The 72,089-nt window shown below is 49.3% G+C and overlaps 1 protein-coding gene across 1 annotated transcript; it reads left to right on the top strand.

Moving 5' to 3' along the window:
* Nucleotides 1-33,760: 33,760 nt before the first annotated feature.
* On the top strand, nt 33,761-67,265 carry LOC134947407 (uncharacterized). The gene is made up of 2 exons (XM_063935512.1): nt 33,761-33,780; nt 63,981-67,265. Exon 2 carries the CDS (start codon nt 63,992-63,994, stop codon nt 64,796-64,798), a length of 807 nt encoding a protein of 268 aa, XP_063791582.1. The 5' UTR covers nt 33,761-33,780; nt 63,981-63,991; the 3' UTR covers nt 64,799-67,265.
* Nucleotides 67,266-72,089: the final 4,824 nt, after the last annotated feature.

Here is a 72,089-nt window from a genome sequence, read left to right as displayed (position 1 = left end):
GACAGTATAGGACAAGTACAGGGTAAATAAACATAGTTACATCAGCAGATGACACTGGAATAAGTATCAGGTGGCAGAAGACTGCTGGAGTTGATGCAGTTGAAGATTATTAAAGTAAGAAAGGATAAGCACATGAGGGAAGAGGGCCCTGCTCGTGAGAGCTTACATTCTAAAGGGGAGGGGTAGACAGACAGGGGTAACACAGATGGGGTACATGGAGAGTGTAGAACAGAGGGTTAGGATGAGATTTGGCTGGGTTTGGTGAAGAAGTGGGTCTTGAGAGCCCGTTTGAAGTTTTGTAGAGAGGTGGAGAGTCTGAGGGGGAGAGGTAGGGAATTCCAGAGAAGTGGTGCAGCACGTGAAAAATCTTGGAGGTAGGAGTGGGAGGAGGTGATCCGTAGGCAGGAAAGTCGTCGTGCATTAGCAGAGCGAAGAGGACGTGTGGGAATGTAAAGGGAGATAAGATCAGAGATGTAGATGGGAGAGGAGTGGGTGAGGGCTTTGTAAGCGAGTGTGAAAAGCTTGAAATGGATTCTGAAAGGAAAGGAGAGCCAGTGAAGGTCTAGTAAGAGAGGAGAGGTAGACGTAGTGCGTTTGGTGAGGAAGATGAGCCGGGCAGCAGCATTGAGGATAGATTGGAGTGGAGAGAGGTGTTTGTCAGGAATGCCAGTCAGGAGGAGATTACAGTAATCCAGTCTGGAGATGACCAGTGAGTGGATAAGAGTCTTAGTAGCATCCTGGGTCAGAAAGGGTCTGATCTAGAGATGAGCGCCTGAAATTTTTCGGGTTTTGTGTTTTGGTTTTGGGTTCGGTTCCGCGGCCGTGTTTTGGGTTCGAACGCGTTTTGGCAAAACCTCACCGAATTATTTTTGTCGGATTCGGGTGTGTTTTGGATTCGGGTGTTTTTTTCCAAAAACACTAAAAAACAGCTTAAATCATAGAATTTGGGGGTCATTTTGATCCCAAAGTATTATTAACCTCAAAAACCATAATTTACACTCATTTTCAGTCTATTCTGAATACCTCACACCTCACAATATTATTTTTAGTCCTAAAATTTGCACCGAGGTCGCTGTGTGAGTAAGATAAGCGACCCTAGTGGCCGACACAAACACCGGGCCCATCTAGGAGTGGCACTGCAGTGTCACGCAGGATGTCCCTTCCAAAAAACCCTCCCCAAACAGCACATGACGCAAAGAAAAAAAGAGGCGCAATGAGGTAGCTGTGTGAGTAAGATTAGCGACCCTAGTGGCCGACACAAACACCGGGCCCATCTAGGAGTGGCACTGCAGTGTCACGCAGGATGGCCCTTCCAAAAAACCCTCCCCAAACAGCACATGACGCAAAGAAAAAAAGAGGCGCAATGAGGTAGCTGACTGTGTGAGTAAGATTAGCGACCCTAGTGGCCGACACAAACACCGGGCCCATCTAGGAGTGGCACTGCAGTGTCACGCAGGATGGCCCTTCCAAAAAACCCTCCCCAAACAGCACATGACGCAAAGAAAAAAAGAGGCGCAATGAGGTAGCTGACTGTGTGAGTAAGATTAGCGACCCTAGTGGCCGACACAAACACCGGGCCCATCTAGGAGTGGCACTGCAGTGTCACGCAGGATGTCCCTTCCAAAAAACCCTCCCCAAACAGCACATGACGCAAAGAAAAAAAGAGGCGCAATGAGGTAGCTGTGTGAGTAAGATTAGCGACCCTAGTGGCCGACACAAACACCGGGCCCATCTAGGAGTGGCACTGCAGTGTCACGCAGGATGTCCCTTCCAAAAAACCCTCCCCAAACAGCACATGACGCAAAGAAAAAAAGAGGCGCAATGAGGTAGCTGACTGTGTGAGTAAGATTAGCGACCCTAGTGGCCGACACAAACACCGGGCCCATTTAGGAGTGGCACTGCAGTGTCACGCAGGATGTCCCTTCCAAAAAACCCTCCCCAATCAGCACATGATGCAAAGAAAAAGAAAAGAAAAAAGAGGTGCAAGATGGAATTATCCTTGGGCCCTCCCACCCACCCTTATGTTGTATAAACAAAACAGGACATGCACACTTTAACCAACCCATCATTTCAGTGACAGGGTCTGCCACACGACTGTGACTGATATGACGGGTTGGTTTGGACCCCCCCCAAAAAAGAAGCAATTAATCTCTCCTTGCACAAACTGGCTCTACAGAGGCAAGATGTCCACCTCATCTTCACCCTCCGATATATCACCGTGTACATCCCCCTCCTCACAGATTATCAATTCGTCCCCACTGGAATCCACCATCTCAGCTCCCTGTGTACTTTGTGGAGGCAATTGCTGCTGGTCAATGTCTCCGCGGAGGAATTGATTATAATTCATTTTAATGAACATCATCTTCTCCACATTTTCTGGATGTAACCTCGTACGCCGATTGCTGACAAGGTGAGCGGCGGCACTAAACACTCTTTCGGAGTACACACTTGTGGGAGGGCAACTTAGGTAGAATAAAGCCAGTTTGTGGAAGGGCCTCCAAATTGCCTCTTTTTCCTGCCAGTATAAGTACGGACTGTGTGACGTGCCTACTTGGATGCGGTCACTCATATAATCCTCCACCATTCTATCAATGTTGAGAGAATCATATGCAGTGACAGTAGACGACATGTCCGTAATCGTTGTCAGGTCCTTCAGTCCGGACCAGATGTCAGCATCAGCAGTCGCTCCAGACTGCCCTGCATCACCGCCAGCGGGTGGGCTCGGAATTCTGAGCCTTTTCCTCGCACCCCCAGTTGCGGGAGAATGTGAAGGAGGAGATGTTGACAGGTCGCGTTCCGCTTGACTTGACAATTTTGTCACCAGCAGGTCTTTCAACCCCAGCAGACCTGTGTCTGCCGGAAAGAGAGATCCAAGGTAGGCTTTAAATCTAGGATCGAGCACGGTGGCCAAAATGTAGTGCTCTGATTTCAACAGATTGACCACCCGTGAATCCTTGTTAAGCGAATTAAGGGCTGCATCCACAAGTTCCACATGCCTAGCGGAATCGCTCCCTTTTAGCTCCTTCTTCAATGCCTCCAGCTTCTTCTGCAAAAGCCTGATGAGGGGAATGACCTGACTCAGGCTGGCAGTGTCTGAACTGACTTCACGTGTGGCAAGTTCAAAGGGCATCAGAACCTTGCACAACGTTGAAATCATTCTCCACTGCACTTGAGACAGGTGCATTCCATCTCCTATATCGTGCTCAATTGTATAGGCTTGAATGGCCTTTTGCTGCTCCTCCAACCTCTGAAGCATATAGAGGGTTGAATTCCACCTCGTTACCACTTCTTGCTTCAGATGATGGCAGGGCAGGTTCAGTAGTTTTTGGTGGTGCTCCAGTCTTCTGTACGTGGTGCCTGTACGCCGAAAGTGTCCCGCAATTTTTCTGGCCACCGACAGCATCTCTTGCACGCCCCTGTCGTTTTTAAAAAAATTCTGCACCACCAAATTCAAGGTATGTGCAAAACATGGGACGTGCTGGAATTTGCCCATATTTAATGCACACACAATATTGCTGGCGTTGTCCGATGCCACAAATCCACAGGAGAGTCCAATTGGGGTAAGCCATTCCGCGATGATCTTCCTCAGTTGCCGTAAGAGGTTTTCAGCTGTGTGCGTATTCTGGAAAGCGGTGATACAAAGCGTAGCCTGCCTAGGAAAGAGTTGGCGTTTGCGAGATGCTGCTACTGGTGCCGCCGCTGCTGTTCTTGCGGCGGGAGTCCATACATCTACCCAGTGGGCTGTCACAGTCATATAGTCCTGACCCTGCCCTGCTCCACTTGTCCACATGTCCGTGGTTAAGTGGACATTGGGTACAACTGCATTTTTTAGGACACTGGTGAGTCTTTTTCTGACGTCCGTGTACATTCTCGGTATCGCCTGCCTAGAGAAGTGGAACCTAGATGGTATTTGGTAACGGGGGCACACTGCCTCAATAAATTGTCTAGTTCCCTGTGAACTAACGGCGGATACCGGACGCACGTCTAACACCAACATAGTTGTCAAGGACTCAGTTATCCGCTTTGCAGTAGGATGACTGCTGTGATATTTCATCTTCCTCGCAAAGGACTGTTGAACAGTCAATTGCTTACTGGAAGTAGTACAAGTGGGCTTACGACTTCCCCTCTGGGATGACCATCGACTCCCAGCGGCAACAACAGCAGCGCCAGCAGCAGTAGGCGTTACACGCAAGGATGCATCGGAGGAATCCCAGGCAGGAGAGGACTCGTCAGACTTGCCAGTGACATGGCCTGCAGGACTATTGGCATTCCTGGGGAAGGAGGAAATTGACACTGAGGGAGTTGGTGGGGTGGTTTGCGTGAGCTTGGTTACAAGAGGAAGGGATTTACTGGTCAGTGGACTGCTTCCGCTGTCACCCAAAGTTTTTGAACTTGTCACTGACTTATTATGAATGCGCTGCAGGTGACGTATAAGGGAGGATGTTCCGAGGTGGTTAACGTCCTTACCCCTACTTATTACAGCTTGACAAAGGGAACACACGGCTTGACACCTGTTGTCCGCATTTCTGGTGAAATACCTCCACACCGAAGAGCTGATTTTTTTGGTATTTTCACCTGGCATGTCAACGGCCATATTCCTCCCACGGACAACAGGTGTCTCCCCGGGTGCCTGACTTAAACAAACCACCTCACCATCAGAATCCTCCTGGTCAATTTCCTCCCCAGCGCCAGCAACACCCATATCCTCCTCATCCTGGTGTACTTCAACACTGACATCTTCAATCTGACTATCAGGAACTGGACTGCGGGTGCTCCTTCCAGCACTTGCAGGGGGCGTGCAAATGGTGGAAGGCGCATGCTCTTCACGTCCAGTGTTGGGAAGGTCAGGCATCGCAACCGACACAATTGGACTCTCCTTGTGGATTTGGGATTTCAAAGAACGCACAGTTCTTTGCGGTGCTTTTGCCAGCTTGAGTCTTTTCAGTTTTCTAGCGAGAGGCTGAGTGCTTCCATCCTCATGTGAAGCTGAACCACTAGCCATGAACATAGGCCAGGGCCTCAGCCGTTCCTTGCCACTCCGTGTGGTAAATGGCATATTGGCAAGTTTACGCTTCTCCTCCGACAATTTTATTTTAGGTTTTGGAGTCCTTTTTTTACTGATATTTGGTGTTTTGGTTTTGACATGCTCTGTACTATGCCATTGGGCATCGGCCTTGGCAGACGACGTTGCTGGCATTTCATCGTCTCGGCCATGACTAGTGGCAGCAGCTTCAGCACGAGGTGGAAGTGGATCTTGATCTTTCCCTAATTTTGGAACCTCAACATTTTTGTTCTCCATATTTTAATAGGCACAACTAAAAGGCACCTCAGGTAAACAATGCAGATGGATGGATTGGATACTAGTATACAATTATGGACGGGCTGCCGAGTGCCGACACAGAGGTAGCCACAGCCGTGAACTACCGCACTGTACTGTGTCTGCTGCTAATATATAGACTGGTTGATAAAGAGATAGTATACTCGTAACTAGTATGTATGTATAAAGAAAGAAAAAAAAACCACGGTTAGGTGGTATATACAATTATGGACGGGCTGCCGAGTGCCGACACAGAGGTAGCCACAGCCGTGAACTACCGCACTGTACTGTGTCTGCTGCTAATATATAGACTGGTTGATAAAGAGATAGTATACTCGTAACTAGTATGTATGTATAAAGAAAGAAAAAAAAACCACGGTTAGGTCACTGGTATATACAATTATGGACGGGCTGCCGAGTGCCGACACAGAGGTAGCCACAGCCGTGAACTACCGCACTGTACTGTGTCTGCTGCTAATATATAGACTGGTTGATAAAGAGATAGTATACTCGTAACTAGTATGTATGTATAAAGAAAGAAAAAAAAACCACGGTTAGGTCACTGGTATATACAATTATGGACGGGCTGCCGAGTGCCGACACAGAGGTAGCCACAGCCGTGAACTACCGCACTGTACTGTGTCTGCTGCTAATATATAGACTGGTTGATAAAGAGATAGTATACTCGTAACTAGTATGTATGTATAAAGAAAGAAAAAAAAACCACGGTTAGGTCACTGGTATATACAATTATGGACGGGCTGCCGAGTGCCGACACAGAGGTAGCCACAGCCGTGAACTACCGCACTGTACTGTGTCTGCTGCTAATATATAGACTGGTTGATAAAGAGATAGTATACTCGTAACTAGTATGTATGTATAAAGAAAGAAAAAAAAACCACGGTTAGGTCACTGGTATATACAATTATGGACGGGCTGCGGAGTGCCGACACAGAGGTAGCCACAGCCGTGAACTACCGCACTGTACTGTGTCTGCTGCTAATATATAGACTGGTTGATAAAGAGATAGTATACTCGTAACTAGTATGTATGTATAAAGAAAGAAAAAAAAACCACGGTTAGGTGGTATATACAATTATGGACGGGCTGCCGAGTGCCGACACAGAGGTAGCCACAGCCGTGAACTACCGCACTGTACTGTGTCTGCTGCTAATATATAGACTGGTTGATAAAGAGATAGTATACTCGTAACTAGTATGTATGTATAAAGAAAGAAAAAAAAACCACGGTTAGGTCACTGGTATATACAATTATGGACGGGCTGCCGAGTGCCGACACAGAGGTAGCCACAGCCGTGAACTACCGCACTGTACACTGGTTGATAAAGAGATAGTAGTATACTCGTAACAACTAGTATGACGACGGTATAAAGAATGAAAAAAAAACCACGGTTAGGTGGTATATAATACAATTATGGTTGGACGGACTGCCTGCCGAGTGCCGACACAGAGGTAGCCACAGCCGTGAACTACCGCACTGTACACTGGTTGATAAAGAGATAGTAGTATACTCGTAACAACTAGTATGACGACGGTATAAAGAATGAAAAAAAAACCACGGTTAGGTGGTATATAATACAATTATGGTTGGACGGACTGCCTGCCGAGTGCCGACACAGAGGTAGCCACAGCCGTGAACTACCGCACTGTACACTGGTTGATAAAGAGATAGTAGTATACTCGTAACAACTAGTATGACGACGGTATAAAGAACGAAAAAAAAACCACGGTTAGGTGGTATATATTATAATACAATTATGGATGGACGGACTGCCTGCCGAGTTCCGACACAGAGGTAGCCACAGCCGTGAACTACCGCACTGTACACTGGTTGATAAAGAGATAGTAGTATACTCGTAACAACTAGTATGACGACGGTATAAAGAACGAAAAAAAAAACCACGGTTAGGTGGTATATATTATAATACAATTATGGATGGACGGACTGCCTGCCGAGTTCCGACACAGAGGTAGCCACAGCCGTGAACTACCGCACTGTACACTGGTTGATAAAGAGATAGTAGTATACTCGTAACAACTAGTATGACTATGACGACGGTATAAAGAAAGAAAAAAAAAACCACGGTTAGGTGGTATATAATACAATTATGGATGGACGGACTGCCTGCCGAGTGCCGACACAGAGGTAGCCACAGCCGTGAACTACCGCACTGTACTGTGTCTGCTGCTAATATAGACTGGTTGATAAAGAGATAGTATACAATACTACTAATATACTGGTGGTCAGGCACTGGTCACCACTAGTCACACTGGCAGTGGCACTCCTGCAGCAAAAGTGTGCACTGTTTAATTTTAATATAATATTATTTATCATGTACTCCTGGCTCCTGCTATAACAACCTGCAGTGCTCCCCAGTCTCCCCCACAATTATAAGCTTTATATACAATACATTGATGTGCAGCACACTGGGCTGAGCAGTGCACACAGACTGAGTCACTGTGTGACTGTGTATCGTTTTTTTCAGGCAGAGAACGGATATATTAAATAAAACAAACAACTGCACTGTCACTGTCTCGTCAGTCACTAAACTCTGTCTGCACTCTGCACTCTCTTCTAATCTACAGTATCACAGCAATCTCTCTCTCTCTCTCTCTCTTCTAAATCTAATCTAAATGGAGAGGACGCCAGCCACGTCCTCTCCCTATCAATCTCAATGCACGTGTGAAAATGGCGGCGACGCGCGGCTCCTTATATAGAATCCGAGTCTCGCGAGAATCCGACAGCGTCATGATGACGTTCGGGCGCGCTCGGGTTAACCGAGCAAGGCGGGAAGATCCGAGTCGCTCGGACCCGTGAAAAAAAAAGTGAAGTTCGTGCGGGTTCGGATTCAAAGAAACCGAACCCGCTCATCTCTAGTCTGATCCTGGAAATATTTTTTAGATGAAAACGGCAGGTTTGTGAGAGGTGCTGAATGTGTGGTTTGAAGGAGAGGGAGGAGTCAAGGATTACTCCAAGACAGCGCACTTGGGGGCTAGAGGAAATAGTAGTGCCATCAATAGATAATAAGATTGTAGGAGGGAGGTTATGCGGGAGGGAGGAAAGATGATCAGTTCGGTCTTAGACATGTTAAGTTTAAGAAAGCGCTGGGACATCCAGGAAGAGGTAGCAGAGAGACAGTTGGAGATACGAGTGAGGAGAGCAGGGGAGAGGTCTGGAGAGGAAAGATAGATTTGGGTGTCATCAGCATAGAGATGATATTGGAAACCAAAAGAACTAATGAGCTTACCTAGTGAGGACGTATAGAGAGAGAAGAGGAGAGGACCAAGGACAGAACCTTGGGGTACACCTACAGTTAGTGGAAGTGAGGGGGAGGTGGAGTCATGAGAAGAGACAGAGAATGAACGATCAGAGAAGTAGGAGGACAGCCAAGAGAGGGCAGTGTCGCGCAGACCAATGGAGTGAAGGATTTGCAGTAGGAGAGGATAGTCCACAGTGTCAAAAGCAGCAGAGAGATCAAGTAGAATAAGTAGAGAGTAGTGTCCCTTAGATTTAGCAGCATGGAGGTCATTGCATACTTTTGTAAGGGCAGTTTCAGTGGAGTGGAGAGGACGGAAGCCAGACTGGAATGGGTCAAATAGTGAGTGTGAGGAAAGAAAGGCAGTAAGGCGGTTGTAGACAATACGCTCAAGGAGTTTGGAGGCAAAAGGGAGGAGAGAGATGGGTCGGTAGTTGGAGAGAGTGTTTGGATCAAGGGTAGGTTTTTTAAGAATAGGAGAGATGAGTGTATGCTTGAAGGCAGAGGGGACAGTGCCTGATGAGAGGGAGAGATTGAGAAGGTGGGAAAGGTGGGAACAAGCAGAAGGAGAGAGGTAGTGGAGGAGGCGGGAGGGGATAGGGTCAAGTGGGGAGGTGGTGGGGGGACAGGAACGAATGAGGGCCATGACTTCCTCTCCAGTTGCATGGGAGAAAGAGGTCAGAGTAGGTGCGAGGGATGGTAAGGGTTGGTAAGGGATGGGGGAAAGCTGGCTACTGATGGTCTGGTGTGATGTGATGTCCTTACGTATGGAGTCAATTTTGGATGTGAAGTGGCAAAGTCAAGAGCAGAGAGTGAGGAAGGGAGACGAGGTGGAGGTGGGCAGAGGAGTGAGTTGAGAGTGGCAAAGAGGCGCCGGGGGTTGGAAGACTGGGAGGAGATGAGGTTCTTGAAGTATGACTGTTTAGCAAGAGAAAGGGCAGCACTGAAGGATGAGAGCATAAGTTTGAAATGGAGGAAGTCTGCCTTAGAGCGTGATTTCCTCCAGTGTCGCTCAGCAGTACGTGAGCATTTTTGCAGATATCTGGTGCATTTGGTGTGCCAGGTTTGAGGTGTTAATTTGCGAGGGTGAATAGTGGTTGGTAGAGCAACAGAGTCAAGAGCAGAAGTAAGGGATGCATTGTATATGGAAGTGGCTTGTTCAGGGCATGAGAGAGAGAGAATAGGAGAGAGAAGTGAGTCAAACAGGGAGGAAAGGAATGTGGTGTCAATAGCCTCAATGTTACGCTTAGTGATGGTAGCCTTGGGAGGTAGAGATGGGGAAGTCGAGAGAGATAGGTTAAAGGAGAGCAGGTGGTGGTCAGAGAGGGGAAATGGGGAGTTGGAAAAATCAGAAATATCACAGCGGTGAGTGAAGATCCAGGGCCGACTGAACCCAGACCTGACTGAAGTATCGGAGACGGCCCCCCACCAGTAGGGACTCCTGCAGGGGAGCCCCAGCGTCATGCGGTGGACTTGGTAGAGGCGGGGGAGGACTTTTGGTCCTGGGTGCCTGACACTGCAGGCGGCTTCTTTCCCCTTCCTCTACCCTTTGAAGCGAGGAAGGACGAGCCCTTACCGCTTCTGTATTTATTAGGCCGAAAGGACTGTATCTGTTGATGGGGTGCCTTCTTCTGTTGTGTGGGAACATAGGGAAGAAAAGATGACTTACCCGCAGTAGCGGTAGACACCAGGTCAGCCAGGCCGTCACCAAACAAGACACCACCTTTAAAAGGGAGAGCTTCCATATTCTTTTTGGAGTCAGCATCAGCATTCCATTGATGAATCCACAGCACCCTCCTGGCCGAAATTTCCATGGAATTGGCTCTTGATCCCAAGAGGCCAACATCCCTCGCCGCATCCTTTAGGTAATCTGCAGCGTCCTTGATATAACCAAGAGTTAAAAGAATATTATCTTTATCAAGGGTATCTATATCAGAAGCCAAATTTTCAGCCCACTTTCAAACCACAGCAGGTCTGAGCAAAGCACCAGTATTAACGAAAATAGACTTCAGTGTCGTCTCCAGTTTGCGATCCGCCAGATCCTTGAGAGCAGCGGTGTTAGGAGACGGAAGCGCCACCTTCTTGGACAATCGCGAGAGCCTTGTCCACATTGGGAGACGACTCCCATTTTTCCCTGTCGTCAGAGGGGAAAGGATATGCCATCAAAATTCTCTTAGGAATCTGCCACCGTTTTTCAGGCGACTCCCAAGCCTTTTCACAAAGCGCATTCATCTCATGAGAGGGGGGAAATTTTACCTCAGGTCTTTTCCCCTTAAATAAACAAACTCTTGTGTCAGGAACGGCAGGTTCCTCAGATATATGTAAAACGTCTTTAATGGCTATAATCATGTACTGAATACTCTTGACAACCCGTGGAAGCAAAGAAGCCTCATTAAAATCGACATCTGAATCAGAGTCCGTGTCGGTACCTGTATCTGCCATCTGGGTAAAAAAACGCTTTTGAGACCCCGAGGGGGTCTGTACCTGAGACAAAGCCTCCTCCACGGATTTCCTCCATGATTGTCCAGTCTCTTAGATAATAAAGCCACATTTACATTCAGTGTACTCAGCATAGTCATCCAATTAGCAGTCGGCTGTGTCGACAGAGTCATACTTAAATCCCCCTCTGCACCCCCAAGAACTTCCTCCGGGGAGGAACACCCAGGCTCAGACATGTCGACACAGAGTACCGACACACCCACACTAGCCACAAACACGGGGACAGACCCACAGGGAAGCCTGTAGAGAGGAACACAGAGGGATTATGCCAGCTCACACCCCAGCGCCCATACACCAAAATAAATAGTATATGTGATCAGCGCTGTCTAAAAGTTTATGAAATCACCAAATTTCATGTGTCATCCCCCCCCCCCTCCCCCCCCCCCCCCCCCCCCGTTTTTTCCTCCTTGGTACTTGTGGGAGCTTGGACGTCCGGCCCAGCATCTCTTCAGCACTGCAGAGATAGAGAAAAATGGCGCTGGTGAGCAATGTGCAGCTAAGCCCCGCCCCTTCTCTGCGCACTGTATCCCGCTCAAATTCAAATTTTTTTACACCGGCAGGGGTACTCTATACGGTGTCAGCCACCGACCTCATTAACTTGCTGCCCAGGGCCCTCCCCCCCAGCGCCCTGCAAGTGCCGTTGGTGAAGTGTGTGGGAGCATGGAGCGCAGCGCTACCGCTGCGCTGTACCTCGTTACTGAAGTCTTCTGCCGTCCTGAAGTCTTCGGTTCTTCTAATACTCACCCGGCTTCTTTCTTCTGGCTCTGTGAGGGGGGTGACGGCGTGGCTCCGGGAACAAGCAGCTAGGCGAACCAAGTGATCGAACCCTCTGGAGCTAATGGTGTCCAGTAGCCTAAGAAGCAGAGCCTTTAACTAAGAAGAAGTAGGTCTGACTTCTCTCCCCTCAGTCCCACGATGCAGGGAGCCTGTAGCTAGCAGGTCTCCCTGAAAATAAAAAACCTAACAAAAGTCTTTTAGAGAAACTCAGGAGAGCTCCCCTAGTGTGTGTCCAGTCACTCCTGGGCACAAAGTCTAACTGGGGTCTGGGGGAGGGGCATAGAGGGAGGAGCCAGTTCACACCCAGTTTAAGTCTTTATAGTGTGCCCAAGCTCCTGCGGATCCCGTCTATACCCCATGGTCCTTTTGGAGTACCCAGCATCCTCTAGGACGTAAGAGAAAATGTATTTTGGGTGCGCTCCCTTCGTTGACTGGTAGTTGGCTGTACCACCCAAATGGGGGACAGTGTCATCACCCAAACGGGTGGGTAGTCAGGTTAGAAGGTGAGTGGATACCCTTGGTGATGCTATCGTTGAGTTGTGCACCTTGGGCGGTATACGCCGACAATGCATGTTGTTGGTTGTCAGGGCTCCAAGTGCGAGATTTTAAATGTGCCCCGTGTGTACAGCTCGCTCCAGCCACGTGTACAGCCAGCCCCAGCCACGTGTACAGCAAGCCCCAGCCACGTGTACAGCCAGCCCCAGCCACGTGTACATCCAGCCCCACGTGTACAGCCAGCCCCACGTGTGTACAGCCAGCCCCAGCCACGTGTACAGCCAGCCCCAGTGCCAGCCACGTGTATAGCCAGCACCAGCCACGTGTACAGCCAGCCCCAGCCACGTGTACAGCTCACCCCAGCACCAGCCACATGTACAGCCAGCCCCAGCCACGTGTACAGCCCGCCCCAGCACCAGCCACTAGAGATGAGCGGGTTCGGTTTCTCTGAATCCGAACCCGCACGAACTTCATGTTTTTTTCACGGGTCCGAGCAGACTCGGATCCTCCCGCCTTGCTCGGTTAACCCGAGCGCGCCCGAACGTCATCATGACGCTGTCGGATTCTCGCGAGACTCGGATTCTATATAAGGAGCCGCGCGTCGCCGCCATTTTCACACGTGCATTGAGATTGATAGGGAGAGGACGTGGCTGGCGTCCTCTCCATTTAGATTAGGGTTGAGAGAGAGAGAGAGAGATTGACCTGAGGCTGTGATACTGTAGAAGAGAGTGCAGAGTTTAGTGACTGACGACCACAGTGACCACCAGACAGTGCAGTTGTTTGTTTTATTTAATATATCCGTTCTCTGCCTGAAAAAAACGATACACACAGTGACTCAGTCACATACCATATCTGTGTGCACTGCTCAGCCCAGTGTGCTGCATCAATGTATATATATATCTGACTGTGCTCAGCTCACACAGCTTATAATTGTGGGGGAGACTGGGGAGCACTACTGCAGTGCCAGTTATAGGTTATAGCAGGAGCCAGGAGTACATAATATTATATTAAAATTAAACAGTGCACACTTTTGCTGCAGGAGTGCCACTGCCAGTGTGACTAGTGACCAGTGACCTGACCACCAGTATATATAATATTAGTAGTATACTATCTCTTTATCAACCAGTCTATATTAGCAGCAGACACAGTACAGTGCGGTAGTTCACGGCTGTGGCTACCTCTGTGTCGGCACTCGGCAGCCCGTCCATAATTGTATATACCACCTAACCGTGGTTTTTTTTTCTTTCTTTATAGTCATACTAGTTACGAGTATACTATCTCTTTATCAACCAGTCTATATTAGCAGCAGACACAGTACAGTGCGGTAGTTCACGGCTGTGGCTACCTCTGTGTCGGCACTCGGCAGCCCGTCCATAATTGTATATACCACCTAACCGTGGTTTTTTTTTCTTTCTTTATACATACATACTAGTTACGAGTATACTATCTCTTTATCAACCAGTCTATATTAGCAGCAGACACAGTACAGTGCGGTAGTTCACGGCTGTGGCTACCTCTGTGTCGGCACTCGGCAGCCCGTCCATAATTGTATATACCACCTAACCGTGGTTTTTTTTTCTTTCTTTATACATACATACTAGTTACGAGTATACTATCTCTTTATCAACCAGTCTATATATTAGCAGCAGACACAGTACAGTGCGGTAGTTCACGGCTGTGGCTACCTCTGTGTCGGCACTCGGCAGCCCGTCCATAATTGTATATACCACCTAACCGTGGTTTTTTTTTCTTTCTTTATACATACATACTAGTTACGAGTATACTATCTCTTTATCAACCAGTCTATATATTAGCAGCAGACACAGTACAGTGCGGTAGTTCACGGCTGTGGCTACCTCTGTGTCGGCACTCGGCAGCCCGTCCATAATTGTATATACCACCTAACCGTGGTTTTTTTTTCTTTCTTTATACATACATACTAGTTACGAGTATACTATCTCTTTATCAACCAGTCTATATATTAGCAGCAGACACAGTACAGTGCGGTAGTTCACGGCTGTGGCTACCTCTGTGTCGGCACTCGGCAGCCCGTCCATAATTGTATATACCACCTAACCGTGGTTTTTTTTTCTTTCTTTATACATACATACTAGTTACGAGTATACTATCTCTTTATCAACCAGTCTATATATTAGCAGCAGACACAGTACAGTGCGGTAGTTCACGGCTGTGGCTACCTCTGTGTCGGCACTCGGCAGCCTGTCCATAATTGTATATACCACCTAACCGTGGTTTTTTTTTCTTTCTTTATAGTCATACTAGTTACGAGTATACTATCTCTTTATCAACCAGTCTATATTAGCAGCAGACACAGTACAGTGCGGTAGTTCACGGCTGTGGCTACCTCTGTGTCGGCACTCGGCAGCCCGTCCATAATTGTATATACCACCTAACCGTGTTTTTTTTTTCTTTCTTTATACATACATACTAGTTACGAGTATACTATCTCTTTATCAACCAGTCTATATATTAGCAGCAGACACAGTACAGTGCGGTAGTTCACGGCTGTGGCTACCTCTGTGTCGGCACTCGGCAGCCCGTCCATAATTGTATATACCACCTAACCGTGGTTTTTTTTTCTTTCTTTATAGTCATACTAGTTACGAGTATACTATCTCTTTATCAACCAGTCTATATTAGCAGCAGACACAGCACAGTGCGGTAGTTCACGGCTGTGGCTACCTCTGTGTCGGCACTCGGCAGCCCGTCCATAATTGTATATACCACCTAACCGTGTTTTTTTTTTCTTTCTTTATACATACATACTAGTTACGAGTATACTATCTCTTTATCAACCAGTCTATATTAGCAGCAGACACAGTACAGTGCGGTAGTTCACGGCTGTGGCTACCTCTGTGTCGGCACTCGGCAGCCCGTCCATAATTGTATATACCACCTAACCGTGGTTTTTTTTTCTTTCTTTATACATACATACTAGTTACGACTATACTATCTCTTTATCAACCAGTCTATATATTAGCAGCAGACACAGTACAGTGCGGTAGTTCACGGCTGTGGCTACCTCTGTGTCGGCACTCGGCAGCCCGTCCATAATTGTATATACCACCTAACCGTGTTTTTTTTTTCTTTCTTTATACATACATACTAGTTACGAGTATACTATCTCTTTATCAACCAGTCTATATATTAGCAGCAGACACAGTACAGTGCGGTAGTTCACGGCTGTGGCTACCTCTGTGTCGGCACTCGGCAGCCCGTCCATAATTGTATACTAGTATCCAATCCATCCATCTCCATTGTTTACCTGAGGTGCCTTTTAGTTGTGCCTATTAAAATATGGAGAACAAAAATGTTGAGGTTCCAAAATTAGGGAAAGATCAAGATCCACTTCCACCTCGTGCTGAAGCTGCTGCCACTAGTCAAGGCCGAGACGATGAAATGCCAGCAACGTCGTCTGCCAAGGCCGATGCCCAATGTCATAGTACAGAGCATGTCAAATCCAAAACACCAAATATCAGTAAAAAAAGGACTCCAAAACCTAAAATAAAATTGTCGGAGGAGAAGCGTAAACTTGCCAATATGCCATTTACCACACGGAGTGGCAAGGAACGGCTGAGGCCCTGGCCTATGTTCATGGCTAGTGGTTCAGCTTCACATGAGGATGGAAGCACTCAGCCTCTCGCTAGAAAAATGAAAAGACTAAAGCTGGCAAAAGCAGTAGCACCGCAAAGAACTGTGCGTTCTTCGAAATCCCAAATCCACAAGGAGAGTCCGACTCCAATTGTGTCGGTTGCGATGCCTGACCTTCCCAATACTGGACGTGAAGAGCATGCGTCTTCCACCATTTGCACGCCCCCTGCAAGTGATGGAAGGAGCACCCGCAGTCCAGTTCCTGATAGTCAGATTGAAGATGTCAGTGTTGAAGTACACCAGGATGAGGAGGATATGGGTGTTGCTGGCGCTGGGGAGGAAATTGACCAGGAGGATTCTGATGGTGAGGTGGTTTGTTTAAGTCAGGCACCCGGGGAGACACCTGTTGTCCGTGGGAGGAATATGGCCGTTGACATGCCTGGTGAAAATACCAAAAAAATCAGCTCTTCGGTGTGGAAGTATTTCACCAGAAATGCGGACAACAGGTGTCAAGCCGTGTGTTCCCTTTGTCAAGCTGTAATAAGTAGGGGTAAGGACGTTAACCACCTCGGAACATCCTCCCTTATACGTCACCTGCAGCGCATTCATAATAAGTCAGTGACAAGTTCAAAAACTTTGGGTGACAGCGGAAGCAGTCCACTGACCAGTAAATCCCTTCCTCTTGTAACCAAGCTCACGCAAACCACCCCACCAACTCCCTCAGTGTCAATTTCCTCCTTCCCCAGGAATGCCAATAGTCCTAGATGGGCCCGGTGTTTGTGTCGGCCACTAGGGTCGCTTATCTTACTCACACAGCTACCTCATTGCGCCTCTTTTTTTCTTTGCGTCATGTGCTGTTTGGGGAGGGTTTTTTGGAAGGGACATCCTGCGTGACACTGCAGTGACACTCCTAGATGGGCCCGGTGTTTGTGTCGGCCACTAGGGTCCCTAATCTTACTCACACAGCTACCTCATTGCGCCTCTTTTTTTCTTTGCGTCATGTGCTGTTTGGGGAGGGTTTTTTGGAAGGGCCATCCTGCGTGACACTGCAGTGCCACTCCTAGATGGGCCCGGTGTTTGTGTCGGCCACTAGGGTCGCTTATCTTACTCACACAGCGACCTCGGTGCAAATTTTAGGACTAAAAATAATATTGTGAGGTGTGAGGTATTCAGAATAGACTGAAAATGAGTGGAAATTATGGTTTTTGAGGTTAATAATACTTTGGGATCAAAATGACCGCCAAATTCTATGATTTAAGCTGTTTTTTAGGTTTTTTGGAAAAAAACACCCGAATCCAAAACACACCCGAATCCGACAAAAAAATTTCGGTGAGGTTTTGCCAAAACGCGGTCGAACCCAAAACACGGCCGCGGAACCGAACCCAAAACCAAAACACAAAACCCGAAAAATTTCCGGCGCTCATCTCTACCAGCCACATGTACAGCCAGCCCAAGCCACGTGTTTACAGCCAGCCCCAGCCACGTCTGTACAGCCAGCCCCAGCCACGTGTTTACAGCCACGTGTGTACAGCCAGCCCCAGCCACGTGTGTACAGCCAGCCCCAGCCACGTGTTTACAGCCAGCCCCAGCCACGTGTGTACAGCCAGCCCCAGCCACGTGTGTACAGCCAGCCCCAGCCACGTGTTTACAGCCAGCCCCAGCCACGTGTGTACAGCCAGCCCCAGCCACGTGTGTACAGCCAGCCCCAGCCACGTGTTTACAGCCAGCCCCAGCCACGTGTGTACAGCCAGCCCCAGCCACGTGTACAGCCAGCCCCAGCCACGTGTGTACAGCCAGCCGGCTCCCATGCCCCATCTCCTCCCTGTCATAGAAGATACTGTCATAGTACTCTGCTCTGGGGTGGAGTTTCGCAAAATGACGCGTTGCCTCGTGATGTTATGACGCAAACTCGTCATTTTGCAAAACTTCGCCCCCAGAGCAGAGTGCTATTGACAGGGAGGAGGGGGAGCAATGACAGCAGTCGGGCAAGGGAAAAAGTGCCGCGGTGGGCACCCCGTTCAGTTGTACGTCTCACCCGCCAGTAAAAACGGCACTGTTGGTAGTTATTGTGGATTTGGCCTCTTTTCCACCATACTTTCTCTTACATATAAATGTAAATAAATAACTTACAATGTTCTGCCAAATGTATGTGTCCGTGTCTTTATTTATAGATTGCTGTGATTATTAGTATTATTATATTTATTGGTTATGGATTTACCATACATGACCCACCTCATGCGCTTTAGGTAAGTTGTTTTTTATTATTTCTGTGTGTTTATGAACTTGGGGCCTAATTCAGAGCTGGTGGTAGATGTGCGAGAAAATGCACCTTTGCGATCAAAATCTGTGACATGCGGGGGGAAGCCCAGCACAGGGCTAGTCCGCTCCGCAAGCCAGCCCCCCCCCCCCCCCTCCCCCTCGCTTTCTGCAGAGAGCACAGGTTAGGACCTTGCACATTAGCGTACTGGCATATACGCCTGCGCAGATCAGCAATAATCGCTGCCTAGCAATTGTTAATCAGCGACGGGGTCTGAATTATACCCTTGCTGTCATGCCTATGTACATTGTACTAGTAATGTCTCATGTTTTTGACGTCTGTAAAGTGACTTAGAGTCCTGCGGAAGAAAAGCGCTATATAAATATTATTACATCAGGAGAGCATTAGGGGCATTGGGAGGGGAAAGTGTTATGTCCCACCTCTGTCCCCACCATCACCATGCCAGTACTTCAGTCACTGAGCTCCTCGGGTAATGTTCTGGGTGTTGAGAGGGGGTGATAATGGTAATTATAAGGCAGAACACAAGGACCCTACGGACGTACAGATGCTTTGCACGTGTCGCAGAGACTCCATCCAGCATGAGATGCCCCCTGCATGTGACACTGCGCTTTCTTCCCCATGCAGTAGTAGGAATGGGGAAGCGCGCGGGTTCAGTATTAGGGCTCGGAGAAGGAAGCGGTGTCAGGCTTACTAGGAAATTATGTGACGTATGTAACCCTTTCCTGTCTGTACACAGTGGGGCTCAGTTATATACAATGTATCCAGGGGCGTAGGGAGGGCGGTTTCCGGTGGAGCTCGAGCTCCAGGCGCCCAAGACAGTGCAGGGCGCCGCAGCTCGACTCCACCGGAACCTCCGCCTGACCGCAAGCAGCTGCAGCTGTCAGTCACTGACAGCTGGAAGCCCAAGCTGCATCAAATCTCTCCCTCCCCTCCCTCCTCCCCTCCGGCCCGTGACTTGCTTGTGACATCATGCGTCACGCGCATGAACATCTGACGTCAGACGGGCGGAGACGCGGCCAGCAGCAGTCAGGAAGCAAGAGCGGGGCAGGTGAGTATTTTTTTTCTTTTGTGTTTGCGCCGCTACCAGGGGGCACAGCTACAGGGGGCACATCTACTGGGGGCAAATCTACAGGGGGCACAACTACTCCGGGCACATCTACTGGGGGCAAATCTACAGGGGGCACAACTACTCCGGGCACATCTACTGGGGGCAAATCTACAGGGGGCACAACTACTCCGGGCACATCTACTGGGGGCAAATCTACAGGGGGCACAACTACTGGGGGCAAATCTACAGGGGGCACCACTACTGGGGGTAAATCTACAAGGGGCACAGCTACAGGGGTCACAAACCAGGGTGCACAATTACTCTGGGCACAGCTACAGGGGGCACTTCTACTGGGGGCAAATCTACAGGGAGCACAACTACTGGGGGAAAATCTACAGGGGACACAACTACTGGGGGCAAATCTACAGGGAGCACAACTACTGGGGGTAAATCTACAAGGGGCACAGCTACAGGGGTCACAAACCAGGGTGCACAATTACTCTGGGCACAGCTACAGGGGGCACAACTACTCTGGGCACAGCTACAGGGGGCACTTCTACTGGTGGCAAATCTACAGGGGGCACAACTACTGGGGGAAAATCTACAGGGGGCACAACTACTGGGGGAAAATCTACAGGGGGCACAACTACTGGGGGAAAATCTACAGGGGGCACAACTACTGGGTCCATAACTACAGGGGGCATAACTGTGGCCATGCCCCTTCCCTATGAAGCCACGCTATTTTTTGCCACGCGACTTCGGCGCGCACTATGTTTAACCTATGGGAGAGTATGGGGGGGGGGACTTTCACCCTGGATGCCACAAGGTCTAAACCGGCCCTGGTGGCCACACCCTCAATTCAGTACAGGGGAGGGGGCGCTGAAACATACCTTGCTCCAGGCACCGTGACACCTTGCTACACCTCTCAATGTATCACCTTGGCAAAACCTTGTTGCACTGCTGGGGAGGGGGAAGGACGGACTTGAGATTAATGTATGGTTTAATGGCTGTGTCATTGTTACTGTTCTTGAACACGGCCAGGTAAGGCACCACTGTGATCTCTACCATGCCATTTCCTCTACTGAGAAGGTCACAGTCCAAAGAAGGTCACAATCCAGATTCCATGGGCCCATATGAGTGGTTAATGGGGCATCTCTCAGGTGACAGGAGTCTTCTAGTCAGGACAATACCAGCTTGGGGTTGCAGTTCCTGACGGACTGGTTGTGAATTGTTGCTGGAACTTTAAGCCTCTGCGGACTTTGCGCCTCTTAAAAGTAGACAGATATCGGTCTTAGGGTCTAATTCAGACCTGATCTCTCGCTAGCATTTTTTGCTGCGATCAGATCAGAACTGCGCATGCGTATGCACCACAATGTACAGGCACAGAGCCGGCCCTAACCAATATGATGCCCTAGGCAAGTTTTTTGGCTGGTGCCTCCTAGCACCGCCGCTGGTTCCACCTCTGAGCCTGCCCCCCTTTCCCAGCACCATCACCCCCCAGCCATAGCAGTCCTCATTTTGGTGTTCCTGCCCCCTATATTTTAAATAAGAACAGTGTGCACATTTGTCGCACAGCCCAAAAAGGGGCATCTTCTTGCTGGGAAGGGGCATGGCCACACAATAGTGCCCCCAATTAAAATTACGCCACACAGTAGTGCAACTTTATTCACATTTTATCATACGATAGTGTCCCTTATTCACATTACATCACACAGTAGTATCACTTTACCTTATAAACGTTACTCCTCACAGTAGAGCCCCTTATTCACATTACATCACACTGACTTGCTCCTTATTCACATTACACCACACCCTATTGCTCTTTATTCACATTACATCACACTGACTTGCTCCTTATTCACATTACACCACACCGTATTGCTCTTTATTCACATTAGACCACATGGTAGTGCCCTTTCTATACGTTACGCCACACAATAGAGCACCTTATACACATAATGACACACATTAGTAATGCATTTATACACATAATACCACACAGTAATGCCCCTTACATGTATGGCACACATTATTAATGTCCTTTATAAACATAATGCACCTTACACATTATGCCAACCTTTATTAACGCCCTTATACACATAATGTCCCTTACACATATGCCGCACATTATTAATGCCCTTATATACATAATGACACACTTAGTGCCCCCTACACATTTGCTGCACATTAGTGCCCCTATACACATAATGACACACATACAGTAGTACCCTGTTACACATATGCCGCACATTATTAATGCATTTATACACATAATGCCCATTACACTTATGCCGAACACTATTGCACAACCAACCCACCCACACACAGCACTCACACGGCTGCTAACACTGTGACCTCTGCCTCTGCTTGGATACATATGTGTCCTCATACATCTTATCTTAATACGCCCTGCAGCAGATGACTTTTTGCCAAAAAGTCTTATTTGCTTTGCTATATGGTTAGGATGCACGAGCAGCTGCTGCTGACTAAAATGATATGCAGCATGCCTAAATTCTGTATGCCTATACAGTCACACACAGAATATAGGCATGCCGCATATCATTTTAATCAGCAGAAACTGCTTGTGCTTGCCCCTAGGCATTCCAAATGCCCTAGGCATTTACCTATGCCTAGGGCTGGCTATGCGCAGGCTTGTCGTACGGGTACAAAGCAGATCGTTGCTGTGCGATGGGTTTTACGAAGAATCCATTTGCACAGACGATCGCAAGGAGAGTGACAGGAAGAAAGCGTTTATGGGTGTCAACTGACTGTTTTCTGGGAGTGTTTGGAAAACGCAGGCGTGTCCAAGCGAGGGTTCCTGACGTCAATTCCGGGACCAGACAGGCTGAAGTGATCGCAGCAGCTGAATAAGTTCTGGGCTACTCAGAAACTGCACAAAGTTTTTTTGTACCGCTCGGCTGCACATGCGTTCGCACACTTGCACAGCACAGCTAAAATACGCTCCCCTATAGGCAGCGACTATCTGATCGCAGGACTGCAAAAAACTGCTAGCGATCAGGTGTGAATTAGTCCCTTAGTCCCTACCTTGTTGGTAAAGGAGTGAATCGCGTCGATTGACCTGAGGAAGTGCTCAGGTGACCGTGAAACGCGTAGCTGACCACTGAGACTTACATTATAATAGTAAGACCCCTCTATTCAGTTCTCTCCCATCGATTGACCACTGATACATTTTTTTGTTTTAACTGTATTGGTGTTTTAATTCTGTTGGTACACTTACATTACCACAGATGCTCCTCGAGTTCAACCTGTTTTATAAAATTATAAATCACTTAGATGCTGTAGCCCTGGATATTTCTATCAGTTAGGAATTTATCTAATCCATTTTTTAATTTATTTAGTAAGTCCACCATTACTACCTCCTCTGGTAGGGAATTCCAGATCTTTACTGCTCTTACTGTGAAGAACCCTTTCCTCCGTTGTGCATGACATTTTTTTTTCTTCTAACCTCAGCTGCAAACTTAATACAGGTAATCGTTTTTATTTATTCTGAATAAAGAAAAGGTCAAAATGAAACTCCAACTTGTTAACTTTGTTTTACTTTGCATAACTCTTACATAATGTACAGTAAGTATTACAGGACATAAATATACAATCAGACAAAATGATAAAAATAATGCACCAATAAAATGAAAACGTACAGCGCGTTTCCAGCTGGTCGGAGCGCTGGTGGTAAGTCACAGGTAGGTCGTTAAGTCAGGAGCATCTGCATTTTTATTATTTTGCTGCTGTGACGTTCTATAGGAGCTTTGTAAACTGATAATGGGATTGTAATAGAATTTATTCAGAATTAAAGAAAAGTATTCCTGAGTGAGATATAGTAGATGGAATACTCTATATTACGCTATTTGAGGGAATAATTGGATGAGCACAATAATAGGGCCCTACACACCGGGCGATATCAGTCAAAGATATGAACGATCTCGTTCATTAATACCGTTCATATCTTTGAGTGTGGAGGCAGCAGCGATAAACGATACGCGGCCCCGCGCTCGTTCATCGCTGGTCCCCTGTCGGATGTACATGCAGGCCAATATGGACGATCTCGTCCATATTTGCCTGCACTTCTATGGAACTGGGTGACTGGGGGAGTGAAGAAACTTCACTCCCCCCGTCACTGCCCCCCGCCGCCGGGTCGCCCGTCAGACGTATCCACCGTCGGGCAGCTTGGCAGCGGATCGACAAATGTGTAGTGCCCTTATGACCTTCAGCCAACGACTTGCGTCCAGCGAACACCACAGACGTCCAGTGCCTAATGAGGATGAATTGCTGTTGTGAGGGTAGAATACGATATTATTCTTCATTATTTAACCCTTTCCTGAGCGCCAGAGATTCGTAGTAGCTCATCCTCTTGGTTCCATCTCTGGCAGTCTACGGTAAATGTGTGATACCTGGCTGCCCCTCTTAATGAATGACTGGCACAGAGGTCCCTGTCACCTTAGAAGGGGGATCGCTGTAACATGAAACAGGCTGCTGGCACAACATGGGTTAACACTGACATCATCAGTGGGAGCAATCTGGAGGGCTTCAGGACCCAGGGGACTGTGGCCGCTACATTCACAGAGCGGGAAGAGAGAAAGCCCGTGATTGGTCAATGGACTGCAGGGAGGAGGTGCTTTCCGTGCGGGAACCCTGGAGGCGGGGTTCGCACCGAGAGCTGGTGTGAGGTGCGCTGAGGACACCGGCGGGGAGTGAGCTGCTCCAGCCGGAGTCCGGGAGGAGCCGAGTGATGACGCTGCGCACGGAGACAGACTGAGGGGACCTCTCTGTGCTGCTGCCGGGGAGGGACCGGACAGACGCTGAGGAGGGGAGGAGCTGGGCGGCACTGTGACGGCACCAGTGGCTGAAGGGAGGCGGCGGGAGCAGTGAGCGGAGCCGTGCATAAAGCCAAGGGAAGCCCTGAGGTGATCGCCGGGGGCCGGAAAGAGCCGCTTATGACAGAGCCCACCACAGTGAGAGAGAGACGGAGCCGCGTAAGGCAGAACTACGCTGAGCTGCCCATACGTGTCTACTTATGATAAAACATATCAGGGAGATGTGACGGTAACACCTATCAGCGCGGACGTGTACGGCTACATGTGACAGGCGTGTCATACAATGACTTACATCCAATGTAAATCCCAAGAGTTAGTGAGATCTACTTGTTGAAGAAAAGACTCTGATATTTTGCAGGATTTGTTTGTGTATTGTTTGTCCATGTACTGTAAGTGGCCACGAGAAACCTTATTTATAATGTATGTAGCCATAGGGATCACTGTGCCTTATACCAATGCAGGGAAATGGCGCTGATGATCCCATGTGAATGAATCTATGTCTGATTTCTTTGTTTCACCCTGAATGTAACAGCTACATAATGGGGGTGAGGTGTAATTGTGATACCCTGAAACTGCAGCCCAAATCAACTGTAGCACTACAGGTGCCAGCATGACTTTAATAAAAGTAAAATGTTTGCTGGACTTGCATAGCACTGTGCCAGCAGCCTACGGCTTGCAGCACAGAAGGAGTTAACAGCACAGCTCATAGCTATACAGATTTGTCTGCAAAATGCAAAGGGCACGACTCACTCATTTGCAGACTCAGAGGGGGAAACTGAGAGCGGGAAACACAGAGCGGGAAATCCCAGATAGAATGTGTACCTGGGAATGCAGGGTTATAAAAAGGTTGTCCTGCAGCAGCCTAGGAAGAGGACAGTCAGTGAGGAGAGTGAGCAGACAGTGAGGTGAATTTAGCCAGAAAGATGTAGCCCTGCAATCTCCTTGTTTGATGTTTGAATAAACTTTATGCTGTTTATCTGAGATGGGCTGGCGCCCAATTCTTTATGCGCTGCACCGACACCTGTAGTCCACACCCACAATGTACTTGTAGTTAAAGACCTGATTCTTCAGGGGACCCTCTGGTAACTGTGCCTGAACCCATGACCAGCCGGGGCAAGGTAAGGGTGATGTACTATACATAGTGACTGCAGATCTTGCATACCTAATACTAGTGGGTTATCACAGTTGGCGTCACGAACAGGATACGAGCAACCATGGTTACCAACGTGGGGCTCTAAGGGCAATATTTGTGGAGGTGGAACTCATGTAACAGGACATCGGGACTATGCAGTGCACCCGGTCGGAGCAACACCCTTGGGGGCACTGTGTTTGGCCATTTCTGAGTGTCCGAAAGAGCCAAGGATCGCAAGGGGAATGTAGTCCCCTATATCTATTTTCCTAAAGTTGGAGAAACTTGTTTAATGGGAGGGGCCCACGAGAGCCACCTGTCTCTTTTGACCCAGACGTGGGGGGAGACAAGGGCAGGCGAGGGCAGGTTCTCTGTGTTTGGCGCAATTGCCACAAGATGTCTGGAACATTTTACTATCACATGTGACTCTGGACTGTAATTAATTTCAAAACCGCAACAGAATATGTGATTTGTATGTAATGTGATGTTTGACATGCCATGTTTTCCTGAATATGTGATTGTTGTTTTTTTGTCACATGTACTGTCATTATATGTTATGTTGAAAACTGCTGTTGCGTGAGGACACGCAAGATTTCAGCAGGGGTGCATGTGATACCCTGAAACTGCAGCCCAAATCAACTGTAGCACTACAGGTGCCAGTATGACTTTAATAAAAGTAAAATGTTTGCTGGAGTTGCATAGCACTGTGCCAGCAGCCTACGGCTTGCAGCACAGAAGGAGTTAACAGCACAGCTCATAGCTATACAGATTAGTCTGCAAAATGCAAAGGGCACGACTCACTCATTTGCAGACTCAGAGCGGGAAACTGAGAGCGGGAAACACAGAGCGGGAAATCCCAGATAGAAGGTGTACCTGGGAATGCAGGGTTATAAAAAGGTTGTCCTGCAGCAGCCTAGGGAGAGGACAGTCAGTGAGGAGAGTGAGCAGACAGTGAGGTGGATTAGCCAGAAAGATGTAGCCCCAGTGAGGGCTCCCCACATGTTTAGGTGGGGAGTGATGCCAGCCACAGCAAAGCACTTGATGACAGAGGGAGACATCGCAGCGTAAGAGCAGCAGTATGCAGAATCCAGTGAAAGGGTGATGCCAGGAGAAAAGTGTGCTAATGGTGTGAGTCTCAAGAGGTATCTGGGTGAAGTGGTCGGAAGCCACGCGGCGTGAGTAAGCGCCCCCCATGGAAAAGTATCTCGAGAGGTATCTGGGTGAAGTGGTCGGAAAGCCACGCGGCGTGAGTAAGCGCCCCCAAGGAAAAGAATCCTCGCTAAGTAAGAGAGAGAGAGACGGTCACCTGATGTGTAGCACTACTGGTCACAGAATGCCCTGGTACGTAATGCTGTTTGCCATGTATATGCCGCTGCGACTAAGCGATGCGCTGGAGGAGGTGCCCTGATGTGTGATCCACTGTAACTTATGCTTTGTGCTGGAGGAGTGTTCACAAGTTATCCCTGCAATCTCCTTGTTTGATGTTTGAATAAACTTTATGCTGTTTATCTGAGATGGGCTGGCGCCCAATTCTTTATGCGCTGCACCGACACCTGTAGTCCACACCCACAATGTACTTGTAGTTAAAGACCTGATTCTTCAGGGGACCCTCTGGTAACTGTGCCTGAACCCATGACCAGCCGGGGCAAGGTAAGGGTGATGTACTATACACAGTGACTGCAGATCTTGCATACCTAATACAAGTGGGTTATCACATAATTAGGGAGATTGCTGGTCTATTCAGGGAGTGAGGGAGATCGCTGCTATTTCAGGGAGTCTCCTGCAGAATGAGGGAGGGTAGGCAAGTATGGAGCTGCCCCTACAGAACGAAGAAGGTGGGAAGGACGGTCATCAGCTGCTGTCAGGTATCTGCAAACCCCAATTCTCCTCACCCTATCCGTTAATCCTACAGTGAATTCCAGCTCTAAGAAGCGCCAGTCACTGAATAGCGAGCCACATCAGGGACTGTCAGCTCCTGGGTTTGCTCCCCCTTCCTCTGCAACCCCTTACTGCTCTGAGACTGTTCTCCAGACACGAGAGAGACATTGATACCCCTGCTCGGTGAGCCAGCTAAAGAGAGTCACAGGGATAATCTCAGGTACTCCGGGAAGCATTGAGCATCACAGTAATGAACTGGGGAGCGTTTTAGTTTGGAGTACAACCCCATTTCATTCACCTGAGGAGAGACTTGTACCAGTTGGCCAGAGGGTTCACCGCAGTGACAACAGCAAAAGCCAGTGTGCCCATTATTTCAGCATCTCCTGTACACTAGAGACACTACACTGCTTGCACCGGCCAGCTTGCTGTACTGAACCCTGCTGCCGGCGTGACTCCCAGCTTCCTATAAATGTGATTTTGGTTGCAACTACCAAGCTGAGGAAACGGATTATTCCTGCGGCTTATTATTTGAACTGCTAGATACTGTAACTGCAACACACAGCGTATTGTACTGCAGGATATAGGATCATTAGGGTCTCAGGCTGCCACCTTGTGTCCAGATATAGGGGGTCATTCTGAGTTGTTCGCTCGCAAGCTGCTTTTAGCAGCATTGCACACGCTAAGCCGCCGCCTACTGGGAGTGAATTTTAGCTTATCAAAATTGCGAACGAAAGATTAGCAGAATTGCGAATAGACACTTCTTAGCAGTTTTTGAGTAGCTCCAGACTTACTCGGCATCTGCGATCAGTTCAGTCAGTTTCGTTCCTGGTTTGACGTCACAAACACACCCAGCGTTCGCCCAGACACTCCTCCGTTTCTCCAGCCACTCCCGCGTTTTTCCCAGAAACGGTAGCGTTTTTTCACACACACCCATAAAACGGCCAGTTTCCGCCCAGAAACACCCACTTCCTGTCAATCACATTACAATCACCAGAACGAAGAAAAAACCTTGTAATGCCGTGAGTAAAAAACCTAACTGCATAGTAAATTTACTTGGCGCAGTCGCACTGCGGACATTGCGCATGCGCATTAGCGACTAATCGCTCCATTGCGACAAAAAAATAACGAGCAAACAACTCGGAATGACCCCCATAGTACAGCAGAGGATCCTCAAATCCATGATAAACTACCCCCTAGCATACAATGCTATCCGCCTGTACTGAACTGCTTGCCTTTGTTCACATGTTTACTGTTTGTTAATACGCTTGACGTGTGATGTAATAATAATTGCTTCTGTGATGGACATTGCCTTCTCACTCCAAAATTAACCAAAAAGTTAAGTTTACAGCGGTGAATCTGAATTTTGCCGTAAAATAAAACAGTGGTCACCGTCCTCATGTGTGGTGACTTAATGAGGGGTTCTTCGTCCTTCTGCCTAGGGTTCCAATGGTGAGATCTGGGTGAGACAGGCGGCTCCGAAAGGAAAATCAGGTATGACCACTGACACACCAGCACAGATACTTACCTCTGCTTACCTGGTATTACAAATGATTGTCCAAAGCTAGAAGGTGACCATAAGACATACCTACAGTACTTCTGAGGTGCACTATGTCCGTGCAGCATGGCCGCAGGAAGTAAGACACCAGAGCACTATGTCCGTGCGGCATGGCCGCAGTAAGTAAGACACCAGAGCACTATGTCCGTGCAGCATGGCCGCAGGAAGTAAGACACCAGAGCACTATGTCCGTGCAGCATGGCCGCAGTAAGTAAGACACCAGAGCACTATGTCCATGCAGTATGGCCGCAGTAAGTAAGACACCAGAGCACTATGTCCGTGCAGCATGGCCGCAGGAAGTAAGACACCAGAGCACTATGTACATGCAGCATGGCCGCAGGAAGTAAGACACCAGAGCACTATGTCCATATAGCATGGCCGCAGGAAGTAAGACACCAGAGCACTATGTCCATGCAGTATGGCCGCAGGAAGTAAGACACCAGAGTCCTATGTCCATGCAGCATGGCCGCAGGAAGTAAGACACCAGAGCACTATGTCCATGCAGTATGGCCGCAGGAAGTAAGACACCGCAACACTATATCCATGCAGCATGGCCGCAGGAAGTAAGACACCAGAGCACTATGTCCATGCAGCATGGCCGCAGGAAGTAAGGCACCAGAGCACTATGTCCATGCAGCATGGCCGCAGGAAGTAAGACACCAGAGCACTATGTCCATACAGCATGGCCGCAGGAAGTAAGACACCAGAGCACTATGTCCATGCAGCATGGCCGCAGGAAGTAAGACACCAGAGCACTATGTCCATGCAGCATGGCCGCAGGAAGTAAGACACCAGAGCACTATGTCCATGCAGCATGGCCGCAGGAAGTAAGACACCAGAGCACTATGTCCATGCAGCATGGCCGCAGGAAGTAAGACACCAGAGCCCTATGTCCATGCAGTATGGCCGCAGGAAGTAAGACACCGCAGCACTATGTCCATGCAGTATGGCCGCAGGAAGTAAGACACCGCAGCACTATGTCCATGCAGCATGGCCGCAGGAAGTAAGACACCATAGCACTATGTCCATGCAGCATGGCCGCAGGAAGTAAGACACCAGAGCACTATGTCCATGCAGCATGGCCGCAGGAAGTAAGACACCAGAGCACTATGTCCATGCAGTATGGCTGCAGGAAGTAAGACACCGGAGCCCTATGTCCATGCAGCATGGCCGCAGGAAGTAAGACACCAGAGCACTATGTCCATGCAGCATGGCCGCAGGAAGTAAGACACCAGAGCACTATGTCCATGCAGCATGGCCGCAGGAAGTAAGACACCAGAGCCCTATGTCCATGCAGCATGGCCACAGGAAGTAAGATACCAGAGCGCTATGTCCATGCAGTATGGCCGCAGGAAGTAAGACACCGCAGCACTATGTCCATGCAGTATGGCCGCAGGAAGTAAGACACCGGAGCACTATGTCCATGCAGTATGGCCGCAGGAAGTAAGACACCAGAGCCCTTTGTCCATGCAGCATGGCCACAGGAAGTAAGACACCGGAGCCCTATGTCCATGCAGTATGGCCGCAGGAAGTAAGACACTGGAGCCCTATGCCCATGCAGCATGGCCGCAGGAAGTAAGACACCAGAGTCCTATGTCCATGCAGCATGGCCGCAGGAAGTAAGACACCAGAGCACTATGTCCGTGCAGCATGGCCGCAGGAAGTAAGACACCGGAGCACTATGTCCGTGCAGCATGGCCGCAGGAAGTAAGACACTGCAGCACTATGTCTGTGCAGCATGGCCGCCCTTTGGCCATGTACATACCTCCCAACTTTACAACAGGGAGATTTGGGATGCTCGTGCAGCAAAGCTGTGCGCGACTTGTAAAGGGAGTGTGGACTCGGTGGGGACACAGCCTCTGCCGAGTGGGAATGGCCTAACGGCACAGGCCTGATGTCCGGCATTTTGGGGGCGTGCGCGGCGCTCCCCGAGCGGCTGGGCAGCCCCCTGCTCACCTCCCCACACTGAATAGATGCACAGAGATCACTCGCTGCTTTACAGAGGCCGATGGTCTGGCAGCACTTGCAGCACTTGGATGGCTGATGGTCTGGCAGCACTTGGATGGCTGATGGTCTGGCAGCACTTGGACGGCTGATGGTCTGGCAGCACTTGGATGGCTGATGGTCTGGCAGCACTTGGATGGCTGATGGTCTGGCAGCACTTGGATGGCTGATGGTCTGGCAGCACTTGGATGGCTGATGGTCTGGCAGCACTTGGATGGCTGATAGTCTGGCAGCACTTGGATGGCTGATGGTCTGGCAGCACTTGGATGGCTGATGGTCTGGCAGCACTTGGATAGCTGATGGTCTGGCAGCGCAGCACTTGGATGGCTGATGGTCTGGCAGCACTTGGATGGCTGATGGTCTGGCAGCGCAGCACTTGGATGGCTGATGGTCTGGCAGCGCAGCACTTGGATGGCTGATGGTCTGGCAGCACTTGGATGGCTGATGGTCTGGCAGCACTTGGATGGCTGATGGTCTGGCAGCGCAGCACTTGGATGGCTGATGGTCTGGCAGCACTTGGATGGCTGATGGTCTGGCAGCACTTGGATGGCTGATGGTCTGGCAGCACTTGGATGGCTGATGGTCTGGCAGCTTGGGTGGCTGATGGTCTGGCAGCACTTGGATGGCTGATGGTCTGGCAGCGCAGCACTTGGATGGCTGATGGTCTGGCAGCACTTGGATGGCTGATGGTCTGGCAGCACTTGGATGGCTGATGGTCTGGCAGCACTTGGATGGCTGATGGTCTGGCAGCGCAGCACTTGGATGGCTGATGGTCTGGCAGCACTTGGATGGCTGATGGTCTAGCAGCGCAGCACTTGGGTGGCTGATGGTCTGGCAGCACTTGGATGGCTGATGGTCTGGCAGCACTTGGATGGCTGATGGTCTGGCAGCACTTGGATGGCTGATGGTCTGGCAGCACTTGGGTGGCTGATGGTCTGGCAGCACTTGGATGGCTGATGGTCTGGCAGCGCAGCACTTGGATGGCTGATGGTCTGGCAGCACTTGGACGGCTGATGGTCTGGCAGCACTTGGACGGCTGATGGTCTGGCAGCACTTGGACGGCTGATGGTCTGGCAGCACTTGGATGGCTGATGGTCTGGCAGCACTTGGATGGCTGATGGTCTGGCAGCACTTGGATGGCTGATGGTCTGGCAGCACTTGGATGGCTGATGGTCTGGCAGCGCAGCACTTGGATGGCTGATGGTCTGGCAGCACTTGGATGGCTGATGGTCTGGCAGCACTTGGATAGCTGATGGTCTGGCAGCGCAGCACTTGGATGGCTGATGGTCTGGCAGCACTTGGATGGCTGATGGTCTGGCAGCGCAGCACTTGGATGGCTGATGGTCTGGCAGCGCAGCACTTGGATGGCTGATGGTCTGGCAGCACTTGGATGGCTGATGGTCTGGCAGCACTTGGATGGCTGATGGTCTGGCAGCGCAGCACTTGGATGGCTGATGGTCTGGCAGCACTTGGATGGCTGATGGTCTGGCAGCACTTGGATGGCTGATGGTCTGGCAGCACTTGGATGGCTGATGGTCTGGCAGCGCAGCACTTGGATGGCTGATGGTCTGGCAGCACTTGGATGGCTGATGGTCTGGCAGCGCAGCCAGCACTTGGATGGCTGATGGTCTGGCAGCACTTGGATGGCTGATGGTCTGGCAGCACTTGGATGGCTGATGGTCTGGCAGCACTTGGATGGCTGATGGTCTGGCAGCACTTGGATGGCTGATGGTCTGGCAGCACTTGGATGGCTGATGGTCTGGCAGCACTTGGATGGCTGATGGTCTGGCAGCACTTGGGTGGCTGATGGTCTGGCAGCACTTGGATGGCTGATGGTCTGGCAGCACAGCACTTGGATGGCTGATGGTCTGGCAGCACTTGGATGGCTGATGGTCTGGCAGCACTTGGACGGCTGATGGTCTGGCAGCACTTGGACGGCTGATGGTCTGGCAGCACTTGGATGGCTGATGGTCTGGCAGCACTTGGATGGCTGATGGTCTGGCAGCACTTGGATGGCTGATGGTCTGGCAGCACTTGGATGGCTGATGGTCTGGCAGCGCAGCACTTGGATGGCTGATGGTCTGGCAGCACTTGGATGGCTGATGGTCTGGCAGCACTTGGATGGCTGATGGTCTGGCAGCACTTGGATGGCTGATGGTCTGGCAGCACTTGGATGGCTGATGGTCTGGCAGCACTTGGATGGCTGATGGTCTGGCAGCACTTGGACGGCTGATGGTCTGGCAGCACTTGGACGGCTGATGGTCTGGCAGCACTTGGATGGCTGAGGGTCTGGCAGCACTCAGGTGGCCGACGGTTTTGCAGCTCTAGGATCTCAGATACCAGCAGTACGCATCTTTTCCCCTCAGATGCCCCCTTTGGCATTAGCATCTTATCACATGGATGTTGCGTTCAGAGACGCACTAGCGATATGAGCCGCATCCGTCTCAGGATAGAACTTAATGACTACTCCGAGACCTCACGGCACAGGCCTGTTGGTGTAGTGGGTTAGGTACTAGTGGAAGGGTCAGGGATAAAATACTCACCCAACGCTGCATCGGACCTCCACGCCGGAAGTGACCATCACAGCACTGACGAGAGAAGACACCGGAGAAGGTAAGAAGCCACTGCACCACCAGAGACGGTATGTCGACAGTTCATCAGGCCGACATTTGGGTAGACGTGCTGCATGTCCAGCTAATGACTGTCGGCAAGTCATACCACAGCCCCTGCGCTGCATTAACCCTGGGCACTAGGACCCAGAGTCTTCAGGGAGGGGCAGCCTCCGACCTGATGTGGTGCTGCAGCCATCTGTACCTGTATAGAGTGTCACACAGAGGTGAGACCCCCAGATACCGGCTGTTACCCTCTGGTTTATACTACTGCTGTTAACCCCCGCATTACCACGGCTTTCCTGTGCTGCTAGCTGCCGGGCTCTGTGACAGCAGGGAATAGCTGCAAGGTGTACTGAGGCCTCCGGCAGGTGTGGGCGTGTCACCTAGCTACCTGGGAAGGTGCGTTCTTAGCATCACACTCACTAACTACAGCTCAGTAGCTGTCAGATGCCGGAGGGGTGAGTACGGTAAGTGTCTGCTCTCTCTCTGCATTGATTCTAGTTCTGTAGTTGGAGTTTTGTGCATTTCTCCATGGGGTAAAAGGGTAACGAGAGAAAGTATTGTTGTAAGATGTAGAAATGCAGTTTATGGAAGATGTGACTATGCGTTTGGAAAAACATCAGGAATAAAGTCACTCAGAATGAGGACAGCGTTTCGCTGGCGCTGTGTGACAGGTACGGCGTCTGGATGTGTTGTTGGCACCATCTTGGAGCGGGTCACAGAAATTGGATCATCTGCATGTGATTTGGATCTATCCGGAATGCCTGATAGAGTACTGTCTGCACATGCTGCAGACTCCCTAGGGGGGGATAATTATCCGGTGGTTATATAGGTGTGATATTATTATACATGTTGCATTGCGTCCCATTACACCGTGTTCCATCACTCTTACTGGTTCCTCCAGGATATGCGGTGGCTCCATGTAATGACCAGACCTCTTCATCCCAGACGCCCGGATTCCGGGTCTGTCCTTGTAGGTCCGTCAATGTTTTCTGTTGTGAATGAAAATGCAATAAAAGTTAATAAGAAACCACTGAGTATTTCATGCAGATTACTTCCACGTCTGCTCTATACCTGCCCCAAACCAGGCTCAGCGCTGCAGCGAGTCTCCTACTTTATATTCACCCAAAATCAGGGTGCAAATCCTAGGCGTATGAATGAGCCCCTGCGGGGGTCCCCTCCTGTAACATCTGGGTGGGTGTAATTCAATTCTAAATGCAAAATGAGAGGCGGAAAAGTGTAACCCACATCACCTGGCCCCCGTGGACTGCAGAGTAAGGAACACTCCGAGCCTTAGCTGGCAGCCCCCAACTCCTTCTGCTTTGTGCTCATACTTGTTATCAGGTGTAATGCTTCTTTATAATCCCTGCTGACATTTATACAAGCAGAAGTTTCTTTCGTTATAAGATGCATTTATTACTGAGATAAAGAGTAATGGGCGGCCCTTTTATAATATTGCACAGCGCGGACCCTGTAGCGTCTTAGGGGGTCATTCCGAGTTGATCGCCAGCAGAAAATGTTCGCTGCGCAGCGATCAGGCAAAAAAATCAGCACTTCTGTGCATGCGTATGCAGCGCAATGTGCACGCGCGATGTACTTTCACAACGGCCGATGTATTTTCACACAAGCGAAGATTTTCAGTCGCACTGCTGGCCGCAGAGTGATTGACGTGAAGGGGGCGTTTCTGGGTGTCAACTGACCGTTTTCAGGGAGTGTGCGGAAAAACGCAGGCGTGCCAGGAAAAACGCAGGCGTTGCTGGGCGGACGCAGGGCGTGTTCGTGACGTCAAAACAGGAACTGAACAGTCTGAAGTGATTGCAAGCGCTGAGTAGGTCTGAAGCTGCTCTGAAACTGCACAAAATTATTTTGTAGCCGCTCTGCGATCCTTTCGTTCGCACTTCTGCTGAGCTAAAATACACTCCCAGTGGGTGGTGGCATAGCGTTTGCACGGCTGCTAAAAACTGCTAGCGAGCGATCAACTCGGAATGACCCCCTTAGCTTGGCCATCACTGGCGTACGTCGTACATGTCGGCAGATGACCCTAAGCGTTGTCGCACGTCGTCATAACTACAATAGTATTCTTAGAAAGTATAATTAGCCTCTTATTGCATATTAGTGCTGCAATATTGTGATTACGTAGTATAATGTGCAAGTGTGTTACTGTGAGATTGCGTGTCACTGGGGAGCCATTGTTACATCCTCCGCATTACTGTTGCGGCATGCAATCCCTGCGGCACGGCTAGGAGCATGGATAATTGTGCGTTATAGCTGGATTATCCTGATGTTTGCAGCAACAGGACATGACACTACTTCTGATTGTATTTCTCATTACACCCGTGCACTTCTGGGGCTCCTGGCTTGCACTGTGTAATGGGCGAATCTTCCTAGTCTCCGCCGTTTATGTGAAGGTGATATTGTGATTTACACCTAACGAGCTGCAACCGTTACAGGAAAGCGGGAAGATTACAGCTGGGTGTGATGCGTTTGCTGGTTATTTGTGGCGATGGAATTGCTATCGCTACATGAATGCCGGCACGTATTATAACAGAGGGAAGCGCGTTTCCGGCTCACACCGGTAGCTTTTATAGCGTGACGTCAACTTAATTCTAGCTTGTTCTAAAATCCAGATAAACTCTACGATTAAAAAGAAATAAAACCTAGAGGGTCTGATTCAGTGACACACGCATGGCTGTACAGCGGGGAATTGCGTAAAGTTGCAGATGGGCTATGGTCAATAGACGCATGCCGTGTGCGTACACATCGCAAGCGGCTCCCATTCACTACTGTATACAGCGTGGTATACGCAATTCCGCAGTCTGTGTGTCCCGCAATGCAACATACTGTATGGACACATCTGTATGACCCAGAGTGGGTTCTGTTATCGGGGGTAATTCCAAGTTGATCGCAGCAGGAATTTTGTTAGCAGTTGGGCAAAACCATGTGCACTGCAGGTGGGGCAGATGTAACATGTGCAGAGAGAGTTAGATTTGGGTGTGGTGAGTTCAACCTGCAATCTAATTTGCAGTGTAGAAATAAAGCAGCCAATATTTACCCTGCACAGAAACAAAATAAACCACCCAAATCTAACTCTCTCTGCACATGTTACATCTGCCCCACCTGCAGTGCACATGGTTTTGCCCAACTGCTAACAAAATTCCTGCTGCGATCAACTTGGAATTACCCCCGTCGTGTAGTGTTAGGACGCCGTGATTTGGCCGGTGGCTTATCCATAGCTTTGCAAATATATGTAACTGAGATCTCTGCATTTCTACTATCATCTAGAACAGTGGTCTCCAACCTTAATAGGGGGGTGAGCTACTTTCGGAAAATAAAACCTCTAAAGGAGCTCCCCCCTCCCCCCAATGCGCATGCGTTCCTGCGAAAGTGGGTGTGGCCTCACAAAAGTGGGTGTGGCCTCACAACTACAAGTAATGCCCCCCCACGTAGTGCCCGATACACAAATAATGCCCCCCAGCAGTGCCAGATACACAAATAATGCCCCCAGCAGTGCCACATACACAAATAATGCCCCCCAGCAGTGCCAGATACAATGCCCCCACCAATGCTAGATACAATTCCCCCCACAGTGCCATTTAAAATGCCCCTTGCAGTGCCAGATAAAATGCCCCCCCCCCCCCCCTCCCGCAGTGTCCGATACAGTGCCTCACACAGTGCTAACCCTTGCTGGCTTCTTCTACTGCCACTGATGCTGCTCCTCCTGTATGAGGGACGGAAGGGGAGGAGAGCGCAGCGCGCACTTCTCCTGTGAAGTCCGGAGAGCGGCTGCAGTGAGGGTGACAGAGTCTCCGGCGGCGGCGGGCATTTAAAATATGGTGCCGGTAAAAGTGAGCCAATCAAAACTCGCAGTCCGGCAGCCAATCAGGTGCCGCCACTGCCGGTCCACGAGCTCTGATTGGCTGACGGCCGGCACCATATTAAAAATAAAGGGAGGGGGAGTGCCAGTGACTGCCCAAGCCCGTGCGCTCTGTGAGCTACCGAAAATACTACGGCGAGCTACCGGTAGCTCGCGAGCTACGGATTGGAGATCACTGATCTAGGATGTAAATCTCCTGTGCGGGTCCATTATAGTGTGCTGGGGGAATTGTGTTGTTTCTTCTTGTGAGGTCGCTGAGGAGCGGGGTTACTGTGGGTCAGCTGCTGAGAACGTGCCAGAGCTGGGAGGACAAACCTGTCCAGTTGGTTTTACATCTAGTAAGGTAGAGTGTCAGAGCAGCTACAGGACGAGCTGGCAGCAGGCTCCGTATACACAACGGAAGGAGGGTAAATAGGGTGATAAGCGCACGCTCAGCAGTGGGGTAGAGGATCACACAGCAGACTGCCCAGCCAGGCTGAGACGTGCGCTGCAATGGCGGATTTCCTTCTCTCTCGGTCGCTACCAACTACAGACTCATCCAACAACTTACAGATAAAGACCCTGATTCTACGTTGTATATAATGTGATTGCAATTCCAGATGCCCACCGATGGGAAGTCCTATACCAACACCTACCTGACACACCCATGTAGCAGCACCGCCTCTGGCCGCAAGAGAAGTCGCCACAACTAGTAATGGCACTTACACACCTACCCTATGCTTTGTGCAGACAGTGTGACTGAAAATGGCGCGCGTTCAGCATACGCAGCTCAGAATATGCCCCCACGGGATGCTTCTCTTACAACGCCCTGCCCCCTAGGAGTGCCCACTCAGCTGTCGGTGACAATTCTGCGCTACGTGATGTATGTCGGCTGCGCACATGCGCAGTTTGCTACTAACTGGGAGAAAGGTGTAGATTTAATACAGCGCAGTGGCTGTGATTCTGAGTCTGAGAGAGACCCGGCCGAGGCAGCATCTTTATGCTAATGATGCACCTGATACCTTCACAACTGAGACACCCACTTACAGCGTCTGGCACAGGTGCAAATCCCATCTCGGTGCGTCTTTAGACACGGCAGACGCAGTTTCTCCTCCTGTGTTAGCGGCTGTGCGTCTTTAGACGCAGCTGCTATCAGCGACACGCCCACATCTGCTTAGCCACGCCCCTGTTACCTCACAGAAACGCCCACTAAGAACCACACTCCCTGCATCCAGAATCTCTCTGTATCTCCATATGGCAACAATCGGATCGGACGCATGTGCAGTACCTATACCATCGGCCAACTGCGTGAATCAGGCCGCGTGTCAGAATCCGATCGTCACTGACCTACAGTAACAAGACTGAAATAGACGTAGATAAGTATTTATTCCTTTTGTCATTATGGAACTATCTGACGAAACCGCCGATAATCAGCAGCTTTGACAAACTGCGTCCGATAGCTGAGACTGCGCTCTCACAAACTTTCCATCCGTGAACACACCCCCAGTGTTTTCCCCTATTATTTTGTACATCGCACTGATGTTACCTAGGAGACTGTAAGCCTAAATAGCATAAGCTTTTTTTGGTGCTGCCCCTCTGCTCCTGATGTGAAGTACAACTCCACCTAAAGCTATTATTGTAGCAATGATCCTCCATCTCCTTTGGCGCTATTTATGCAGCAGTGATGAACCAGAGAGTACTTTTCATGACATTTATCAAAGAGTTAACGCTGGAGAAATCAGAGCTGTCTCAGGCTTATCACACTTGCTGCCTATTACTGCAATCCCCGTATACCTTACAGCGGTATAACCGTATTTAGCAAGCGGTGGAAATCCTGGCGGTCTGCCATTAGGTAATGCCATCTATAGCTTTACCAGCGGCTGCAAAGCCTTTCCGGCATTGCTGGCTCCCTGCCGGACAGGTAACTAACGGTAAATACCGGCGCTATATTAGTGCGATATGCGGAGGTACTAGAAGAATGTGCCCCCAGAAATTACTTTTATTGATCAATAGAGCCCAACGTTATTGAGCTATTGCAGATTAAATTACCGACACCATTCCATTGTGCGAAGCTTGGCGCTGCTGCGTCATGTGCGGCAGGATGGGGTTGTCCTTAACTTACCTCCCGGCACGGTGTTACACTTGTCCTTCTCTAGGCGGGAGCGCAGGCCATGCGGACCTAGATACACATAGAGATTTGGCAGGTGGGTGGGGTTCAATGGATCGACAGTAAACAGACAGTGTACAGGCCAACCCCATATGGTCGACATGCAAATGATCGACACAAAAAGGTTGGTTTTTGGGGTGTCAATTTGTATGTTTCATCATATGTGACCCCAATTAGTGTACAGTGTTCACTCGCCACGCTTCGGGCAAGGTGGGACGCTCTGCTACCGCTGCGCTAGCCACAGGCTACTATTCCCAATCCACGCATCCATGGGGGTCATTCCGAGATGATCGTAGCTGTGCGTTCAGCTACGATCATTCACACTGACATGCGGGGGGGGGGGGGGGTGCCCAGCATGTCAGTGCTGCCCCCCTCCCCACAGTAGTGCAAAGGCATCGCACAGTGGCGATGCCTTTGCAATTCAAGAGTAGCTTCCGACCAGTGCAGCTTTAGCGTGTTGGCCGGGAGCTACTCATCGCTCCTACTCATCGCTCCCCAGCCCACTCCCGCCCAGCGACCGCCTCTGCCTCAGAGGCGATCGCTAGGCAACGACGGCTGCCATGCGCGCATGCGCAGTTCTGACCCGATCGCTGCGCTGCGACAAACTGCAGTGAGCGATTGGGTCGGAATGCCCCCTATGTGGATGGTAAATGAAGCCAAAGTTAAAAATAAAACAAAAAAACTTGTTGACCATTTGTGTCAATCCTTGTCCTGTCGACCTTTTGTAGCTGTAGACCTTAGACACAGTCGATCTTTTACCTGTCGACCAGTTGACTGTTTTGACCTACTGACTGTCTAAGTAGACACTGGGCGGGATGTACTAAAGGAGAAATGCAGTAAAAAAAAACATTTTCTGGGTTTTATCGCATTTCCAAATGTACCTAAAGCCAGAGCCGGCCCTAGCCAATTTGATGCCCTAGGCAAAATTTTGTCTGGTGCCCCCTAGCTCCGCCGCTAGTTCTGCATCTGTACCTGCAACGCTCAGGTAGTGGGGCCCACTGGGGGGTTACCCTGTGGGCCAGTTCAACTCTGCACAATGCCACACAGTAATGACCATAATACATATAATTCCACACAGTAAAGGAACCTTACACATATGCCCCACATTAGTAATGCCCATAATACACATAATGCCACACAGTAATGCACCTTACACATATGCCCCACATTAGTAATGCCCATAATACACATAATGCCACACAGTAATGCACCTTACACATATGCCCCACATTAGTAATGCCCATAATACACATATACTGCCACATATACTGCCACACTTGCTGGTTATACAAAAAGATCAGTATCAAACATGTAGAAACTGTCCATTCTCTTCACTATTCAGTGTGTTTGCTGGTGTCTGTTACTGCATGCACTTTACTTTATACTGTGGGAGCTAAATGCTCTGCCCTCCAGTCTGATGTGTCCGAAAGTCATGCTGCACTGATGTTTCATATAGAAATAGCACAACGCAACTTACTGACCACGTTACAATGCTAGATGGCAGGGGAATTTTACGGTATGGACTGACTAGGAAATAAAGTGTGGGGAGAACACTGCCCATGTTATGTCCCTGCAGACACCTGGGGTTTGCACAGGGATAAGGGACACACACAGGATGGCAGGGCCCCCCTCTCCCATGTGCACAAGCAGTATAGGTGATGTCAGGTTTCTGTGAAGCAGTCTTCCAAAATACACGTGTTATCATAAGAAGCCATCCAGTAATAACCTTATATAGTCAGTAAAAATGTCACAGGTCCAGGAATTGCATTTACTGGGCTTCTGCTGTCTGTCTGAGGTCTCACAAGTCAGGGGCATTCAAGCATGTCAGAGGAAGTTTAAGGCACAGTGTGCATTTTTTTTTGACAAATGTAAACAGCAGTGTATACAAGTACTGATTGAATACATTTGGAAAGTAACAGTTAGTTTGCGGACTGTCCCTCTCAGCATGAGATACTGCAGGGACATGCTTGGATGCCCCTAGACATGCTTGAATGCCCTAGGCAATTGCCTAGCCTGCCTATAGCTAAGGCCGGCTCTGCCTAAAGCCCCGACGCCAGGTCTCCGATCCTATGGGCTTCCTTGTGTATCACGCTGTGTGAGGGATCGGATCACTTCCAGGATGCTCCGCGGCCGCCACGTCTCTCTGCGCATGCAGACTCCCGTGTCATAAACCCAGAAGTCGAGGGACCGGAGCGCATGGCAAAGGACAGCTGTCTTGTGCAATACTAATAGCATACTGTAGGTTAGTACATATGCAGTTAGTATCAATGCGATGTGTGGAAGGATGTACACCGCAAGGTTAGTACATCCTGCCCGCTGTCTACCCAGTGGTACTGGAGCCCATGTCAAGTGTGTTACTGAGTTTAGTAATAAATAGGCTTCATCAGTTAATCCTTTCCGGTAGCGGTATGCATACGTGTCCACGGAGGCAGCCGAGGGCTGACCACGGATCTAGTGATAGACCAGCAGTGAATGGTAGGCTATATGCGGCGGGTAAAGCTTGCACCAAAGGATGTGGCTGTAATAGGTAGATGCAGACAAGCTCTATCAGCCATTGAGCATCATAAGGACATAAACTACCCAGCAACATTCACCACATGGGCAAACTTGGCAAACGCCTAAAGCAAAGACCCGGCTTTATGCTCATTGTAATTGTAATACGTTTTGTCACCAGTAAAAATCCTGGAAAGGTTTCTGGACTGAGGGTGCAGCCCGTGGGGAGCAAACTGATAACCGTGGGGCATATTCGCCCACAGGGCCACGCCAGTCGTCACCTCTCACCCTGTTACACACAGCCCACATCTGCTGGCACCCAACGCTCAGTGTTTGATGATCAATGTTTCATCAGATCGTTTGTTTGAATTGGCTGAGGTTTTAATTAGGTGACAAGAAGGAAAATAAAGTTTTCCTGGAATAGTCGGCAGTAAATCATCCGTTCACCGCCCATGACCAATCAGAGGAATGCAGCTTTCAAGGAAAGGGCATCTTATCCAGGCTGCCGGAGACATGGTGGTTTGGGCTCATTGGTGGCATGACCACAGCTCGCAGATGTCAGAGCCACGTCACAGAGAGCCACTGGTGGAAACGCGCTGATATAAGATAAAGGACACTGCTGCGGCAGAACTAATTGAAGATGTGCCAATAGAATCAGTTATAGGGGGTGATTCAGATCTGAGCGCTGCTGGGTGTTTTCCGCAATGCGCACGCGCGTTGGAGAACAACAAAGGACATCGCCGGTCAGCGACGGGATGGTGCAAAAAATCCAAACGCACGGGCGTTTGCTAGGTGAATGACAAGAAGTGGACGTTTGTGGGTGGTAACTGAGCGTTTACTGGGAGTGTCCGGAAATACGCAGGCGTTCCCAAGCGTTTTCAGGGAGGGTGTGTGGCGTCAGCTCCGGCCCTGATCAGCCTGTTCTCACCGCACTGGAGGAGTAAATCCTGGGCTGCGCACACACTGCACACACTGGATTTTTGCAGCTCAGCTACACATGCAATCACACGACGAATTTACAATCCCCCTTGGCGGTGACTATCTGAACGCAGGACAGCAAATCAGGTCTGAATCCCCCCCATAGATAATACCTTTACATAAGAGACATATAACATATCTGACGCTATGTTTAGCACATAGAGCACATAAGCAATGAATTGCGGCTATAGCAGCTTGGTCTGATGTCTCAGCTCAGGCAGCCATGTCACATACACCGGGGAAACCACTGCAATGACAGTGTACAGACTACAGGTCCCAGAATAGAGTATAAACACAAATAAATCTCTTTTTGTACTTACATTGAACTGAGATGGCGAATGCGGCCCTGACAGCCGGGGCAAACGCAGGATTTGTAGACAGGGGTTTCCAAATGCAATGCTCAGTCTCCCACTCTGCAGAACATTGCAGCAAGCGCAAGAGTCTGGTGGCGCAATTTACCACTATAGGTGGTCTACAGTATATGTCTACAGTATATTTAACTAATATTAATAAAATAAGAGGTCAGGAAGAAGTTAAGCATCCCATAATAAATAATACACAAACATAACAGAACCAGTAGGAGACAGAACTGCACTGTCTAAGCACACGTTCTCCCGCCTCATAGTAAGGCTCCTGTCTCTTCTTCCTGGTAGCTACACTCTGGACTCAGATCCACACACATAGCAAACTTGGAAGAAGCTGCTACCACTGGGCATGTGCAGCAGCTCCGCTTTGTCCCTTACGCTGCATGATGTGGCGGCAGCTGGTCAGAGGTGATGTCCTGTTTCCCCCCTCCTCCCTTCCTGGGCAAAAACAGGGCATCACCTCTGATCAATTTGGCCTCTCTCCTGGAGGCTTTTTTGAAGACTAAAGCTGAACGATGATTATTCAGATCAGCCAATGAAACGACTGTTCTTAAGGATTACCGTTCAGTGTAGTGATCTGCGTAATAATTGTTCACAGCCTAAAAACAGCCTGGATAATATCACATTTGTCCGATCCTCTACACCGTTCCTACAGTGGACTCAAGACAGTGAATGCAGATCACGCAGTCTCTGGTCCTCGCGTCCTTGTCGGCTGCACTGTCGGGCAGTCTTGCAGATCACGCAGTCCCTGCTCCTCGCGTCCTTGTCGGCTGCACTGTCAGACAGTCTTGTAGATCACGCAGTCTCTGCTCCTCGCGTCCTTGTCGGCTGCACTGTCGGGCAGTCTTGCAAATCACGCAGTCCCTGCTCCTTGGGTCCTTGTCGGCTGCACTGTCAGTCTTGCAGATCATGCAGTCTCTGCTCCTCGCACCCCTGTCGGCTGCACTGTCAGACAGTCTTGCAGAACACGCAGTCTCTGCTCCTCACGTCCTTGTCGGCTGCACTGTTGGGCAGTCTTGCAGATCACGCAGTCCCTGCTCCTCGCGTCCTTGTCGGCTGCACTGTCAGACAGTCTTGCAGATCACGCAGTCTCTGCTCCTTGCGTCCTTGTCGGCTGCACTGTCAGACAGTCTTGCAGATCACGCAGTCTCTACTCCTTGCTCACTTGTCGGCTGCACTGTTGGGCAGTCTTGCAGACCATGCAGTCCCTGCTCCTCGCATCCTTGTCGGCTGTACTTTCGGGCAGTCTTGCAGATCATGCAGTCCCTGCTCCTCACGTCCCTGTCGGCTGCACTGTCGGGCAGTCTTGCAGATCATGCAGTCCCTGCTCCTCACGTCCTTGTCGGCTGCACTGTCAGACAGTCTTGCAGATCATGCAGTCCCTGCTCCTCGCGTCCTTGTCGGCTGCACTGTCAGTCTTGCAGATCACGCAGTCTCTGCTCCTCGCGTCCTTGTTGGCTGCACTGTTGGGCAGTCTTGCAGATCATGCAGTCCCTGCTCCTCGCGTATTTGTCGGCTGCACTGTCGGGCAGTCTTGCAGATCACGCAGTCTCTGCTCCTCGCGCCCCTGTCAGTTGCACTATCAAACAGTCTTGCAGATCACGCAGTCTCTGCTCCTCACATCCTTGTCGGCTGCACTATCCACTTGTCAGCTGCACTATCAGACAGTCTTGCAGATCATGCAGTCTCTGCTCCTCGTGTCCTTGTCGGCTGCACCTTCGGGCAGTCTTGCAGATCACGCAGTCCCTTCTCCTCTTGTCCTTGTCGGCTGCACTGTCGGGCAGTCTTGCAGATCACGCAGTCCCTGCTCCTCGCATCCTTGTCGGCTGCACTATCCACTTGTCAGCTGCACTATCAGACAGTCTTGCAGATCACGCAGTCTCTGCTCCTCGTGTCCTTGTCAGCTACACTGTCGGACAGTCTTGCATATCACGCAGTCTCTGCTCCTCGCGTCCTTGTCGGCTGCACTATCACATAGTCTTGCAGATCACGCAGTCTCTGCACCTCACGTCCTTGTTGGCTGCACTATCAAGCAGTCTCTGCTCCTCGCGCTCTTGGCTGCATTTTCAGACAGTCTTGCAGATCACGCAGTCTCTGCTCCTCGTGTCCTTGTCGGCTGCACTATCGGACAGTCTGGCAGATCACACAGTCTCTGCTCCTCGTGTCCTTGTCAGCTGCACTGTCGGACAGTCTTGCAGATCATGCAGTCCCTGCTCCTGGCGTCCTTGTCGGCTGCACAGTCGGGCAGTCTTGCAGATCATGCAGTCTCTGCTCATCGCGTCCTTGGCTGCACTGTCAGACAGTCTTGCAGATCACGCAGTCTCTGCTCATGTCGGCTGCACTGTCAGACAGTCTTGCAGATCACGCAGTCTCTGCTCCTCGTGTCCTTGTCGGCTGCACTGTCGGACAGTCTTGCAGATCACGCAGTCTCTGCTCCTCGCGTCCTTGTCGGCTGCACTGTCGGCCAGTCTTGCAGATCACGCAGTCCCTGCTCGTGTCGGCTGCACTGTCAGACAGTCTTGCAGATCACGCAGTCTCTGCTCTTCGCGTCCTTGGCTGCACTGTCAGACAGTCTTGCAGATCACGCAGTCTCTGCTCCTCGCGTCCTTGTCGGCTGCACAGTCGGGCAGTCTTGCAGATCATGCAGTCTCTGCTCATCGCGTCCTTGTTGGCTGCACTATCAGATAGTCTTGCAGATCACGCAGTCCCTGCTCGTGTCGGCTGCACTGTCAGACAGTCTTGCAGATCACGCAGTCTCTGCTCTTCGCGTCCTTGGCTGCACTGTCAGACAGTCTTGCAGATCACGCAGTCTCTGCTCCTTGCATCCTTGTTGGCTGCACTGTCGGGCAGTCTCTGCTTCTCGCGCACTTGACGGCTGCATTTTCAGACAGTCTTGCAGATCACGCAGTCTCTGCTCCTCGTGTCCTTGTCGGCTGCACTGTCGGACAGTCTTGCAGATCACGCAGTCTCTGCTCCTCGCGTCCTTGTCGGCTGCACTGTCGGCCAGTCTTGCAGATCACGCAGTCCCTGCTCGTGTCGGCTGCACTGTCAGACAGTCTTGCAGATCATGCAGTCTCTGCTCTTCGCGTCCTTGGCTGCACTGTCAGACAGTCTTGCAGATCACGCAGTCCCTGCTCCTGGCGTCCTTGTCGGCTGCACAGTCGGGCAGTCTTGCAGATCATGCAGTCTCTGCTCATCGCGTCCTTGTTGGCTGCACTATCAGATAGTCTTGCAGATCACGCAGTCTCTGCTCCTCGCATCCTTGTTGGCTGCACTGTCGGGCAGTCTCTGCTCCTCGCTCACTTGACGGCTGCATTTTCAGACAGTCTTGCAGATCACGCAGTCTCTGCTCCTCGTGTCCTTGTCGGCTGCACTGTCGGCCAGTCTTGCAGATCACGCAGTCCCTGCTCGTGTCGGCTGCACTGTCAGACAGTCTTGCAGATCACGCAGTCTCTGCTCTTCGCGTCCTTGTCTGCACTGTCAGACAGTCTTGCAGATCACGCAGTCTCTGCTCCTCGCATCCTTGTTGGCTGCACTGTCGGGCAGTCTCTGCTCCTCGCGCACTTGACGGCTGCATTTTCAGACAGTCTTGCAGATCACGCAGTCTCTGCTCCTCGTGTCCTTGTCGGCTGCACTGTCGGACAGTCTTGCAGATCACGCAGTCTCTGCTCCTCGCGTCCTTGTCGGCTCCACTGTCGGCCAGTCTTGCAGATCACGCAGTCCCTGCTCGTGTCGGCTGCACTGTCAGACAGTCTTGCAGATCACGCAGTCTCTGCTCTTCGCGTCCTTGGCTGCACTGTCAGACAGTCTTGCAGATCACGCAGTCCCTGCTCCTGGCGTCCTTGTCGGCTGCACAGTCGGGCAGTCTTGCAGATCATGCAGTCTCTGCTCATCGCGTCCTTGTTGGCTGCACTATCAGATAGTCTTGCAGATCACGCAGTCTCTGCTCCTCGCATCCTTGTTGGCTGCACTGTCGGGCAGTCTCTGCTCCTCGCGCACTTGACGGCTGCATTTTCAGACAGTCTTGCAGATCACGCAGTCTCTGCTCCTCGTGTCCTTGTCGGCTGCACTGTCGGCCAGTCTTGCAGATCACGCAGTCCCTGCTCGTGTCGGCTGCACTGTCAGACAGTCTTGCAGATCACGCAGTCTCTGCTCTTCGCGTCCTTGGCTGCACTGTCAGACAGTCTTGCAGATCACGCAGTCTCTGCTCCTCGCATCCTTGTTGGCTGCACTGTCGGGCAGTCTCTGTTCCTCGCGCACTTGACGGCTGCATTTTCAGACAGTCTTGCAGATCACGCAGTCTCTGCTCCTCGTGTCCTTGTCGGCTGCACTGTCGGACAGTCTTGCAGATCACGCAGTCTCTGCTCCTCGCGTCCTTGTCGGCTGCACTGTCAGCCAGTCTTGCAGATCACGCAGTCCCTGCTCGTGTCGGCTGCACTGTCGGCCAGTCTTGCAGATCACGCAGTCCCTGCTCGTGTCGGCTGCACTGTCAGACAGTCTTGCAGATCACGCAGTCTCTGCTCTTCGCGTCCTTGGCTGCACTGTCAGACAGTCTTGCAGATCACGCAGTCTCTGCTCCTCGCGTCCTTGTCGGCTGCACTATCCACTTGTCGGCTGCACTATCAGACAGTCTTGCAGATCACGCAGTCTCTGCTCCTCGCGTCCTTGTCGGCTGCACTATCGACTTGGCTGCACTATCAGACAGTCTTGCAGATCACGCAGTCTCTGCTCCTCGTGCCCCTGTCGGCTGCATTATCAGACAGTCTTGCAGATCACGCAGTCGCTGCTCCTCACACCCCTGTCGGCTGCACTGTCGAGCAATCTTGCAGATCACGCAGTCACTGCTCCTTGCGTCCTTATCGGCTGCACTGTTGGGCAGTCTGTGACCTGCGTAGATATTTGTAAATGCCAGACATATACATATTGAATTGACTGAAGGTGAATGAAAATCCAGAGATTACACATTGTTCAGCTGACATCTACATAGGAGTGGCACTCAGCGTGCACCCTGTGGTGTTCCGGGGTCTCTGCCAGAATTCGGTACGCCTTAGGACTGCAGGGCCCCGTGTCTTGGCAGGGGAATACCTAGAAGAGAGAGCTCTATGAGATGTCACAGTTCCTATTATTATTATTATTATTATTTATTCTACTTTTCACTGTATATAATAATATTAATAATAATAATAGTTGAAATAATTATTTTCCCTCTTTAGCAACACCTCATGTTTATGTAATGAAGGGTGAGATTGCGTTACTTGTTATTTATTATTTCAGTACATGCTAAGGCTTCCGTCTGTCTGTAGCGTTGTATTGGCTCAGTAATGTATGTTAGGAACAGGTGGGCTGTAAGGGGGGATTCAATACTCAGCCTGGCCACAATGTGCCGCCCCACGACCTGCAACACCTCCTAGAGGTGGCGTCATGAGAGGAGACAGAGAAGGAGCGGTCACAGAGGTAGGAGGATCGGTTATGCAAATGGCATTTTTTTCACTCTGCCGGGGCTGGGCGCGTCATGACGATGTCGGGCGCAGTGTGAGTAATTTTTTATTTTTTTTGCTACTGCACATTCACCAAAACCACACGTTGATTGTCTTGTATATATATGGGCACGTCAAATTCAGCCACTGCGAATCTGTTCACAGCAGGAGAAAAGCAGACGTCTTGGTTGAGACAGCGTAGGGTCGCTGAGAGGGTCGAGGGTGCGCTGATGTGCTTCTGATGTTTCTGGCTAAGTGTGCGAACGGCGGAGGAGGCGTCACTGTGCACAATGGGCGGAGGGGCATCTTGGACTGCACACCCTAATTACACATATAAGAGCAGGTACTACCATGCTGGGACTAGTAGTTCCACCAAGAAAGAGAATAATAGTGATGGTGTACACTCCACAATACCTATAACTGCTAGTCAGAATAATTATAATAAACTATGCAATCTAACAGAGCAAATTTGAGGTGCTTGGCAACATTTTTGGCCAAAAATTACCGGCCCACCAACCAGCGTCCAGGTGACCTCGTCTCTGTTGGGTCCCTAACACTGAGTTTGAATCCAGCGTGCTATGAATAATTATTTTATACTAATACTACACTCTTTTCTTTTTGCCTTTTTTAACACCTTTCACCTGTGTAACACTTTTTTAATACATAGATTTTTGCTTCTTACTTATTTACACTCGTCATCTGTTTGGGGTCTTGTGCCCCAAATACAAACTTAGTGTTAGGGACCCACAAAAGACAAGGCCACCTAGACGTTGGTTGGTGGGCTAGTATTTTTGGGCCAAAATGTATACCTTGAACCTTGAATTTGCTCTGTTAGGTTGAATGATTCTGACTAGCAGTTCTTAGTATTGTGAGGTGTGCATCAGCACAATAATCTCTGTGCGCAAGATGGTGCTAGATACCAGGGCTGTCATCAGAAATTGTGGCGCCCGGGACCGACAAAATAGGCAGGGCCCCACCAAAAGGTAGGTGGAGCTGTGGATAATGTGGGTGGAGCTATAGCAAGGGCGGGGCATCAATCATTGTGTAAACAATTTTTTAAATGAAATTCAAAATGCAGCCGCTTTTTCTCCATGGCTAGCTGCTAGTCCGTGATGTGGGCCCAGGACTCCAGTCCCGGCGGTCCCCCCTTGAGACATTGGTGGTCATTCCGAGTTGTTCGTTCGTTGCCGATTTTCGCAACGGAGCGATTAAGGCAAAACTGCGCATGCGTATGGTTCGCAGCGCGCATGCGCTAAGTATTTTAGCACAAAACTTAGTAGATTTACTCACGTCCGAATGAAGAATTTTCATTGTTGAAGTGATCGTAGTGTGATTGACAGGAAGTGGGTGTTTCTGGGCGGAAACTGATCGTTTTCTGGGAGTGTGCGGAAAAACGCAGGCGTGCCAGAATAAAATGCGGAAGTGTCTAGAGAAACGGGGGAGTGGCTGGCCGAACGCAGGGCGTGTTTGTGACGTCAAACCAGGAACGAAACTGACTGAACTGATCGCAGTGTAGGAGTAAGTCTGGAGCTTCTCAGAAACTGCTAAGAAATTTCTATTCGCAATTCTGCTAATCTTTCGTTCCCAATTCTGCTAAGCTAAGATACACTCCCAGTAGGCGGCGGCCTAGCGTGTGCAATGCTGCTAAAATCTGCTAGCGAGCGAACAACTCGGAATGAGGGCCATTAGCTCTTTGTGGCGTGCACCACTGAATCCGGCCCTGTGTGCGACAAGTAATACGTGCAGAGAAAGCGCTGTAGGGAATTTGGTGGTTTACATTTTTATTTACTCAGAAAGTAGATGAGAGGGGCGGGGGGGGGGGGGGGAGTTATGTCAAATAACTGTGGATCAGCTGAAGCAGATGGCAGGGCGCTTGTGAGATTGTAACCTGACAAACAAGTCGCTCATCATTCCAGCCGGGTCTTGACAGATGCCAGCACCTGCTGCGGACACTGTTCTACCTGTGCTCAGGCTGAAATACACGTTCTGGTCTGAGCATAAACATCCACTGGAACTACATTACAGGCTGATGGATGGGAAGTGCAGTCTGAGCAGCCTGAATGGCCCCGCATCTCATTATATGCTAGGTCATGGGTCTTCAACCTGCGGCCCTCCAGCTGCTGTGGAACTACACATTCCAGCATGCCATGCCACAGTTTTACTATTAAGGCATGCTAAAACTGAGGCTGGGCATGCTGGGTTGTTTAGTTCCACAGCAACTGGAGGGCCGCGGGTTGAAGACCCATGTTCTAGGTGTTACAGAATGCAGCATTTAGTCTGCATGACTAACTCATACCTCCCAACTGTCCCAATTTTGGCAGGACAGTCCTGTTTTTCACGGTCTGTCCCGCTGTCCCTCCCACGGGTCGCAATGTCCCATGGTGGTGGTGGGGGGCAGTTGGGGGATCCCCAGAAGCACTATGGCCTGAGTACTGTATTCTAGATGAAATACGTAAGGTCAGAAGCACTATGGCCTGAGTACTGCACTCCTGATGAAATACGTTAGGTCAGAAGCACTATGGCCTGATTACTGCACTCCGGATGAAATATGTTAGGACAGAAGTACTATGGCCTGAGTACTGCACTCCTGATGAAATGCGTTAGGTCAGAAGCACTATGGCCTGATTACTGTACTCCGGATGAAATGCGTTAGGTCAGTAGCACTATGGCCTGATTACTGTATTACTGATGAAATACGTTAGGTCAGAAGCACTGTGGTCTGATTACTGTACTCCTGATGAAATGCGTTAAGTCAGAAGTACTATGGCCTGATTACTGCACTCCGGATGAAATGCGTTAGGTCAGTAGCACTATGGCCTGATTACTGTACTCCTGATGAAATACGTTAGGTCAGAAGCACTATGGCCTGATTACTGTACTCCGGATGAAATGCGTTAGGTCAGTAGCACTATGGCCTGATTACTGTACTCCTGATGAAATACGTTAGGTCAGAAGCACTGTGGTCTGATTACTGTACTCCTGATGAAATGCGTTAAGTCAGAAGTACTATGGCCTGATTACTGCACTCCAGATGAAATACGTTAGGTCAGAAGCACTGTGGTCTGATTACTGTACTCCTGATGAAATGCGTTAAGTCAGAAGTACTATGGCCTGATTACTGCACTCCGGATGAAATGCGTTAGATCAGTAGCACTATGGCCTGATTACTGTACTCCTGATGAAATACGTTAGGTCAGAAGCACTATGGCCTGATTACTGTACTCCGGATGAAATGCGTTAGGTCAGTAGCACTATGGCCTGATTACTGTACTCCTGATGAAATACGTTAGGTCAGAAGCACTGTGGTCTGATTACTGTATTACTGATGAAATGCGTTAAGTCAGAAGTACTATGGCCTGATTACTGCACTCCGGATGAAATGCGTTAGGTCAGTAGCACTATGGCCTGATTACTGTACTCCTGATGAAATACGTTAGGTCAGAAGCACTATGGCCTGATTACTGTACTCCGGATGAAATACGTTAGGTCAGAAGCACTATGGCCTGATTACTGTACTCCGGATGAAATGCGTTAGGTCAGAAGCACTATGGCCGGATTACTGCACTCTGGATGAAATACGTTAGGTCAGAAGCACCAGGGTCTGATTACTGAACTCCTGATGAAATGCATTAGTTCAGAAGCACTATGGCCTGATTAATGCACTCCGGATGAAATACGTTAGGTCAGTAGCACTATGGTCTGATTACTGTGCTCCTGATGAAATGCATTAGGTCAGAAGCACTATGGCCTGATTACTGCACTCCGGATGAAATACGTTAGGTCAGAAGCACTATGGCCTGATTACTGCACTCCGGATGAAATACGTTAGGTAAGAAGCACTATGGTCTGATTACTGCACTCCGGATGAAATACGTTAGGTCAGAAGCACTATGGCCTGATTACTGCACTCCGGATGAAATACGTTAGGTCAGAAGCATTATGGTCTGATTACTGTACTCCTGATGAAATGCGTAAGTTCAGAAGCACTATGGCCTGATTACTGCACTCTGGATGAAATACGTTAGGTCAGAAGCACTATGGTCTGATTACTGTACTCCGGATGAAATACGTTAGGTCAGAAGCACCAGGGTCTGATTAATGTACTCCTAATGAAATGCGTTAGGTCAGAAGCACTATGGACTGAACTCTGCACTCCGGATGAAATACGTTAGGTCAGAAGCACTATGGCCTGATTACTGCACTCCGGATGAAATATGTTAGGTCAGAAGCACTATGGTCTGATTACTGCACTCCGGATGAAATATGTTAGGTCAGAAGCACTATGGTCTGATTACTGTACTCCGGGTGAAATACGTTAGGTCGGAAGCACCAGGGTCTGATTACTGTACTCCTGATGAAACGCGTTAGGTCAGAAGCACCAGGGTCTGATTACTGTACTCCTAATGAAATGCGTAAGGTCAGAAGCACTATGGCCTGATTACTGTACTCCGGATGAAATACGTTAGGTCAGAAGCACCAGGGTCTGATTACTGTACTCCTGATGAAATGCGTTAGGTCAGAAGCACCAGGGTCTGATTACTGTACTCCTGATGAAACGCGTTAGGTCAGGAGCACTATGGTCTGATTACTGTACTCCTGATGAAACGCGTTAGGTCAGAAGCACCAGGGTCTGATTACTGTACTCCTGATGAAACGCGTTAGGTCAGGAGCACTATGGTCTGATTACTGTACTCCTGATGAAACGCGTTAGGTCAGAAGCACCAGGGTCTGATTACTGTACTCCTAATGAAATGCGTAAGGTCAGAAGCACTATGGCCTGATTACTGTACTCCGGATGAAATACGTTAGGTCAGAAGCACCAGGGTCTGATTACTGTACTCCTGATGAAACGTGTTAGGTCAGGAGCACTATGGCCTGATTACTGTACTCCTGATGAAACGCGTTAGGTCAGGAGCACTATGGTCTGATTACTGTACTCCTGATGAAACGCGTTAGGTGATAAGCACTATGGCCTGATTACTGCACTCCTGAAGAAACGTGTTAGGTCAGGAGAACTATGGTCTGCCTGATTACTGTACTCCAGATGAAATGCATTAAGTCATGGGTATACGTTTAATTTGCCGGCTGTCGGGATCCCAGCGTTCAGGATACCGAAGCCGGATTGACACGGTTGGGATATTGACAGCCAACATCCCGCCCGCGGTAAAACATATATAATGCGACGGCACATGTGAAATATAGTGTGCACAGTAAATGTTACTAGTGGCGTTATGTATACAGTGTGTACGAAGGGCTAATACCTAGACCAGTGACATGAGAGTGGCTGTGCCCCGTCACCACACAGCCTGGGAGAATGACTGTGCACATTGGGAAGATGTCACGTCTTACTGGGGCGTGCTACGCTTCTGTCTCCTGAGGCAACAAGAGTGTGACTTGTGATTCTTTCACTGACTCCCCGCTGTTACACAGGTGTATTGTATGTGTAGAATGATAACATTTACTTCCTCTTATCTACATAGAAACAGACAAAAGGTAAGTGCAGTGCGTGATATGGACATTAGCCAAGCCTGTAATCAAAGCACATAACTCAGGTCACTATGGGGGAGACTTATCAAACCTTGGAGATAAAGTACCAACCAATCAGCTCATGTCATTATTCAGTCAGAGCCTGTAAAATGACAGGATCTGATTGGTTGGGAATTCCCTTTGCCGCGGTTTGATACATCGCTCCCTATTTCCCATCTGCTTGTAATAAGGTGTATCACACCAATCTCTCCTAGTCGCATGTCGGTAAACAGGAGTGACATAATCACACGTAATTACACCGTTCTCCATCCTCGCTCTGTAGCTGGTCAGTCGCAGATTCCCTGGGTAATGAGAAGTGGTCACTGACAGCAGCAGCACGTGGATGGATATACAGACGTCTAGTGCTAGATACACCCTTAATGATAGTATTCTTGTACCTGGATTGGTTGCCCCATAGGTGTTTTGTGTGCAAAGGACATAATCAACGAGAGAAGAGAAACTGCTAGAAACACAGGGCCTAATTCAGACCTGATTTTTGCAGCGCTGCGATCAGATAGTCGCCGCCGATAGGGGAGTGTATTTTCGCTGTGCAAGTGTGCGATCGCATGTGCAGCCGAGATCTTGTGCAGTCTCTGCTCAGCCCAGGACTTACTCAGCTGCTGCGATCACTTCAGCCTGTCCGGGACCGGAATTGACGTCAGACACCCTCCCTGCAAACGCTTGGACACGCCTGAGCTTTTCCAACCACTCCCAGAAAAGTCAGTTACCACCCACAAACGCCCTTCCTCTCAATCTCCTTGCGAACGCCTGTGCGAATGGATTCTATGCACAAACCCATCGCTGAGCGACGATCCGCTTTGTACCCGTGCTATGCCCCTGCGCATTGCGGTGCATACGCAGTTTAGACTTGATCGCCCGCTGTACGAAATCGCAGCCTAGCGATCAGGTCTGAATTAGGCTCATAGAACATGACGGCAGATAAGAACCACTTGGGCCCATCTGTTCTGCCCCTTTTTTAACCATATTGTTACCTCACACCTTATTTGATCCTTATGTCTGTCCCAAGCATGTATAGATTGCTCCACTGTCTAAGCCTCGGGATGGTATCGGGATCCCGGTGCTTGGGTTTCCGGCAGTCAGAATACTGACAGTGGCATCCGGACGCTCAGGATCCTAACACCAAGGTGGTAAATAGGCTAGCCCTAATCTCCAACCCTCCTTACCTGCAGCCTGACCCAAATCCTCCCCAGTGGTGCCTAACCCTAAACCGCCCTTCCCGCAGCTTAAACCTAACCCTCCCTCCCCCGCAGCCTAACCATAATCTGCCTACCGCAGCCTAAATCTTAACCATATCCCCCAACTGTCCCATTTTTGGGACTGTCCCACCCACAGGCCGCAGCGTCCCCACGCTGGGGGGCCGTTAGGCCATCTGTCACTCGCTGCTTTGCTGTAGATTCTGCACACAGCTTCTATTCACAGAGACAAGAGGGACTAGGGGCACAGAGCGCTGGGCATGCCCCCACAGTGATAAAAGGGGGCGTGGCTTGCGATAGCAGCATTACTGTGAAGCCACACCCCTCTTGTTGAGACCATGCCCCCTTTTCAGGCAGGCGCATCTATGCTGCGCAGGAGTCCCACTTCATTCTTCATGAAAGTTGGGAGGTATGTCTAACAAACCCCGCGTGGCTTACCAGTGCAGAGTGCGCGGCAGACCTTGATCGGGATCCCAGCGCCGGCATTTCAAACTGTATCGGGATGCCAGCATTGACATTCCAAGCAGTGTCGGGATTCCAGTGTCAGTATTCCGACTGCCAGGATCCTGACGGATACCTTTGCTCTGGCTGGGCCAATCAAGGACATTCACAGAGTTGTCCTGAAGCCACTCCTGTGATATCTTGGCTGTGTGCTTAGTGTCATTGTCCTGCTGAAAGATGAACCGTCGCCACAGTCTGAGGTCAAGAGCGCTCTGGAGCAGGTTTTCATTCAGGATGTCTCTGTACATTGCTGCGTTCATCTTTCCCGCTATCCTGACTAGTCTCCCAGTTCCTGCCGCTGAAAAACATCCCCACAGCATGATCCTGCCACCACCATGCTTCACTGTAGGGATGGTATTGGCCTGGTGATGAGCGGTGCCTGGTTTCCTCCAAACATGACTCCTGGCATTCACGCCAAAGAGTTCAATCTTTATCTCATCAGACCAGAGAATTTTGTTTCTCATGGTCTGAGAGTCCTTCAGGTGCATTTTGGCAAACTCCAGGCGGGCTGCCAGGTGCTTTTTACTAAGACGTGGCTTCCGTCTGGCCACTCTACCATAAAGGCCTGATTGGTGGATTGCTGCAGAGATGGTTGTCCTTCTGGAAAGTTCTCCTCTCTGCACTGAGGAATGCTGTAGCTCTGACAGAGTGACCATCAGGTTTTTGGTCACCTCCCTGACTAGGGCCCTTCTCCCCCGATCGCTCAGTTTAAACGGCCGGCCAGCTCTAGGAAGAGTCCTGGTGGTTCCGAACCTCTTCCATTTACGGATTATGGAGGCCACTGTGCTCATTGGGACATTCAAAGCAGCAGATATTTTTCTGTACGCTTCCCCAGATTTGTGCCTTGAGATAATCCTGTCTTGGAGGTTTACAGACAATTCCATTGACTTCATGCTTGGTTTGTGCTCAGACATGCACTGTCAAGTGTGGTACTTTATATAGACAGGTGTGTGCCTTTCCAAATCATGTCCAATCAACTAAATTTACCACAGGTGGACTCCAATTCAGCTGTCAGAACATCTCAAGGATGTCTAAGCCTTGGGATGGTATCAGGATGGAAACAGGATGCACCTGAGCTCACATTTGAGCTTCATGGCAAAGGCTGTGAATACTTATGTACATGTGATTTCTTAGTTTTATTTTTAATAAATTTGCAAAAATCACAAAAAAACTTTTTTTCAAGTTGTCAGTATGGGGTATTGTGTGTAGAATTTGGAGGGAAAAATATATATTCCATTTTGGAATAAGGCCTGTAACATAACATAATGTGGAAAAAGTGAAGCGCTGTGAATACTTTACGGATGCACTGTACATATTAATATCTTTTCGTATTTACGGGAAAGTTGTGTGATGTAGGCCATGCACCATTTTAGTTGCCCTTCTTTGTAATGTCTGTAATGTATTTATATCCTCCTGGAGATATGGCCTCCAGAACTGAACACCGGTGTGGGAATTCCGCTTGTCAGTAAAATGCCGGCTGTCATGATTCTGGCGTCGGTCTCCTGAACACCGGGATACCGACAGCCAGTATATTGACTGCATCCCCTCTTGGTGTGTCTACCCTGTTGCATACATTTGTGCCCTCTTCAAAACTGCATATTTTCCCTTTAATGCCATTTGCAATATCCCTAATAAAGATATTAAAAAGCACTGGTCAAAATACAGATCCCTGGGGTACTCCACTGGTAACATCTCCCTCCTGTGAATGCACTCCATTTACTACAACCATGGTTTCTATCCTGCCACCAAGATCTTATCCATTCAACCATGTTAGTATCCAATCCCATGTTTGGGATCCTGTAAATTGCTGGATTGGAGATAATCTACAACTCTTTTTTTTAAGAGTGTTTCCATCAATTTCCCTACTACTGATGTAAGGCTCACTGGTCGGTAGCTGCTTGCCTCTTCCTTGCTTCCACTTTTGTGCAGTGGGACTACGTTCGCTCTTTTCCAGTCCTAGGGAATTACTTCTTTAGCTAGTGACTGGTTGAATAATTCTGTTAATGGTGATACCAGCACCCCTTTAAATTATTTTAGCATTATTTGATGTATCCCATCTGGCCCCATTGATTTGACCTACACAAACATTAATTAGGTCATATAAACAATAAAGAAAAAAATCATCTGGGTTTAAGCGGAACCTGGAAACCACATTTGGTGATAAATTGAGTTTTGTCCTCAAAACCTCCCTGTCCTCCATGGAGGTAAGAAAAGGTGCCTGGCAGGAGAGAGCTCCCGGCTCCGATAACCTTCCAGCAAAGGCTAGAGCTAATAAGAGAACATTCTTCCAGGACATATACTTTTCCAACTGAATCAAATGGCTCAAAAAGTGGATATTGCAGAAAAATCCTGAGGCCAGATAAGGGTCCCAAGGAATCACTAGGGAAACATATGGAAGATGAATATATAAAGGAACATTTGGACTCCGGGATAGAAGTAACCTGAGTTGAGACGTAGTCCTGTATCTAAGCCCTCCAACAAGAAAAGTAGTCATCTTGATAAAGGAAAAGAAGAGTTTTCTTTCGCACATGCCAGGAAATATGTATTTTCCTACACACAATGATTGTTGCTGGCTGAAATTATGAAATTATTATTTACATTATGGTACTACTCCATCCAGGAGACCCTTGGCTTTCAGTATTTTGGCTTCGACAGCCTCACCATAAACAGGCCTTGGCTTAGAAGCTGTACCCTGAAGTAAAGGGTGCTATGGAGGAACCTCTGCCTTGGTGAAGATGTCCGAATACCAGGACCTCCTTGGCCAATCGGGGGCCACCAACACGTCACAGCTTCCGTCTCATTTTACCCTCTTTAGAACTCTTTATGACATGGCTATTGAAGGAAAGTGGTAAAAAGGTCTCGGAACCAGTATGGCATCTACGAGTAGTGCCCCGAGGTCTCTTGTCCTGGAGCAACTTTGTGACTCAGTCTGAACGCCATCATATCATTTGCCCACAAGCTGTCATTGAACCTCCTGATGAGGTAGTCGGCCTCTGATATTGACAGCTGCAATTGCTGGAACAGTCTTTTCGGCCCACCTCAATATCCTGCTGTCTCTCTCACTGGCTTGTGCGCTGTTTGCATCTTTATTGGACAGCCCTGAAGAAGAGCAGAGCTACAGATAGAGCACTGGAAAGTGGCCTGGGTGGCATTATGGTTTGTCTCCCTCACTTGAGCATGAAGCATGGATGGGGAGGCTACTTTTATCAGTAGACCATCTATATAAGGAAAGATGGTAACTGCCTTCTGTCTGCCACCATTGTATCATTAGCGTACGATTATACATAACACTGTAGCTAGCCTAATGGGAGGGGCTCTGAATTTGAGGTGGTGTATTTGTACTGCGAATATGCGGAAACATTAATGTTCCTCCTAGATTGGGTGTAAATACTGTATGTATCTTTGATGTCCACTGTCACCATACATTTTCCTTTCTCCATTCCATTTATTGCTAACCTCAGTGATTCCAGTGTGAATTAATCCACTTGGAGGTCAATATCTAGAGATCTGAATTTAAGGATGGGTCTGTATGCAACCGTCTCTGGTTAAGCGTGACCAGGGTGATGACATCTGAGGAGAGCAAAGTTTGCTGCACTCGGGGCTTGGTTGTCATCTGTCCCTAGAGAGGCCGGCTGTAAAACATCATTGTAGGGGAGACCCTGTTACATGTGCTGTCTGCAGCTCTGTTCTGTTTATTTAATTGCAGTTCTATTCTGTCTGCTTAGTTGCTGTAGCAGCACACCTGTGTGGGAATACTTTGTTACCTGACTCCAGCCTGTTTCTTGTGAAAATAAGGAGGCTGGTGGATGTGCAGCAGCACAGCTGCAGAGAGTTGGTAATTAGGGGAGGCTGGCTGTGCTTTGACTCTCATTGGTTCATGTATCCTATATAGGTGTTGTCTGTCCCTCACTACGTGCTGGTCATAGAATTGGGTTGCCGCGGAAGCCTTTGTCATTCGTTCTTAGTTATAGTTCGGCAGAATCCTTGTTTGTTTGTCCCTGCAATCTATCCATTGTTTATGTACCTGTTTTGTGTGTTGTTTGTGTGAGTTCATTGTGTGGTTCCTGCATCTTGTGAGAGACTGCCAGTCCCATTCCACTACAGTCTCTCTCTCAGGCCTCTCTTACCATGTACATAGTCCTTATATACCCCTTTCACACTGCACAAATGACCCATTATCAGCCCAGCACATTGCCGTGTCGACACGGGTCGCTGTGCAGTGTGAAAGGGGCCATGGTGAAATTCCCGGGTCGCCTGACCCGATAATTCAACCCGGGAATAAAGCAGTTTTATTCCCGGGTTGAATACCGGATCAATGGCAGCGTGAACAGGTTCCTGGGTCATTGCGACCCGGGACCTGTACACTAGATAGGGAGAGGCGGCGTGGAGATGAGCTCACATTACATCAAACAGTAGTACCACTTTACCGTATGGGGGTCATTCCGAGTTGCTCGCTAGCTGCATTTGTTCGCAGCACAGCGATCAGGCTAAAAAACGGCAGTTCTGCACATGCGTATGCGACGCAATGCGCACGCGCGACGTATGGGCACAACGAATGATGTAGTTTTGCACAGGGTCTAGTGATGCATTTCAGTCGCACTGCTGCCCGCAGAGGGATTGACATGAAGTGGGCATTTCTGGGTGTCAACTGACCGTTTTCAGGGAGTGTGCGGAAAAATGCAGGCGTGCCAGGAAAAATGCAGGTGTGGCTGGGCAAACGCAGGGCGTGTTTGTGACGTCAAATCCGGAACTGAATAGTCTGAAGTGATTGCAAGCGCTGAGTAGGTTTTGAGTTACTCTGAAACTGCACAAAAATGTTTAGTAGCCGCTCTGCGATACAACCGTTCGCACTTCTGCTAAGCTAAAATACACTCCCAGTGGGCGGTGGCATAGCGTTTGCACGGCTGCTAAAAACTGCTAGCGAGCGATCAACTCGGAATGACCCCCAATATACGTTACTCTTCACAGTGGAGCCCCTTATTCACATTACACCACACCATATTGCTCTTTATTCACATTAGACCACACAGTAGTGCCCTTTCTATACAGGATGCCACACAGTAGAGCACCTAATACACATAATGACACACATTAGTAATGCCTTTATACGCATAATACCACACAGTAATGCCCCTTACACATATGACACACATTATTAATGTCCTTATAAACAAAATGCATCTTACACATTATGCCAACCTTTAATAATGCCCTTATACACATAATGACACACATAGTGCCCCTTACACATATGCCGAATACTATTGCACAACGAACCTACCCGCACACAGCACTACATGGCCGCTAACACTGTGACCTCTGCCTCTGCTTGGATACAGATGTATGCTCATACAACTTGCCTCAATACGCCCTGCAGCAGGAGATGCCTGGTGTGAGTCAGCTGGCAGCTCCCGGCCAGCTCTAACATCTTATTTGCATTGCTATGTGACTAGGACACACAAGCAGCTTCTGCTGATTAAATTGATATGTGGCATGCCTATATTCTGGGTGCGACTGTGGCTGTATCTGCATGCAAAATGCTATGTTACAGTGATTTCCAGGAATACGCTATAACCTAGCATTTCGTATACAGATACAGCCACAGTCACACACAGAATATAGGCATGCTGCATATCATTTTAATCAGCAGAAGCTGCTTGTGCCCCTAGGCATTCCAAATGCCCTAGGTATGTGCCTCGTTTGCCTATGCCTAGGACCAGCTCTGCTCCTACAGTAGTACTGCTCCTCTGGGTTGGTACTACAGTTGCCAGGAGTAACATCCACTGGCCTGTCTATTAGTCGGGTATTGCCTTCTCTCGAGACTACTTCCCCGGTGCTATTACGATTGGTGCACCACTCCTTCTGTGTCTCTCAATACCCCGATGTCTTGTTAGAACCTTTACCCTATTACCATACCTTGTTATTCATTCATTATTCTCTTGTCTTGTTCTTGTCTTTTGGTATTCTTGGTCTTGTCCTTGTTGTCTTTCCTACCAGCATTGATTCAGGTCACTCAAGGGTCGAGTTCATACTACCGCAAGCTGCGTAAGTCCTGGTGGGCACCCCAGTACCGGTAGGCGCAAAAAGCTTTATGGGAAAAGCGGCTCTTACAGGCAAGAAGACCTGCTGAGTGCGTTCTATGAGTCTCAACCCTGATGTGTACAGGGGTCACTGCAAGAAGATCGTCTTGTGTCAAGTTCGCCATCACTCATTCAATTCTCAACATCATTCAATCTAGGTTTATCCCTTAGTACATAACAGACCCTTGCAGTACAGCAGACGGTCTCCCAGCGCCAGATCACCTGGGAGGACGTCAGGAGAATGGAACAAAAGGTGAATATTCTGGACTTAGGAACCAATGAAGGAAGAAATGAACTATTCCCCATAAGAGGTCTTCTTGTCTAAGTCAGATGCAAACAATAAGCCTGGTGTAGAGGTGCAAGTGGTTGCACGCGAAGCTGCGATTTTGTTCGCAGTGGATTTGAGAAAATATGCTAATGACTCAGTGGCAAAGACACCCACTGCTGGCGCCTCACATCCGCCACTCTCGTACATAATCGGTAACATCATTTGGTCCTTCTGTCCTCTCAGCCACCCTGTGCTGTCTCAGACTGCGTGTCTCACCTAAGACTTCGGGGCCTCTCCAGCTGCAAGCGCATTCGCAGTGGCTGACAAGGCAGTGACCGGAAAACGGTCCCGGCAAGCCTGCGATTTCTAGCACCCAACCCCCATTACTACCTGTCGTTCACTGTGCAAATAAATCCTCTGTGTGTCTGCAGTCGCTAACCATGCGCTGGACATGCGCAGTGACAAGAAATAAATCAGGCCCAATATTTCTCCTGCAAAAGCGAGTGATTCCAGAGTCAGGGGTAGCATGCCAAGACCAGAGGGCACGGCATGGCGCCATACTAACGCTGAGATACTTGCTGCAACTAATCCAGGATAATTTGCTGCCTCTCCTCAGTGAATGTAAAACGCTCGCCTATGCTCACCTAAAATTAGCATTTCCAATCTATGACTTCCAGTCTTTACGCTTTCCTCCGTCTGCCTTATTTCCCAAGCGGAGGCTAGGACAGGTCTGAGGAGACGCTACACAGTGGCCCCAGGTTTCCAGTCTGTGCTGTCTCTGACCAGGAATTGCTGTGTCTGAGAGGCGGACAGTAGGTGAGTTTACCTGTTGCTGGAGCGGGATCCGGTCTGAAGATCGACAGTGTCTAGGTCGACAATGTTTAGGTCGACCACTATAGGTCGACAGTCACTAGGTCGACATGGATGGAAGGTCGACAGGGTTTCTAGGTCGACATGTGCTAGGTCGACAGGTCTAAAGGTCGACATGAGTTTTTCACTTTTTTTTTTTTCATACTTAACGATCCACGTGGACTACGATTGGAACGGTAAAGTGTGCCGAGCAAAGCGGTAGCGGAGCGAAGGCACCATGCCCGAAGCATGGCGAGCGAAGCGAGCCATGCGAGGGGACGCGGTGCACTAATTTGGGATCCCGGTCACTCTACGAAGAAAACGACACAAAATAAAATAAAATCCTCATGTCGACCTTTAGACCTGTCGACCTAGCACGTCGACCTAGAAACCCTGTCGACCTTCCATCCATGTCGACCTAGTGACTGTCGACCTATAGTGGTCGACCTAAACATTGTCGACCTAGACACTGTCGATAAAACGAACCACACCCTGCTGGAGCTTCCCATTTATGATCAGGGAATATCAGTATTAGGACAGTGCTGTAGAGTGTCCTTGTGGGTAGCTGTACATGGTGAAGAAGACACCAGTGAAATGCTGATTGCTTTGTAGTAAGCCGCCTTGCATAAACCAATATGACACAATCATTGTCACTAATGGAAACATACAGGGGACGATGCAGAGCTGAATGATTGTTCCCGTTTGCGGAGCATATGTGGCGGCTTTTCACGCAGCACATGCAAGTACGGGGGATGCAGGGTCATACACATTTCAGTGGCACCCCCACGTGTTAGGGCATGGGCCATTCAGATGTAACAAGTCACATTTTATATATAACATTATATTTACAGCATGCTAAAGACTCATCACTGGCTTTTACCATCTTGTCTCCACAGCTCCGTATGAGATGGTGCCCACCGACCAGTGTGCTTGCGTTCTGGACTCTGGGAAAGCCACCCGCATGACGGATCACCCCAACACCTCTCTGAGGAGAATGCTGGTGCCGGAAGACTCGGACTTCCTTCCCTCTGTCAGCCTGGCTGCCGTCCTGGTCCTGGTTTTCATCTCTGTTCTCCCCATGTTGTTACAGCCTGATACAGGCTATGAGGCGGTCAGAACACTGGCCAGCGTTAGAGGGAATATCGCCCATTTCCGTCCTCTCCTCTACGGCCAGCCATTGTCCACTCAGCTGACTGTGGAGAGATTAAACAAGATTGGGGACCAGGTGGAGGTGATCACGGTGCTGGCGGTGGCAGAGGAAGACGCCTTTCAGACACTTGTTTGCTTCTCCTCCAAAATGGTGTCTCTTCTGTCAAAGCAAGGCCAAGTTCAGTCTGTGATCAAGCAGGTCTGGGGAAACCGTCCCCTCGCGGCTACCTGGAACAACAGCGCTGTAAGACTTTCAAAGTTCTTCTCTGTCGCAGTAATAACTCAGAGAACAGGACAAAACCCTCACTGCGCGATTCTGGGTCCTCCAAACCCCGTGACTGGTGATATGTGTCTAATGGAGATATCTCTTCCATCTTCACCATCAGAAAGAAGTGTGACCATGCGGCGCGAGTCTCGCACCATAGCTGACCAGTTACTGCAACATCTCTACAGAACTGCTCTGGTCCCAGAGTCCTTTGAGATCAGAGAACCCAGAAGACAACAGCTCGGGGTTATCCACATTAAAGGGGACCCCTACCTGGAAAGGGGCATGGTTGTGTGTTAGATTGTGACTGGACCTACAGAACTCTACAGGACTTTCAATGGACAGTTGTTACTTCAGATCAGAGTCTTCCGTATTTGCAATGAACATGGGATAAATTGAGAGCCGCAACGTTTTGCCTCTGCTGCAGGGACATGCACAGGTAGCGCCTTAAAAAGAAAATTCTTGTTACTTCCTGGTATAACAAGCTAGACATAATGACACCGATGAAGATGGAGATTGCTGGTCATTGCAGTACCACGGCATTAGTATAAAATAATAATATTATGGGGTCTGCCACTGCAGCGTTTTCTGTTGTTGTAGCCCAAAGACCAGAACCATCCTGGCTTTCCCTTACCAATTATTGCCGCTGTAAATCTGCGGGCTGAATCACTGGAATCACGTGGGTTCCGGCAACTCGCAGGCTATTAAATATGGGCCACACACATGGGCGTAGCCACAACTATGTGGAACAATATTTTGAATGGGCCCCTGCCCCAATGGTTCTAGAGACACCTCTCTCCAAGGCGGGTGGCACTTGATGTCGGGATACCAGCGTTCAGCATACTGCCGCCGGAATCCCGACACCCGGCATACTGACAACTATTTTGCCTCTTGGGGTGTCCACGACACCCCTGGATGGAGAATAAATAGCGCGGCGAGCCCACAAGGGGCTCTTTTGTGCTCGCCCCACTGCCGGTATACCGTAGTACACCCCTCCAAAGCAGCTAATCATTTTCTGACCCATGGTAGTGCCCGGCTATTTCACAATATGCCAAACAGTATGGCAGCCAGTTCACATTATGCCACAGAGTGCCTCCAATTTATATTATGCCATACAGCGTCCTTATTACATATCACGTCACACTGTAGTGCCCCCAGTTCCTACTATTCCACAAAGTAGTGCCCACAGTTCATACTGTGCCACATTACAGTGCCCGTTACCTTTATAAGATCCACAACACACACCTCGCCCTGAAAATGTAATGTCACCCCATTCAGGTCATACTCGCCTACTCTCCCGGAATGGCCAGGAGGCTCATGAAAATCTTGTGGCGCTCCCGGAAGAGTAGGCTAGTCTCCTGGCCTGCTGCCATCTGCCTGCACCCCACCGCAGCCGCACACAACCCTTCCGCAGCCGAATGGGCCGACGTCGTAATTCGCGGTGAATTGCATCATCGTGGCCCTGCCCCACAATGTCTTTAATCACGCCATTGTGTAGTGGGGGCGAGTCCGCGATGATGCAGTTTTGCAGACACGCCCCTGCTCTGCCCCTACCCGGCAACACCCCACCGCCACTCCCCCAGTATGCCCCCCCGCTGAGCTGGCTGCCTCCTCCCTGATGGCTCGCAGTTATTTGGGGAAGGCTGGAGCTTTCGGTAGACACTGTAAAAGCGTATTGGCCATTAAAGTACTACATCAATGACACCACACCTATGAGTAGCCGCACCTAATACTACACAATGCCATTTAAGGAATTAAATTGATTTCCAAATACAAACATAGAAGGAAACAATATGATTCTCTGTGCAAAATAAGCTATGATTTACTAAGGTGACAAATGCTGAAATAATCCGTCCTCCTAAAGCCGCGTTACCAGCGAGGCATAGCAAGGTGAGAGAGGCCATATTGTCCTTTGCGGCAGCTTCTCATTGGTCCCTCTCACTTACATCACCTCCAGTCACAGTCCAGTCTCCAGGTCATGTATGACGCTTAGTGAGGACCAATGTCTGACCAGCCACAATTCCAGGTGGGGAGCAAAAATATTCAGCGATTTAGGGGGTAACAAAGCTTTGAGAAATATTTGGCTGTGTGAGGTGAACGTGCGTCTGTTACTTCCCCCCCATGGCTCTCATTTAGGAAGCGCACTGTATAACGCCTTGATCTGTATGATTGCGCCTGTATGGTCCGCACAGTACACATCAAAATCTAGGCGCACTTGCAGAAATCGGCTTGCCTGGCATTACTGAGTATTTGCTCTGCACCCTTGCGCTTTGTGAATGGGGCCCATTGGAGGCAGCCACTTTGTGAGTTTAACCCGTTTATCTGAGCTATTCACCTTAGGCCTGATACAGAGTTGAACGTAAGTTGTCAGTAATTGGTATTACATTGCTGGCAGGTGTCTAATTGCAAATATTCGCCCTAACGCAGAGCTGTATGCATCCCTGCGGCCGGACTGACCAAATATTTTGTCCTCTGTGCGGCCCGCAGTTCCACGGACGCGCCCTCTATGACTCTGACAACGCCAGAGACCAGTTTTGCACCAGCGGTCGTAAATACAGATGTGCTTAAAATGCGTACAGCTGTGCATCACTAGCACCTGCGCACACTTGTTCAGGGGCATGTGCTAAGCACGCAAGATAAACTCTGCAAATGTCCCCACGTATACATCACTGTCACTCGCTGCTTTGTATAATGTAAATATGAATGTACACAAGAGGAATACGCCTGTTACTGTCTCCACAGGGAACTGATGCTCCAACTAAACAGATCTCCTCATTTATTGTCTGAAACTTTCTGTATTATTTACCGAGCTCCTACATCCACGTGCGATGGCTTTTATTATTTTCATTATCTTTTTTATTTTTTCTAGGCCTATAATCAACTTTTATTGCAGCTAAAGCTTCATTAAATGGAGATGTAAAGGTTTGGGATCAATGTTCCACGTTATATAAAGAGGGCTGTGTGGGGTTGTTATGCTGGCTAACATGCTGGCCTAAACGTCCTATCTGGTAAGTCATAGAAGCCAGCTGTGTCCAGGTCCGGCTCTACCATCGGGCAGCTGCCTAGGGCACCGGGATCTGGGGGAGCGCCACTGAGTATGCCTATAACAAAATGAAGGATGTTTCTGAAAAAAACATTGTTATTCTACTTAACGCAAGTGGTGGCTGTGGAACTGATAAGCCACACAGGAGATTCTCCGGCCAGAGACATACAGCAAATATCACACAGGGCATTCTCCAGGGACATACAGCAAATATCACACAGGAGATTCTCCGGCCAGAGACATACAGCAAATATCACACAGGGCATTCTCCAGGGACATACAGCAAATATCACACAGGGCATTCTCCAGAGACATACAGCAAATATCACACAGGGCATTCTCCAGAGACATACAGCAAATATCACACAGGGCATTCTCTGGCCAGAGACATACAGCAAATATCACACAGGAGATTCTCCGGCCAGAGACATACAGCAAATATCACACAGGAGATTCTCCGGCCAGAGACATACAGCAAATATCACACAGAGCATTCTCCAGCCAGAGACATACAGCAAATATCACACAGGGCATTCTCCGGCAAGGGACATACAGCAAATATCACACAGGAGATTCTCCGGCCAGGGACATACAGCAAATATCACACAGGGCATTCTCCAGCCAGAGACATACAGCAAATATCACACAGGGCATTCTCCAGAGACATACAGCAAATATCACACAGGGCATTCTCCGGCCAGAGACATACAGCAAATATCACACAGGGCATTCTCCGGCCAGAGACATACAGCAAATATCACACAGGGCATTCTCCGGCCAGGGACATACAGCAAATATCACACAGGGCATTCTCCGGCCAGGGACATACAGCAAATATCACACAGGGCATTCTCTGGCCAGAGACATACAGCAAATATCACACAGGGCATTCTCTGGCCAGAGACATACAGCAAATATCACACAGGACATTCTCCGGCCAGGGACATACAGCAAATATCACACAGGAGATTCTCCGGCCAGGGACATACAGCAAATATCACACAGGAGATTCTCCGGCCAGAGACATACAGCAAATATCACACAGAGCATTCTCCAGCCAGAGACATACAGCAAATATCACACAGGGCATTCTCCAGCCAGAGACATACAGCAAATATCACACAGGGCATTCTCTGGCCAGAGACATACAGCAAATATCACACAGGGCATTCTCCGGCCAGAGACATACAGCAAATATCACACAGGGCATTCTCCAGCCAGAGACATACAGCAAATATCACACAGGGCATTCTCCAGCCAGAGACATACAGCAAATATCACACAGGGCATTCTCCAGAGACATACAGCAAATATCACACAGGGCATTCTCCAGAGACATACAGCAAATATCACACAGGGCATTCTCCAGAGACATACAGCAAATATCACACAGGGCATTCTCCGGCCAGGGACATACAGCAAATATCACACAGGGCATTCTCCGGCCAGGGACATACAGCAAATATCACACAGGGCATTCTCCGGCCAGAGACATACAGCAAATATCACACAGGGCATTCTCCAGCCAGAGACATACAGCAAATATCACACAGGACATTCTCCGGCCAGGGACATACAGCAAATATCACACAGGGCATTCTCCAGCCAGGGACATACAGCAAATATCACACAGGGCATTCTCCGGCCAGGGACATACAGCAAATATCACACAGGACATTCTCCGGCCAGGGACATACAGCAAATATCACACAGGGCATTCTCCGGCCAGAGACATACAGCAAATATCACACAGGACATTCTCCGGCCAGAGACATACAGCAAATATCACACAGGGCATTCTCTGGCCAGAGACATACAGCAAATATCACACAGGAGATTCTCCGGCCAGAGAGATACAGCAAATATCACACAGGAGATTCTCCAGAGACATACAGCAAATATCACACAGAGCATTCTCCAGAGACATACAGCAAATATCACACAGGGCATTCTCCAGAGACATACAGCAAATATCACACAGGGCATTCTCCAGAGACATACAGCAAATATCACACAGGGCATTCTCCAGAGACATACAGCAAATATCACACAGGGCATTCTCCTGCCAGGGACATACAGCAAATATCACACAGGGCATTCTCCGGCCAGAGACATACAGCAAATATCACACAGGCCATTCTCCGGCCAGGGACATACAGCAAATATCACACAGAGCATTCTCCAGCCAGAGACATACAGCAAATATCACACAGGGCATTCTCCGGCCAGGGACATACAGCAAATATCACACAGGGCATTCTCCGGCCAGAGACATACAGCAAATATCACACAGGACATTCTCCGGCCAGAGACATACAGCAAATATCACACAGGCCATTCTCCTGCAAGGGACATACAGCAAATATCACACAGGGCATTCTCTGGCCAGAGACATACAGCAAATATCACACAGGAGATTCTCCGGCCAGGGACATACAGCAAATATCACACAGGGCATTCTCCGGCCAGGGACATACAGCAAATATCACACAGAGCATTCTCCAGAGACATACAGCAAAGATCACACAGGGCATTCTCCAGAGACATACAGCAAATATCACACAGGGCATTCTCCAGAGACATACAGCAAATATCACACAGGGCATTCTCCGGCCAGGGACATACAGCAAATATCACACAGGGCATTCTCCAGAGACATACAGCAAATATCACACAGGGCATTCTCCAGCCAGGGACATACAGCAAATATCACACAGGGCATTCTCCGGCCAGGGACATACAGCAAATATCACACAGGGCATTCTCCGGCCAGGGACATACAGCAAATATCACACAGGGCATTCTCCGGCCAGGGACATACAGCAAATATCACACAGGGCATTCTCCGGCCAGAGACATACAGCAAATATCACACAGGGCATTCTCTGGCCAGGGACATACAGCAAATATCACACAGGGCATTCTCCGGCCAGGGACATACAGCAAATATCACACAGGGCATTCTCCAGCCAGGGACATACAGCAAATATCACACAGGGCATTCTCCGGCCAGAGACATACAGCAAATATCACACAGGGCATTCTCCAGCCAGAGACATACAGCAAATATCACACAGGGCATTCTCCGGCCAGAGAGATACAGCAAATATCACACAGGGCATTCTCCGTCCAGGGACATACAGCAAATATCACACAGGGCATTCTCCGGCCAGAGACATACAGCAAATATCACACAGGGCATTCTCCGGCCAGAGACATACAGCAAATATCACACAGGGCATTCTCCGGCCAGAGACATACAGCAAATATCACACAGGGCATTCTCCGGCCAGAGACATACAGCAAATATCACACAGGGCATTCTCCGGCCAGAGACATACAGCAAATATCACACAGGGCATTCTCCAGAGACATACAGCAAATATCACACAGGGCATTCTCCGTCCAGGGACATACAGCAAATATCACACAGGGCATTCTCCGGCCAGAGACATACAGCAAATATCACACAGGGCATTCTCCGGCCTGAGACATACAGCAAATATCACACAGGAGATTCTCCGGCCAGAGACATACAGCAAATATCACACAGGGCATTCTCCGGCCAGAGACATACAGCAAATATCACACAGGGCATTCTCCGGCCAGAGACATACAGCAAATATCACACAGGGCATTCTCCAGAGACATACAGCAAATATCACACAGGGCATTCTCCGGCCAGGGACATACAGCAAATATCACACAGGGCATTCTCCGGCCAGAGACATACAGCAAATATCACACAGGGCATTCTCCAGAGACATACAGCAAATATCACACAGGGCATTCTCCGGCCAGGGACATACAGCAAATATCACACAGGGCATTCTCCAGAGACATACAGCAAATATCACACAGGGCATTCTCCAGCCAGGGACATACAGCAAATATCACACAGGGCATTCTCCGGCCAGGGACATACAGCAAATATCACACAGGGCATTCTCCGGCCAGGGACATACAGCAAATATCACACAGGGCATTCTCCGGCCAGGGACATACAGCAAATATCACACAGGGCATTCTCCGGCCAGAGACATACAGCAAATATCACACAGGGCATTCTCTGGCCAGGGACATACAGCAAATATCACACAGGGCATTCTCCGGCCAGGGACATACAGCAAATATCACACAGGGCATTCTCCAGCCAGGGACATACAGCAAATATCACACAGGGCATTCTCCGGCCAGAGACATACAGCAAATATCACACAGGGCATTCTCCGGCCAGAGAGATACAGCAAATATCACACAGGGCATTCTCTGGCCAGAGAGATACAGCAAATATCACACAGGGCATTCTCCGGCCAGAGACATACAGCAAATATCACACAGGAGATTCTCCGGCCAGAGACATACAGCAAATATCACACAGGGCATTCTCCGGCCAGAGACATACAGCAAATATCACACAGGGAATTCTCCGGCCAGGGACATACAGCAAATATCACATAGGGGGGCATTCTGATACAGCGCTACATAAAGTGTTTCCATATATTATTTGATTTGAGATATTCTGGTATTCTTTAGCAAATGAGCAGG

This window comes from Pseudophryne corroboree, chromosome 8, assembly GCF_028390025.1.
Source record: "Pseudophryne corroboree isolate aPseCor3 chromosome 8, aPseCor3.hap2, whole genome shotgun sequence".
Taxonomy (NCBI): domain Eukaryota; kingdom Metazoa; phylum Chordata; class Amphibia; order Anura; family Myobatrachidae; genus Pseudophryne; species Pseudophryne corroboree.
The sequence above is the reverse complement of the archived record's forward strand: the minus strand, read 5'-3'. Positions and strand labels throughout refer to the sequence as shown.

Excerpts from the sequence above, each read along its gene's own strand:
- LOC134947407 (XM_063935512.1), top strand. The coding sequence starts at position 63,992 with ATGGTGCCCACCGACCAGTGTGCTTGCGTTCTGGACTCTGGGAAAGCC.